Raw genomic sequence first — 72,089 nt, 5'->3', positions numbered from 1 at the left:
TTAGATCTGACAGTATGAATGGTTCTTATGGTTGTATTCAGTTCTTCCATCTTAGATCTGACAGTATGAATGGTTCTTCTGGTTGTATTCAGTTCTTCCATCTTAGATCTGACAGTATGAATGGTTCTTCTGGTTGTATTCAGTTCTTCCATCTTAGATCTGACAGTATGAATGGTTCTTCTGGTTGTATTCAGTTCTTCCATATTAGATATAGCATATAAACCTCTAATTAGCTACAAACCATGTCTTAAACTGCTACCTAGCTAGTTACAAGCCACAACACATGTACAGTTGCTGTAGAACTGTTTCATGGGGTGTGAAAATATATGTAATCAAAACTACTGGATATCAATTTTCTTACTCTGAAAATGTGGGATAGTTTTTATAGGTTGGCAGGATAAAAATAATATTGAATCTCTATTAAGATTTAAGCTTGCAAAATGTAAAGGGGTGTGTAGATTTTCAATGTGCCTTGCAAAAGGATTCATCCCACTTGGAGTTTTTCCTATTTTGTTGCATTACAACCTGTCATTTAAATGGATCTTTATTTGGATTTCATGTAATGGACATACACAAAATTGTCCAAATTGGTGAAGTGAAATGAAAAAAATAACTTGTTTAAAAGAATTCTAATAAATAAATAACGGAAAAGTGGTGCGTGCATATGTATTCACCCCCTTTGCTATGAAGCCCCTAAATAAGATGAATAGTTATGCTCAAGTGCATTGTTTCACAACAAAAAATATTATGCATCTTCAAAGTGGTAGGCATGTTGTGTAAATGAAATGATACAAACCCCCCAAAAATCCATTTTAATTCCAGGTTGTAAGGCAACATCATAAGAAAAATGCCAAGGGGGGTGAATACTTTCGCAAGCCACTGTATTTGTACCATTGACTTGCAATGGATTTGTGCCACAAATGCTAAAAAGTTAGCATTTTAAACAATAGTAAGATAAACAATATATGCCCAGGACTATATTGAGGGACAGACTGTTGAAATGCCCAGTTGATTATGTAAACAGTTTTGAAGAACTCTGGCATTGATGGTCCATCTGAGGGTTAGTCATTGATATGAATGCTCAGAGTAAAAGAGCTGTGAACTCACCTGTGATGGCCCACGTCTACCACAACCTTTCCTATTGAGTTTGTAAGCACCACAGCATTTTAGGCAGCCATTTTTTTTGTGTGTGTTCATACATACAGTACAATGGGAGGGCGTGTGGAAGGAACAGGGGAGAACCAGGGGAGAAACAGGGGAGAACCATCCCCTCCAGCTCCGTGGCTTGATGACTCATTGCGAGCTCACAGAACAGAGCTCCGGGCAGCGGAGCGGAAATGGAAGAAAACTAAACTCCCTGCCGACCTGGCATCTTTTCACTCCCTCCTCTCTACATTTTCTTCATCTGTTTCTGCTGCTAAGGCCACTTTCTACCACTCTAAATTCCAAGCATCTGCCTCTAACCCTAGGAAGCTCTTTGCCACATTTTCCTCCCTGCTGAATCCCCCCCCCCCCCCCCCACCCCTCCTCTCTCTCTGTGGATGACTTCGTCAACCACTTTGAAAAGAAGGTTGACGACATTCGATCCTCGTTTGTGAAGTCTAATGACACTGCTGGTCCTACTCACACTGCCCTACCCTATGCTTTGACTTCTTTCTCCCCTCTCTCTCCAGATAAAATCCTGCGACTTGTGACTGCAGGCCGCCCAACAACCTGCCCGCTTGACCCCATCCCCTCTTCTCTTCTCCAGACCATCTCCGGTGACCTTCTCCCCTACCTCACCTCGCTGATCAACTCATCCTTGACCGCTGGCCACGTCCCTTCCGTCTTCAAGAGAGCGAGAGTTGCTCCCCTTCTCAAAAAACCAACACTCGATCCCACTGATGTCAACAACTACAGACCAGTATCCCTTCTTTCGTTTCTTTCCAAAACTATTGAGCGTGCCGTCTTTAGCCAACTCTCTTGCTATCTCTCTCAAAATGACCTTCTTGATCCAAACCAGTCAGGTTTCAGGACTGGTCATTCAACTGAGACTGCTCTTCTCTGTGTCACGGAGGCTCTCCGCACTGCTAAAGCTAACTCTCTCTCCTCTGCTCTTGTCCTTCTAGACCTGTCTGCTGCCTTTGATACTGTGAACCATCAGATCCTCCTCTCCACCCTCTCCGAGCTGGGCATCTCCGGCGCGGCTCACTCCTGGATTGCGTCCTACCTGACCGGTCGCTCCTACCAAGTGGCGTGGCGAGAAGCTGTCTCCGCACCACGTGCTCTCACCACTGGTGTCCCCCAGGGCTCAGTTCTAGGCCCTCTCCTTTTCTCCCTATACACCAAGTCACTTGGCTCTGTCATATCCTCACAAGGTCTCTCCTATCATTGCTACGCTGACGATACACAACTAATCTTCTCCTTCCCCCCTTCTGATAACCAGGTGGCGAATCGCATCTCTGCATGTCTGGCAGACATATCAGTATGGATGACGGATCACCACCTCAAGCTGAACCCTGGCAAGACGGAGCTGCTCTTCCTCCCGGGGAAGGACTGCCCGTTCCATGATCTCGCCATCACGGTTGACAACTCTGCTGTGTCCTCCTCCCAGAGTGCGAAGAGCCTAGGCGTGACCCTGGACAACACCCTGTCGTTCTCCGCCAACATCAAGGCGGTGACCCGCTCCTGCAGGTTCATGCTCTACAACATTCGGAGAGTACGACCCTGCCTTACACAGGAAGCGGCACAGGTCCTAATCCAGGCACTTGTCATCTCCCGTCTGGACTACTGCAACTCGCTGTTGGCTGGCCTCCCTGCCTGTGCCATTAAACCCCTACAACTCATCCAGAATGCTGCAGCCCGTCTGGTGTTCAACCTTCCCAAGTTCTCTCACGTCACCCCCCTCCTCCGCACACTCCACTGGCTTCCAGTTGAAGCTCGCATCCGCTACAAGACCATGGTGCTTGCCTATGGAGCAGTGAGGGGAACGGCACCTCTGTACCTTCGGGCTCTGATCAGTCCCTACTCCCAAACGAGGGCATTGCGTTCATCCACCTCTGGCCTGCTGGCTCGCCTTCCTCTGCGGAAGCATAGTTCCCGCTCAGCCCAGTCAAAACTGTTCGCTGCTCTGGCAACCCAATGGTGGAACAAGCTCCCTCACGACGCCAGGACAGCGGAGTCACTCACCACCTTCCGGAGACATTTGAAACCCCACCTCTTTAAGGAATACCTTGGATAGGATAAAGTAATCCTTCTACCCCCCCCCAAATTTTTTTTTTTACAGTGGTTATCCCACTGGCTATAGGGTGAACGCACCAATTTGTGAGTCGCTCTGGATAAGTGCGTCTGCTAAATGACGTAAATGTGCCCTTGAGCAAGGCACTTAACCCTAATTGCTCCTGTAAGTCGCTCTGGATAAGAGCGTCTGCTAAATGACTAAAATGTAAAATGTAAATGTAAACCAGGAGTTTGATCTCTGACTTCTATTTAGGACTGGGATCCATCTGTGGGCCAGCCTTTTCAGAATATCTCTCAATTCTCTTTTAAACATGCTAGAAACCTAAAGGACAGCCTAGTAAGAGCAGATGAATATGTTCCCCCTCAGCATTTCCTTTCCACCCTCCCCTCAAATCATTGTGAGAACTGTAATGCAATGACCAAGGGGGATTCCTTTCTTCACCCTCATACTGGAAATAAAATGTATGTCCTGGGTAGAATTTCCTGTAAAACAAAATGTGTGGTATATTTCCTGATGTGCCCATGTGGCTATTATTATGTTGGAAAGTCTAAGAGAAAATTGAAAGCTGAAAGAGCAACATCAGAACTGGTGACTAGAAATCCTCTGTAGCCAGAAGCTTTAATGTGGTCGGTTATGTTGTGTGCCAACTTGAGGTTCAAGGGCTTAGAAGTTGTACAGCCACTTAAGAGAGGAGGTGATAGAGAATAATTGTTGTTACACAGAGAGAGACATATTATATCCATGACTTACAAACAGAGAGAGACATATTATATCCATGACTTACAAACAGAGAGAGACATATTATATCCATGACTTACAAACAGAGAGAGACATATTATATCCATGACTTACAAACAGAGAGAGACATATTATATCCATGACTTACAAACAGAGAGAGGCATATTATATCCATGACTTACAAACAGAGAGATACATATTATATCCATGACTTACAAACAGAGAGAGACATATTATATCCATGACTTACAAACAGAGAGAGACATATTATATCCATGACTTACAAACAGAGACCAACTGGCAGGTGTCTTCACTGACATTTTCAACCTCTCCCTGACCGAGTCTGTAATACCTACATGTTTCAAGCAGACCACCATTGTCCCTGTGCCCAAGAAAGCGAAGATAACCTGCCTAAATGGCTTCCGCCCCGTAGCACTCACGTCGGTAGCCATGAAGCGCTTCGAAAGACTGGTCATGGCTCACATCAACACCATCATCCCGGAAACCCTAGACCCACTCCAAATCCCAGTGCTTGATTATGGTGATGTAATCTACAGTCATACGGCTGCCTCTGTTTTAAAACCTTTAGCACTATGTTTTATCACTGGGGAAAATGTTCATATAAAAGTTTAATAAAAAAATGCAATATAAATACAAAATATGCCTTTTGAACACGACACCCAAATATACATTTTTGACTAGAAACATTTTAAATGAGCCAATTTCTCTTCTATATTATTTATCTAGTCAAAACATGTCACTACACCTCTACACATCACCATTGGGACAATCCAATTTGCTAGTCCCCATTATTTTCTATAATGCAGATGAATAGATGTTTTCAGTATAAAGGACTTAGACAGGTTTTCTTCTTAGGTAACAATTAAATAAAACAACAATATATTATTAGTATTTTTTTCATTTTTAAGTGTTTTAAAATGACCACTTACTATTGGGGAGTGGAATAAGAGAGGAAGCTTGTGTTACCTTTCTCACACCACTACAGTATTCATTTCAACAGACCCTTTCCATCCCCCATTGTTAGAGTCCAATATATGCCCAGGACTATATTGAGGTTCAGGCTGTTGTAATGTCCAGTTGATTATGTAAATAGTATTGTAGAACTCTGGTATTGATGGTCCATTTGAGGGTGATTCATTGATATGAATATTCAGAATGAAAGTGCTGAGAATTCATGTGATGGCCAACATCTAACACAATATTTCCTGTTGTGTTAGTAAGCACCACAGCATTTTAGGCTGCAATTGTTCAAATCTGTCCAGAGTTTACAGATTAACAGTTACTACAAACCCAGCCTGCCTCTCTCCTTCCACACTGAGTCCAAACCTACAGTCACTGGGTCCTGATTGTGACAGTGGAGCCTAGTGTGCACTGCAGGATCCAGAGATGGCATCAGTGAAGCTGGAAGACTGCAGTCAAACACTGGAGCTGAATGTCAACATTAAAGATGAAGAAGATGAGGAGAAGATTGGGAAATCTGTTTCTCATGGTAAGAGTAGGTTATTTAGTGATCATATGTACAGTACACCTCACCTGCTACTCATGAAAATACTTCAATTTATGTATTAACAAAGTCTACTAAAATGTTTATCTGACACCATAAAGATGATTAAAATATGCAAGCAAGCATTAGGCAATGAGTTGATGTTGACTAGCAAGAATTGGTCTGATAGTGGAATACTAAAGGTAAATAGATTTAATGACATTGTAAAAATAACGATTCACTTACACGTCTTTATTTTCAGAGGATCTAGGGTTATGTGCCTTTCTCAAGGGCACATCGACAGATTTTTCACCTAGTCTGCTCGGGGATTCGAACCAGCAACCTTTCAGTTACTTTCCTCCCAAGGCGTAAAGCCTAAGTTACAAGTAAATACTGACATTAACAAAACATTAAGTATCTAAACATGATCAGACAGGAAGAGAAAGACAAAGAATCCATAGTTTGTGTCGTGGCCCATAGCTCATGGGATAGAGAGAATCCATAGCTTGTGTCATGGCCCATAGCTCATGGGATAGAGAGAATCCATAGCTTGTGTCGTGGCCCATAGCTCATGGGATAGAGAGAATCCATAGCTTGTGTCGTGGCCCACAGTTCATGGGAGAGGGGTAGAGAGAAAGACAGTGTACACTGAGTGTATTAAACATTAGGAACACCTGCTTCTTTCCCTGCCATAGACTGACCAGGTGAAAGCTATGATCCCTTATCGATGTCTCTTGTTAAATCCACTTCAGTGTAGATGAAGGGGAGGAGACGGGTTAAAGAAGGATTTTTTGTGTATGTGTTTAATTCAGAGGGTGAATGGGCAAAACAAAATATTTAAGTGCCTTTGAACAGGGTATGGTAGTAGGTACCAGACGCACCCGTTTGAGTGTGTCAAGAACTGCAACACAGTTTCCAGCAGTTTCAACAGTTTCCCGTGGATATCAAGAACGGTCCCCCACCAAAAGGACATCCAGCCAACTTGACACAACTATGGAAAGCATTGGAATCAACATGGGCCAGCATCCCTGTGGAAGGCTTTCGACACCTTGTAGAGTCCATGCCCTGACAAAGTTAGGCTTTACTGAGGGCAGAAGGGGGTGCAACTCAATATTAGGAAGGTGTTCCTAATGTTTTGTACACTCAGTATATATCTCACCACAGCAGGTCAAGAACAAAAGAGAAAGACACATTGAAGCTAATACCCTTTTATAACCATTTGACCATGTTTGGATTCAAAATTAGAGTTGTTGATCAATAACATTACAGTTGAGATAACTTCCAATCAGATATCAGACCTACAGTATGTTATCACAACAGGAGCTCAGAGGTGTGACAGAATGGGGGATGGTGAGATAATGCATCATTCAGAATGGGGGATGGTGAGATAATGCATCATTAGGAATGGGGGATGGTGAGATAATGCATCTTTCAGAATGGAGGATGGTGAGATAATGCATCTTTCAGAATGGGGTATGGTGAGATAATGCATCATTCAGAATGGGAGATGGTGAGATAATGCATCATTCAGAATGGGGGGTGGTGAGATAATGCATCTTTCAGAATGGGGGATGGTGAGATAATGCATCATTCAGAATGGGGGATGGTGAGATAATGCATCATTCAAAATGGGAGATGGTGAGATAATGCATCTTTCAGAATGGGGGATGGTGAGATAATGCATCATTCAGAATGGGGGATGGTGAGATAATGCATCATTCAAAATGGAAGATGGTGAGATAATGCATCATTCAGAATGGGGGATGGTGAGATCATTCATAATGGGGGGATGTGGGGAGCAACACAGAGAAGGCTGAATTCCTGAGAAGACAGTAAAACCTTTGGGTTGATAAAAGAGAAGTCTGGGGTTGGGCCCGCCACTATAGTACTATCTACATCTAGGAGTTATCTCCAAAAGTAAGACCTCCATAAGTTCCTTCTGTCATTCTGACACCCCTGAAGAACTCAACACAACAAAGCTTGTTTTATTGTTGTGCATGAAAAGTTGTTATAGAACTGTTTCGATGATAAGATAGATGTTATTTCATGCTACTGAGACTTGCATGGATGACACCAGTATTGTCAGCATTTGTTTTATTAACTGGCCTGTCTGGAGTGATCAGAGAGTAGACTAAAGAAGTGAAGTAGACATACTGCCAGTGTTTTGAAGTTCTATGAAATGAGTCTGCATAGTTGCCAGGGTTGGTGTCAATTCCATTTAAATTCCAGTCAATTCAGGAAGTACACTGTCATTCTAATTCCAATTCTCTTCAATGTTTTTCAATCAGGAAAATTGGTTTACTGAAAACACCTTTCCTCTTTTGACCTCACCCTTTCCCAGTCCCCTCCCACTGCTTGACCCCATCTTCACTAGAGGCATTTCTCCTACTAATCTCACTGCAACCCCCCTCCAAGTCTCTGACCCCTACTTTGTTTCCTTTTCTCTCCATCTCTCCTCCAACCTACCCACTCAGCCCTAACCCAGATGGTCATGCTCCTCCCACTCAGCCCTAACCCAGATGGTCATGCTCCTCCCACTCTGCCCTAACCCAGATGGTCATGCTCCTCCCACTCAGCCCCTAACCCAGATGGTCATGCTCCTCCCACTCAGCCCCTAACCCAGATGGTCATGCTCCTCCCACTCAGCCCCTAACCCAGATGGTCATGCTCCTCCCACTCAGCCCCTAACCCAGATGGTCATGCTCCTCCCACTCAGCCCCTAACCCAGATGGTCATGCTCCTCCCACTCAGCCCCTAACCCAGATGGTCATGCTCCTCCCACTCAGCCCTAACCCAGATGGTCATGCTCCTCCCACTCATCCCTAACCCAGATGGTCATGCTCCTCCCACTCAGCCCTAACCCAGATGGTCATGCTCCTCCCACTCAGCCCTAACCCAGATGGTCATGCTCCTCCCACTCAGCCCTAACCCAGATGGTCATGCTCCTCCCACTCAGCCCTAACCCAGATGGTCATGCACCACCGCAATCTTCGCTCTCTCTCTCCCGCTTCTCTCGCCTATTTTATCCTATCCTCTCTCATGACTCTGACTTTGCCTCCTGGACCCTACTCTACTCCCTTTCTGCACCCTAGAAATTATAATTGATACGATTGTGATGCGTTGTTGTCTCACCTAGTTATCTTAAGATGAATGCACTATTGTAAGTCACTCTGGATAAGAGTGTCTGCTGAATTAGTCAAATTTAAAAATGTGAATTGATATGGAATTGACCCCAACCCTGATGGTTACTAACCCTTGTGATAGTGAGTGGAGGATGATATGGCTCGTAACACTTTAGAATAGTTTTATTCCCCTGTATTGTACAGCATACTTATATTAAGTCATTTGTTACCCAGTACAGCCAGAAGAGGACTGGCCACTGCTCAGAGCCTGGTTCCTCTCTAGGTTTCTTCCTAGGTTCCTTCCTTCTAGGGAGTTTTTCCTAGCCACTGTGCTTCTGCATTGCTTGCTCTTTGGGGTTGTAGTCTCGGTACCTGCACCCTCAGCGGAGTCAACAAACACCGGAAGCATCCGTGTTTCAGGGAAAAGGCAGAGCGGAAGGCAAAGCCTGAAAACCGGAAGCTTCTGGTTTCTGTGGACCTGGTTTAGGCGTTTCTTTTACGTTAGGTTAGGGTATCTGTAAAGCACCCTGTGACCACTGCTGATGTAAAATGGGCTTTATAAAATAAATGTGATTGATGTAAATCACACCAACTGACTGGTTCTTCTGATGTTGTTCACACAGGAGACCATGTTGAGACATTCTCTACATCCAGAGAACAACAGCAGGAAGATCACAGAGCTAAGAGGTCTCACCACTGCCCACATTCTGAGGAGATTTTCCCAATTCTATCAAAGCTAAAAAATTCACCTAAAAATACACACAGGAGATAATCTATTTCCCTGCTCTGATTGTGGGAGCTGTAAAATATCAAGGGATCTGGTACTCCTGCTCTGACTGTTGGAAGAGTTTCTCTCAACATGGCCACATACATGTGAGAATCCTCATCAGTTGTCTGACTAGCTAAGATTAAAATCATTCCATCACTTAATTCTCAAGAAATCGTAGCACACTCTATTGTAATCCTATTGTTTCTCACTGTGAGAGAACTGTGCAGAGGAAAGGGAACGTTATAGAATGTTAGCCTCTCTTTACTTTATTGATCAGTGTTCACCTGGTCAGTTTTGGTGTGTTTTGTTAGCTTCTATTGTAAAGATATTGAGATTACCTTGGATTTGCCCATAGGGTTGAATATCCTCTGTGAGGCTGGTTGACTGGGTGGTACTGATTCCCTCTGCAGTTTTCTGTGGGAATGAGCTAGTGGACACAACATGTATCAGATAGATATGGTGTGATGATCAGTTTTCACCATTAGTTTGGGTGGATACTTTTTGTTTATTAAATTGTATTTTAAAACTAGATAAGTTATTTTAGTAATGAATAGTCATTAAGGCTTAATTCTGTTTAATTTATCTACCAATGAAAAATAGTATGCATATGAATTTGTTCTAGTCAAGCTCTTCTCTTTTGTGTAATGAATTACCAAAAAACTATGTTTCAAATGACATATTTACTGTTGTTCTGAAGCTGAACAAGACAGGACGTTTAAATGAGCATCACAAAGCTAAATCTGACCTATTCACTAACATGTTTTGTCAGCATAAGCAGCTGTGAGACATGCTAGAGTACTATAACATTACTGATCTACTGAATCATTGTAGTTGTTGGGGGTTATCTTTACAGTAAATATAATGGTGGTGGATAAGCCTTCAATGCAAGCTGTAGGGGTTGCCTTTCAACAAGATGATCCTGACATTTTAAAGGTTAAAAAGGTGGACTTTGTGGCCTTTATTGCAATGGTGATTAACGGCACTGCCAAGGTGGAGAAAAGATCTAGGAAGATAGAAATCATTGTGGTTGCGGCAGAACGGTTCCTGGGGCTGAAAGATTTATTGGCAAAAGAGTTACATGGAATATTGTCAAAAGCCGTACCACCATCTCAGGTCCTAGAGACTGAGAAGGGAGATATGGAGATTTAAAGGAAGGAAGAAATGGGACTTTTGTTTGTTTTGGCAATGTACTATTTTTATTAGGGTGGAGTAAGTTAGTATCACTATTAAGTATGGATGTATTTTTTATTTAATTTATTTTGTGGTTTCAAACCGTCCAGTTGGTGGCGGCAATGCAACTTTTGGATGTAGTCTGCCATAAAACCCACAGAAGAAGAAGAAAATGTCGCTGTTGCAATGTGGTAGTTGGGGGAACAGGAACTTCCGGGGAGGCGCGCACCATTCTTTTGAATAAAGAAAACGACGGGACTGTGATTTCCCTTTCTCTTTATTACTACAGGTATGTAATAGCACTTTTAAACTGTCTAATATCGAAATAACGTCATAACATGTTAGATAACAAATCAGTCAATGTATAATCACGTTTGGCAAAGGTTTTGTGTAATTTTTGTGTCAATCCGAGTGATTGAAGAACGTGATAAAATATATTTTACAATCACACGGCGCGGGGTCCATTACATGTTTTCATTTGTGAGGCTTTCCAGGTTCGTATATAGGTCAGTGCGTTTCGCCTGGGCATGTTCAGTACATAAACGTTTTGGAAAGTTGCAGATAGAAATACCCTGAATAGAAGTGACATGATTCAATAGAATCAGAGGCATGTTTGCTCTACATAATACATTTGTATCTGATCGTCGCCAACGTCTCCGTCCTCCTGCTGGACGCAGCCCTGGTACCCGCTTGTCCCTACGTATGTGAAGCTAGTCATAATAATGATTAGCCACAATAGTGGAAAGGCCTTCATTGAAAGTGATGCAAACTGATATAAAATATTGGGATCATGTCAAATGTTGTTACTTAATTTAAAATGAATTACAAAAACGAATTGTTTTGAAAATAAACAGAAAGAAACGGTTGAAATCCCACTGTGGAGGTATTAGACCACATAATTGCATTGGGGGCATTCTTATATGCACTTATGAAACGGGTTGGATTGTGCTCCCATGGAACGGGTGACACCCACAGAAAACAATTCTCAAGAGTTTATACAAATGTTAGCGTCTTAGCGCTTATTGCAGGACTTTGACTGTGAAAAATCACCTTCCCAGTCAGTCTATTGCAGGGGTACTCCAGTACTATTTGAGAAGGTCTGATCACACACATTTCCTAGGTGGCAAAGGTCCGGATGGATATTGCCATTTATTGGCACAGTAACAAACCCCCAACTTGTGACCCCAAACTGTTCACAACCCTCTTGTTGGCGGAGAGAACATTTAGCAGTTTTAAAGCTAATATCCTGTAATTCTACACATTTTACGACAGGGCTGAGATTATTTGTTGTTGCTGTTTTTAAGCAATTCTACATGTTTCCATGTCTTATGTGTGTTTATATGATACCAGGGGTTGAAGCCCAACCAAAACAGTATTATTATATACTTTTTTTTATTGACCCGTTCTGGGTCCTTGACCACGTTACGCCAGTTGAGTATGCTGTTTCTTTTGTTTGTGTTGGACATTCATATTGCACTGTACAGCCCTACCTATGTATTGTTCAGCCTACTCAGTGACACCCACAGAACACAACTATGTAGAGTTTACACAAATATTAGCGTCTTCACTCTATTGCAGGACTCTGAAACCACTGTTGTCCGGGGAGTTTAACCCTGTCAGCTAAATTGTCATCATAATCAGTGGTTTCAAGTTTGTCTCTGTACATTTTTGACGAGATGATCATAGCAAAAAATATAAATACTTCTGCATTTCCCGCTGTGCAAATGCATTGTTTCTCATTGCAAATAGGCTCAGGATAACTCATGATAAAGTTGAGTAGCTGATAGGCCTTTTCAGAGCTTAAATAGCCAAAATGATTAGTCACAGGGCTCCCGAGTGGCGCAGCGGTTTAAGGCACTGCATCTGTCACTACAGAGCCTGGTTTGGATTCCAGGCTGTATCACTATCCGGCCGTGATTGGGAGTCGCAAGGGCGGTGCAAAATTTGCCCAGCGTCGTCCGGGTTTGGCCGGGGTAAGCCATTATTGTAAATAAGAATTTGTTCTTAACTGACTTGGCCCAAACATTAGACCAGACCAAATCTGAACCAATCACTCAGACATCATTAGGCAGGTTTCCATTGACCCAGCTGCATTCGACAAAAGCAATGTTGCTAAAATGAGATATAGGAAATCGTTGGACGTTTTCTTTATTCTACAAGTAGATTGAAAAGTGTTATTGATTGCCATCATTTTGACTGTCATACGTGCTGTTTTTATCTTCTTGCAACTTTTTTAAAATAATAAAAAAAGTTTAAAGTTAGGGCTCACATCAAGTATGGGTGATTCAAGATTTCTCAATTTTGTTTTTCTCTAAGTAAGTGTTGTACAATTAAAGGTCAAATACACTGCATTTCAAACAGTCAGCAATCTAATGAATTAAAAGCTTGTAAAGTTATACCTATAAATAAATAGAATTGTTTTTTGATGGAAATAATACAGTGAAGACAACGTTATTCAGGAAAATAGTACATAGTGCTGCCTAAAGCAAACTGCAAACTTGTTCTAAATGGTTTTTCAGTCATTTATGTGAATTTCTGAAATCGACTATAGGTTAAGTGCACTTACGTTGTTTAATTTAAAGTGTGCAATTTGTGTATAATGTGAAATTAATAAATGGTTTGTTGTCAATGCTTAGCTACCTGATCTAATATATTTTTAGAGAATAAAGTGGCAGAACTGTCAAGACTAACTTTTGTGTCCGTTTCTCTTTATTACTACTGGACGACTCAGATTAAGTCTGAAGCCAGTAACATCAACAGTGAGGACAAACCCCAGCCTGCCTCTCTCCATCCACACTGAGTCCAAACCTACAGTCACTGGGTCCTGATTGTGACAGCGGAGCCCAGTTTGCACTGCAGGATCCAGAGATGGCATCAGTGAAGCTGGAAGACTGCAGTCAAACATTGGAGCTGAATGTCAACATTAAAGATGAAGAAGAGGAGGAGAAGATTGGGAAATCTGTTTCACATGGTAAGAGCAGGTTCTATCTAATTTTTTTTTTTGTCAAGCAGTGGCAAATATACAGCACCAGTCAAACGTTTGGACACACCTACTCATTCAAGGGTTTTTCTTAATTTGTACTATTTTCTACATCGTAGAATAATAGTGAAGACATCTAAACTATAAAATAACACATATAGAATCATGTAGTAACCAAAAAAGTGTTAAACAAATCAAAATATATTTTAGATTTTAGATTCTTCAAAGTAGCCACCCTTTGCCTTGATGACATATTTGCACACTCTTGGCATTCTCTCAACCAGCTTCACCTGGAATGCTTTTCCAACAGTCTTGAAGAAGTTCACACACATGCTGAGCACTTGTTGGCTGCTTTTCCTTCACTCTGCGGTCCAACTCATCCCAAACCATCTCAATTGGGTTGAGGTTGGTTGATTGTGGAGGCCAGGTCATCTGATGCAGCACTCAATCACTCTCCTTCTTGGTCAAATAGCCCTTACACAGTCTGGAGGTGTGTTGGGTCATTGTCCTGTTGAAAAACAAATGATAATCCCACTAAGCGCAAACCAGATGGGATGGAGTATCGCTGCAGAATGCTGTGGTAGCCATGCTGGTTAAGTGTGCCTTGAATTCTAAATAAATCACCAGCAAAGCACCGTCACACCACCTCCTCCATGCTTCACGGTGGGCACCACACATGTAGAGATCATCCGTTCACCTACTCTGCATCTCACAAAGACACTGCGGTTGGAACCAAAAATCTCAAATTTGGACACATCAGACCAAAGGACAGATTTCCACCGGTCTAATGTCCATTGCTCATGTTTTTTGGCCCAAGCAAAGTCTCTTCGTCTTGTTGGTGTCCTTTAGTAGTGGTTTCCTTGCAGCAATTCCACCATGAAGGCCTGATTCACGCAGTCTCCTCTTAACAGTTGATGTTGAGATGTGTCTGTTACTTGAACTCTGTGAAGCAATTATTTGGGCTGTACTTTCTGAGGCTGGTAACTCTAATGAACTTATCCTCTGCTGCTGAGGTAACTCCGGGTCTTCCTTTCCTGTGGCGGTTCTCATGAGAGCCAGTTTCATCAATGCGCTTGATGGTTTTTGCGACTGCACTTGAAGAATCTTAAAGTAATGATGGACTGTTGTTTCTCTTTGCTTATTTGAGCTGTTCTTGCAATAATATGGACTTGGTCTTTTACCAAATAGGCCTATCTGCTGTATACCACCCCTACCTTGTCACAACACAACTGATTGGCTCAAGCGCATTAAGACATTCCACAAATTAACTTTTAACAAGGCACACCTGTTAATTGAAATGCATTACAGGTGAATACCACATGAAGCTGGTAGAGAGAATGCCAAGAGTGTGCAAAGCTGTCATCAAGGCAAAGGTTGCTTACTTTGTAGAATCTCAAATATAAAATATATATATTGATTTGTTTAACACTTTGTTGGTTACTACATGATTCCATATGTGTTATTTCATAGTTGTGATGTTTTCACTATTATTATACAATGTAGAAAATAGTAAAAATAAAGAACCCCTGGAATGAGTAGGTGGTTAGGTTAAGTTCCGGCACCTCAAATATCTAGTGCTTGAGCTCCTGTTCCTCTTATAGAATATTAGCTCAACAGTATTGTGGAGCTCCTGCACCTAAATATAAACAGTACCGGCACCCAAAATGAGTACCGGCACCTATTTCAGTCCAAGTCAAGCACTGAATTAGATAATTTAACAAGAAGATATATAATATATTTTTAGAGAATAAAGAAAGTGCCAGAACTGTCAAGACAATAACTTTTTGTGTCTGTTTCTCATTGTTACTACAGGACGACTAGAATTAAATCTGAGGCAGGTAACATCAATAGTGAGGACAAACCCAGCCTGCCTCTCTCCTTCCACACTGAGTCCAAACCAACAGTCACTGGGTCCTGATTGTGACAGTGGAGCCCAGTTTGCTAAGCAGGATCCAGAGATGGCATCAGTGAAGCTGGAAGACTGCAGTCAAACACTGGAGCTGAATGTCAACATTAAAGATGAAGAAGAGGAGGAGAAGATTGGGAAATCTGTTTCTCATGGTAAGAGCAGGTTCTATCTAACTAAGTTTGTGTTATTCATTCCAACTTCCCAATGTGCATGAAAAGTTCCAGTAGAACTGTTTCATGATTAACTGTTTCAATGAGAAGGTAGATATTATTTCATGCTACTGACACTTGCATGGTTTGACACCAGTATTGCCAGCATTTGTTTTATTCACTGGGCTATCTGGAGTGATCAGAGAGTAGACTAAAGAAGTCAAGTAGACAAACTGCCAGTGTTTTAAAGTTCAATTAAATTAGTCTGTGTAGTTACTAACCCTTGTGATAGTGAGTGGAGGATGATATGGCTTCTACATCTGCATTGCTTGCTCTTTGGGGTTTTTAGGCTGGGTTTCTGTAAAGCACTTTGTGACAACTGCTGATGTAAAAAGGGCTTCATAAAATAAATTTGATTGACATGTATATCACACCAACTGACTGGTTCTTCTGATGTTGTTCACACAGGAGACCATGTTGAGACATTCTCTACATCCAGAGAGCAACAGCAGGAAGATCACAGAGCTAAGAGGTCTCACCACTGCCCACATTGTGAGGAGAGTTTCTCAATTCTATCTAAGTTAAAAATACACCTACAAATACACACAGGAGAGAAGCCTTACTCCTGCTCTGACTGTGTAAAATGCTTCACAACATCAACTGAGCTAAAAGTTCATCAGAGAACACACACAGGAGAAAAGCCTTACTCCTGCTCTGTGTGGGAAGAGTTTCTCTCGACTGGCCACTTTAAAATACATAAGTATACATACAGGAGAGAAGCCTTACTCCTGCTCTGACTGTGTAAAATGCTTCAAATCATCATTTGAGCTAAAGGTTCACCTGAGAACACACACAGGAGAGAAGCATTACTCCTGCTCTGACTGTGGGAAGAATTTCTCTCGACAGGAAAGCTTAAAATTGCACCAAAGGATACACACAGGAGAGAAGCCTTACTCCTGCTCTGACTGTGGGGCATGTTTCTCTCAACTGGGCAGCTTAAAAACACATGAACGTATACACACAGGAGAGAAGCCTTACTCCTGCTCTGGCTGTGGGAAGAGTTTTTCTCAACTGGGCCACTTAAAACAACATGTACCTGTACATACAGGAGAAAAGCCTTATTCCTGCTCTGACTGTGGTGCAAGTTTCTCTCAACCTGGCAACTTAAAACAACATGAACGTATACATACTGGAGAGAAGCCTTACTCCTGCTCTGACTGTGTAAAGTGCTTCAAAACATCATTTGAGCTAAATTCACCAGAGAACACACACAGGAGAGAAGCCTTACTTCTGCTCTGACTGTGGGAAGAGTTTCTCTCAACTGGGCCACTTAAAAAAACATGAACATATACATACATGAGAGAAGCCTTACTCCTGCTCTGACTGTGGAAAGATTTTCTCTCAAATAGGCCGTTTAAAAAGACACTAAGGTAAACATAAAGGAGAGAAGCTTTACCACTGATCTAAAAACAACAGATGAGCTGCAAGGTCATCAGAGAACACACACAGGAGAGAATCCTTACTCCTGCTCTTAATATGGCAAGAGTTTCTCCCGATTGGCAACGTAAAAACACACCAACGGTTACACACTGGAGAGAAGACTTATTACTGCACTGACTGTGAGACAAGATTGTCCATGCCCCGACGATTTAAGGCTGTTCTGATGACAGACTATGAGCTGTTCAGAAATGACAGGTCCAGCGAGGGGATGCGAGGCGGGGGCGTGGCTATGTATGTGAATCACAGTATGCAGGCAAAGAGAAGAATAACTGACCTTGAGAAAGAAGAGTTTGAGTGTCTTCAGCTCCGTCCTAAACAACACCCCAGCTCAGTTTCAACTCTGGTAGGGGAGTGCTCTAACATCCATCATGGGCAAATGACAAAACACTGCAGCAGAATACTGTGGATTATCTCATAATCACTGTCCATGTGATCAGGATGTCCTCTCCCCAAATGGGTCTCATCCTGTGTGGAGACGTAAATCACCTGCCCATCAAGATGCTGACAAACTCCCATCCAGACATGAAACAAGTGGTCAAAGACAAGACCACAGAGGGAACTCCAGCCTAGATCTGATCAACACAACCCACTGTACTTGCTCCTCTCGGATCCAGTGATCACAAATGTCTGCTGTTCTCTCCAAACACAACATCAGGAGGGAGAAGAGAGGTGCAGCGGAAAAAAGGACATCTGGTAACCCAGAACAGAAAGGAGACCTTTGCACGATGTATGGCCAGTACGGACTGGTCTGCCCTATATGAGGTGGAGAGCATCGATGCAAAGGTGGAGATGTTCAACTCCTGCATTCAAACTGCACTTGATGTATACATGCCAATAAGAAAACAACAACAACACTGGACAAGCCCTGGATGACTGAAATAATAAAGGCTGCTATCAGGAAAATACAGAATATTTTCAACAGATGGGGAGAAACAATGACATGGAGAAAATACAGAAACACATTGCAAATGCTTATCAAGGAAGCAAAGACAAGCTACTACAAAACTGAAATCCAGGACCTAAAGAAGAAAAACCCTAAGGAATGGTGGGACTTCATTAACAAAGGACTGGGACCAAAGAAAACATCAGGAGGGAGAATATAGGTTGAGGGAATTGAAGACGACGACGTGGCTGACGTTTTCAATGGCTTCTTTGCTGAGGCATGGACAAGTACCACACCTCTTGCCATCTTCCCCCTGCCCATGTCTACAACACAGGTTGAGCTGTGCAGCATTGGCCAGTTAAAGCAAGCTCTGACCAGACTCAGCCCACGTAAAGCTTGTGGGCCTGATGGCATTCCAGCCTGGCTACTAAAGAGCATGCAGAAGATCTAGCCCCTGTCATCAAACACATTGTTAAAACTGTCCCCTGCCAGTAGGAGGTGTTGTCTGAGTGCACGATTCAGTATGACTACCTCCCAAAAGTCCAGCACTACTACCGCCCTTGGGAAAGCCACACACTTCAGGCTGACAGCTACAGACTCCATAAACCCAACAATGGTGAGGGTGTTACTTGCTGATGTGTCCAAAGCCTTTGATCGAGTAGATCACGCATAGTTCCTGCAACATCTGTCTGACATTGAACTGTGTCCAAGGTTACTAGCCTGGCTCCACAGCTACACCACCGAAAGAGGGCAGAGGGTGATGGCAACTGGCACATTTAGAAAACCTTTTTGACTGTTCTTGCCAGTAATGTCCTACTGAAGATCTGGTCACAGTCTATACTACACTGGCCAGGCCTTGTCTGGAATACGGTGGAGTGCTGTTAGTTGGATGCAGTAAAAAGCAGCAGGCCCAACTAGACAGGGTGCAGAGGAGGGCCTTGAGGATCATCTCCAGAGGTGGAGCAGTCCAACCACAGCTCCCTGCAGAGCAGGCGAGAACAGGCTGCAGTGCACCTGGTGAAGGACATGCACACTCTTGACCATCCACTGAATGACCTGCTCCCTCCAAGAAGAGGTAACTGCACCACCAGGGTCCTGAGAAACAGCCACAAACTGTCCTGTATAACTGCCCGTACAAACTGCCTGTGAAACGCCACTCTACCCACTGCTATCAGACTGCATAATAACTCCAGCTCTTAAATGGTTTTCCCCCCCAAAAAATTTATCAAATTTTTATATTTCAATTTCCATCATGAAAAATGTCCTTTAATGTTTTCAGTGTTCTGTATTCTACTTATGTCACGTATTGTGTCATGTACAGTGGGGGGAAAAAGTATTTAGTCAGCCACCAATTGTGCAAGTTTTCCCACTTAAAAAGATGAGAGAGGCCTGTAATTTTCATCATAGGTACACGTCAACTATGACAGACAAATTGAGAATATTTTTTCAAGAAAATCACATTGTAGGATTTTTAATGAATTTATTTGCAAATTATGGTGGAAAATAAGTATTTGGTCACCTACAAAACAAGCAAGATTTCTGGCTCTCACAGACCTGTAACTTCTTCTTTAAGAGGCTCCTCTGTCCTCCACTCGTTACCTGTATTAATGGCACCTGTTTGAACTTGTTATCAGTATAAAAGACACCTGTCCACAACCTCAAACAGTCACACTCCAAACTCCACTATGGCCAAGACCAAAGAGCTGTCAAAGGACACCAGAAACAAAATTGTAGACCTGCACCAGGCTGGGAAGACTGAATCTGCAATAGGTAAGCAGCTTGGTTTGAAGAAATCAACTGTGGGAGCAATTATTAGGAAATGGAAGACATACAAGACCACTGATAATCTCCCTCGATCTGGGGCTCCACGCAAGATCTCACCCCGTGGGGTCAAAATGATCACAAGAACGGTGAGCAAAAATCCCAGAACCACACGGGGGGACCTACTGAATGACCTGCAGAGAGCTGGGACCAAAGTAACAAAGCCTACCATCAGTAACACACTACGCCGCCAGGGACTCAAATCCTGCAGTGCCAGACGTGTCCCCCTGCTTAAGCCAGTACATGTCCAGGCCCGTCTGAAGTTTGCTAGAGTGCATTTGAATGATCCAGAAGAGGATTGGGAGAATGTCAAATGGTCAGATGAAACCAAAATAGAACTTTTTGGTAAAAACTCAACTCGTCGTATTTGGAGGACAAAGAATACTGAGTTGCATCCAAAGAACACCATACCTACTGTGAAGCATGGGGGTGTAAACATCATGCTTTGGGGCTGTTTTTCTGCAAAGGGACCAGGACGACTGATCCGTGTAAAGGAAAGAATGAATGGGGCCATGTATCGTGAGATTTTGAGTGAAAACCTCCTTCCATCAGCAAGGGCATTGAAGATGAAACGTGGCTGGGTCTTTCAGCATGACAATGATCTCAAACACGCCGCCTGGGCAACGAAGGAGTGGCTTCGTAAGAAGTATTTCAAGGTCCTGGAGTGGCCTAGCCAGTCTCCAGATCTCAACCCCATAGAAAATCTTTGGAGGGAGTTGAATGTCCGTGTTGCCCAGCGACAGCCCCAAAACATCACTGCTCTAGAGGAGATCTGCATGGAGGAATGGGCCAAAATATCAGCAACAGTGTGTGAAAACCTTGTGAAGACTTACAGAAAACGTGTGACCTGTGTCATTGCCAACAAAGGGTATATAACAAAGTATTGAGAAACGTTTGTTATTGACCAAATAATTATTTTCCACCATAATTTGCAAATAAATTCATTAAAAATCCTACAATGTGATTTTCTGGATTTTTTTTCCTCATTTTGTCTGTCATAGTTGACGTGTACCTATGATGAAAATTACAGGCCTCTCTCATCTTTTTAAGTGGGAGAACTTGCACAATTGGTGGCTGACATCCTAGATCAGCGCCGGAAGAAGATGGCTGCCGTTTTACAGCCCTCTAACCAATTGTACTACTATGTGTGTTTTTCCGCGTTATTTGTAATTTATTTTGTACATACTGTTTCTGCCATCGTCTCTTATAACCAAAGAGAGCTTCTGGATATCAGGACAGCGATTACTCACCTCGCGTTGGACGAATACTTTTTCTTCAACGAGGCGTTCGCGAAGGATATTCTACGGACTCCCGACAAGGCCCAGATCCCCGTCATTCGCGTGAGGAAGAGACGGAGATATCGGGGACGCAGATCCGGGTGCCTTGTAAGGATCCGACGGCGAACGAGTAAACTGCCTCTCCCATCAATCCTATTAGCCAATGTTCAATCTTTTGAGAATAAAATTGACGATTTAAGATTACGGGTATCCTACCAACGGGACATTAAAGACTGTAATATCTTATGTTTCACGGAGTCGTGGCTGAACGACAACAATGACAACATTCAGCTAGCGGGCTATACGCTACATCGACAGGACAGAACAGCAGACTCTGGTAAGGCAAAGGGTGGCGGTCTCTGTATATTTGTAAACAACAGCTGGTGCACAAAATCAAATACTAAGGAAGTCTCGAGGTTTTGCTCGCCTGAGGTAGAGTATCTTATGATAAGCTGTAGACCACACTATTTACCAAGAGAGTTTTCATCTATATTTTTCATAGCTGTCTATTTACCACCACAAACCAATGCTGGCATTAAGATTGCACTGAATGAGTTGTACAAGGCCATTAATCAACAGGAGAACGCTCATCCAGATGCAGCGCTCCTAGTAGCCGGGGACTTTAATGCAGGGAAACTTAAATCCGTTCTACCTCATTTCTACCAGCATGTTAAATGTGCAACCAGAGGGGAAAAAAACTCTAGACCACCTTTACTCCACACACAAAGACGCATACAAAGCTCTCCCTCGCCCTCCATTTGGCAAATCTGACCATAACTCTATCCTCCTGATTCCTGCTTATAAGCAAAAACTGAAGCAGGAAGCACCAGTGATTCGGCTAATAAAAAGTGGTCAGATGACGCAGATGCTAAGCTACAGGACTGTTTTGCTAGCACAGACTGGAACATGTTCCGGGATTCTTCAGACAGCATTGAGGAGTACACCACATCAGTCACTGGCTTCATCAATAAGTGCATCGATGATGTCGTCCCCACAGTGACCGTACGTACATACCCCAACCAGAAGCCATGGATTACAGGAAACATCCGCACTGAGCTAAAGGGTAGAGCTGCCGCTTTCAAGGAACGGGACTCTAACCCGGACGCTTATAAGAAATCCCGCTATGACCTCCGACGAACCATCAAACAGGCAAAGAGTCAATACAGGTCTAAGATTGAATCATACTACACTGGCTCTGACGCTCGTCGGATGTGGCAGGGCTTGAAAACTATTACAGACTACAAAGGGAAGCACAGCCGCGAGCTGCCCAGTGACACAAGCCTACCAGACAGGCTAAACCACTTCTATGCTCGCTTCGAGGCAAGCAACACTGAAGCATGCACGAGAGCACCAGCTGTTCCGGACGACTATGTGATCACGCTCTCCGTAGCCGATGTGAGTAAGACTTTTAAGCAGGTCAACATTCACAAGGCCGCAGGGCCAGACGGATTACCAGGACGTGTACTCCGAGCATGTGCTGACCAACTGGCAAGTGTCTTCACTGACATTTTCAACATGTCCCTGACTGAGTCTGTAATACCAACATGTTTCAAGCAGACCACCATAGTCCCCGTGCCCAAGAACTCTAAGATAACCTGCCTAAATGACTACCGACCCGTAGCACTGACGTCTGTAGCCATGAAGTGCTTTGAAAGACTGGTCATGGCTCACATCAACAGCATAATCCCAGAAACCCTAGACCCACTCCAATTTGCATACCGCCCCAACAGATCCACAGATGATGCAATCTCTATCGCACTCCACACTGCCCTTTCCCACCTGGACAAGAGGAACACCTACGTGAGAATGCTATTCATTGACTACAGCTCAGCATTCAACACCATAGTGCCCTCTAAGCTCATCACTAAGCTAAGGATCCTGGGACTAAACACCTCCCTCTGCAACTGGATCCTGGACTTCCTGACGGGCCGCCCCCAGGTGGTAAGGGTAGGTAACAACACATCTGCCACACTGATCCTCAACACGGGGGCCCCTCAGGGGTGCGTGCTCAGTCCCCCTCCTGTACTCTCTGTTCACCCATGACTGCATGGCCAGGCACGACTCCAACACCATCATTAAGTTTGCCGACGACACAACAGTGGTAGGCCTGATCACCGACAACGATGAGACAGCCTATAGGGAGGAGGTCAGAGATCTGGCCGTGTGGTGCCAGGACAACAACCTCTCCCTCAACGTGACCAAGACAAAGGAGATGATTGTGGACTACAGGAAAAAAAAGAGGACTGAGCACGCCCCCATTCTCATCGACGGGGCTGTAGTGGAACAGGTTGAGAGCTTCAAGTTCCTTGGTGTCCACATCACCAACGAACTATCATGGTCCAAACACACCAAGACAGTCGTGAAGAGGGCACGACAAAGCCTATTCCCCTCAGGAGACTAAAAAGATTTGGCATGGGTCCTCAGATCCTCAAAAAAATTCTACAGCTGCACCATCGAGAGCATCCTGACTGGTTGCATCACCGCCTGGTATGGCAACTGCTTGGCCTCTGACCGCAAGGCACTACAGAGGGTAGTGCGTACGGCCCAGTACATCACTGGGGCAAAGCTCCCTGCCATCCAGGACCTCTATACCAGGCGGTGTCAGAGGAAGGCCCTCAAAATTGTCAAAGACTCCAGCCACCCTAGTCATAGACTGTTCTCTCTGCTACCGCACGGCAAGCGGTACCGGAGTGCCAAGTCTAGGTCCAAAAGACTTCTCAACAGCTTCTACCCCCAAGCCATAAGACTCCTGAACAGCTAATCATGGCTACCCGGACTATTTGCACTGCCCCCCACCCCATCCTTTTTACGCTGCTGCTACTCTGTTAAGTATTTATGCATAGTCACTTTAACTCTACCCACATGTACATATTACCTCAACTACCTCAACTAGCCGGTGCCCTCGCACATTGACTATGCAACGGTACCCCCCTGTATATATAGCCTCCCTACTGTCACTTTATTTTACTGTATATATAGCCTCCCTACTGTCACTTTATTTTACTTCTGCTCTTTTTTTCTCAACACTTTTTTGTTGTTGTTTTATTCTTACTTTTTTGTTTAAAATAAATGCACTGTTGGTTAAGGGCTGTAAGTAAGCATTTCACTGTAATGTCTGCACCTGTTGTATTTGGCGCATGTGACCAATAAAATTTGATTTGATTTGACTAAATACTTTTTTTCCCCACTGTAAGTGAAACTGAAAAAAAATGACAAAATATCTCTCTCGCTCCTCCTTCGTTTTTGAAGAAAATCATTTGTTCAAAACTGTTCAACTATTGTCTTTCTCTCTCTTTGAGTCAACTACTCAATACATTTTATGCACTGCAGTGCTAGCTAGCTGTAGCTTATGCTTTCAGTACTAGATTCATTCTCTGATCCTTTGATTTGGTGGACAACATGTCAGTTCATGCTGCAAAAGCTCTTATAGGTTGGAGGATGTCCTGCGGAAGCTGTCATAATTACTGTTTAAGTCTATGGAAGGGGGTGAGAACCATGAGCCTCCTAGGTTTTGTATTGAAGTCAATGTACTCAGAGGAGGACGGAAGCTAGCTGTCATCCGGCTACTCCATGGTGCTATCCTACAGAGTTCTGTTGAGGCTATTGTAGACCTTCATTGCAAAACAGTGTGTTTTAATCAATTATTTGGTGACATATAAATATATATTTATAGTTTTATCTAAAAAAAAACTTTTTAATGATTCACTATTTTAGTTTTTTGAATGAAATTACCTGAGGAGGATGGCCTGTGTAGGGATGTGATTTGGATTGGACTGTGACTTTTTAAAAGGTGTTTATTTTGTGTTGTGTAGTTTGTCCCCCTTTTCCTCAATGGACATTAATTTGTTTATCCAGGATACTAACCGAACAGTATCTGGCGGCAAACACATTACGTGAAAGTCATTATACTCAATAATAATAATAAGAAGAGGTAGTTAGTCCATCAGTCCAATAGATGGCGATGTTGCACTGTGGTAGTGGGGGAACAGGAAGTTCCGGGTTGGCGCGCCCCATTGTTCAGAATAAAGAATGCGCTAGACATGTGCTGTAAAGACGACAACTTTGTGTCTGTTTCAAATGTATTACTACAGGTATGTAATAGCACGTTTAAACTATCTAATATCGAAAGAACATGTCATAACATGCTAGTTAACAAATACGTCAAGGTATTCTCCCATTTGGTAAAGTTATGTGTTATTTTTGTGTCAAACCGAGTGAGTGAAAGAACATGATAAAAACAATAGATAAAAACTAGTTTACAAGTCACATAGCTAGAGATTTGGTATTTGTCTAAGTGAATGTAAATACTTTCGTCAATGTAATTTAATAAAGGATCAATTTGAGAGTTCTGTGTTCGTTTGACATGTTATTGGTTTTGTGTAAAAAAAATGTATAATCTTACGAGCTGTTAAAATGGCGTCCATTTTGATGTTCGTTTAAAGTCCACGTAGAAGATAATGGCCCCTATCAGATATTTATGTAGTTGGTGCAGTATATTATTTTACTGTAGTAAATATACATTGGGTGGTCGGGGTTGTCCGAGCCCTGAATGCTGATTGGCTGAAAGCCGTGGTATATCAGATGTACACCACAGGTATGACAATATATATATTTATTTTATTTTATTTTTACTGTTATACATATGTTGGTAACCAGTTTATAATAGCAATTAGGCGACTGAGGCATTGCATCATGCCAAACAGCCCTTAGCCGTGGTATATTGACCATAACATACCTCCTCGGGCCTTATTGCATAAATATACATGAGTTCTATCTTGGAAAAGTATTTATTAGCTTACAATTGTACAATTTATGCTTCCTGCATATAACCACGAAGACGGCCGGAAAGGCCCTAAAGCAAGATCGTACACGGTGAGCCTGCTGTAGCCTACAGTCCATGGTAAACTGGTGCGCACCAAGTTGTACTATACGTTTTAGTATTCGATTTGGAGAACCTCAAACCCAACTTTTAGAACAATATTACAGTATTATAAAAATGGATTTATGAGTTTGTAATTTGTGAATGTTTTCTGGGGGTGCTCTAAGTTACTATTATATGTGTTTCAAGCATTGAGAAATAGCTGCTACATGCCCTTTAACAGACTTCAGTGCAGTAGCTCTCTAAATCCCTTCTCCGGATGTAGAGTTTTCAGACATTACATTTGTCCACATGTGTAAACTAATATTCCGATGCTCTGTTTTAACGTTGAGAAACGTCAATAATCATCGCTTTCACAAACGTATGCTAATATGCCTCTTATCTTTCATGTCAGCCAGAACTAATCTTTCAAATAAAGATACACTTACTGTAGCAGTTTTACACAGATCCATACACTGTGTGTGCCTCCAGTTGACAAACTACACTTCCTCCCCAGTTAGCTTACACACAGGTGTTGGGAGCACGCTAGATAGCTAATTAGCACAGGGCCTATGTCTTCCGTCTGTCTTCCGTAAACAAGTGCTGTAACATGGAGATAGGACCATGTGGGAACACTAACCCTATAAAAGTGTGTAGTAGTTTAACCTTTTTGTGTTTTGAAAATTATATTTAGCTGATATGAAAGTTTCCAAAAACGTACCACAAGCGATGCGTGTTAATGTTGAGGCTCTTAACAAAACTCCCCCGGTCAGAAGATACTATCGTCAAGAGGCACTAAAGCAGTTAGCGTCTATGAATGGGGGAGCAGTGCAGGTGCATGAGAGAGAGACAATTTCACTGTTGCACTACTGTTTTGAAGTTGAATGTAATGTTTATCAGTTTTCTACATGTGTAGCAATATTCAGACACATTCAGTAGTTTCTATCTTTATCTATAATTGTTACTATGGTGTGAACGGGAAATACAGTTGGCAGTGGTGTAAAGTAACTAAGTAGTCCTGTGTGGCTCAGTTAGTAGAGCATGGCGCTTGCAACGCCAGGGTTGTGGGTTCGATTCCCACTGGGGACCAGTATGAAAAATGTGTGCACTCACTACTGTAAGTCACTCTGGATAAGAGTTTCTGCTAAATGACTGAAATGTAAAAGTAAAAAGGCTTTGAAGTACTACTGAAGTAGTTTTGGGGGTATTTGTACTTTACTATTTATATTTATGACAACTTTTACTCCACTACATTCCTAAAGAAAAGTTGTACTTTTTACTCCCATACATTTTCCCTGACACCCAAAAGTACTCGTTACATTTATAATGCTCAGGCAGGACAGCAATATGGTCCAATTCACTCACCTATCAATATCACGCATTGTCACCCCTACTGCCCCTGATCTGGCGGACTCACTAAACACAAATACTGCGTTTGTAAATGATGTTGGAGTGTGTCCCTGGCCGTCCGTGAATAATATTATTTTTGAGTGAAAAAATACAGTGAAGATAAGGTTATTAAGGAAAATAGCTCATAGTGCTGCCTAAAACAAACTGTAACCTTGTCCTAAATAGTTTTTGAGTCATTTATTCATTTCTGCAGTTGCTTTGTGTCATTTTTGTGCACTTGTCTAATGTGAATGAATGTTGTTTTGTCATTGTTTAGCTACCTGATCTGTTGAAATTAGGTAATTGAACAAGAAGAAATATAATATCTTTTTTGAGGATAAAGAAAGTTCCAGAACCGTCAAGACTGTTGTCTTTCTCTTTATTACTACAGGCCGACTAGGATTAAGTCTGAGGCCTGTAACATCAACAGTGAGGACAAACCCAGCCTGGCCCTCTCCTTTCACACTGAGTCCAAACCTACAGTCTCTGGGTCCTGATTGACAGTCAAGTCCAGTTTGCACCGCAGGTACCAGAGATGGCATCAGTGAAGCTGGAAGACTGCAGTCAAACACTGGAGCTGAATGTCAACATTAAAGATGAAGAAGAGGAGGAGAAGATTGGGAAATCTGTTTCTCATGGTAAGAGAAGGTTCATTCCAACTTCCCACTGTGCATGAAAAGTTGCAGTACAACTGTTTCATGATTAACTGTTTCAATGAGAAGGTAGATGTTATTTCATGCTACTGAGACTTGCATGGATGACACCAGTATAGTCTGTTTTGGAATGGGTGGCCAGTAATAAACTGGCCCTGAACATCTAAAACTAAGAGCACTGTATTTGGTACAAATCATTTCCTAAGTTCTAGACCTCAGCTGAATCTGGTAATGAATGGTGTGGTTGTTGAACAAGTTGAGGAGACTAAATTACTTGGCATTACCTTAGATTGTAAACTGTCATGGTCAAAACATATAGATTCAATGGTTGTAAAGATGGGAAGAGTTCTGTCCGTAATAGATGCTCTGCTTTTTTGACACCACACTCCAAAAAGCAAGTTCTGCAGGTTCTAGATTTGTCTAATCTTGATTATTGTCCAGTCGTGTGGTTGAGTGCTGTAAGGAAAGACCTAGTTAAGTTAATAAGTATGTAGGTTATTGTCACGAGAATTGTTATCTCAATGGTTGAAGTCAAACACTTCTTAAATCTTTGAATAATTCCTGAGGTGTAAATCTCTAGTTTAAATAAATTAAACAATGACCCAATTCTGCAATGGTCAGCCTTTTATTCATTGAGAGCGCTCTGCCCTCTCAAGTTCAGAGTCCATGTTTTATACACACACATCAGAGTAAAAGTCCCACCCCGCTTTAGGCGGGCTATATTTTTCCACTGTACACATATAAATCATTATCATATCCTGCAACATGTTTCATAATCTCTTCCAAGCCTAACGGTTTCCTCCCCTCCCTAAATTGGGAGGCCTATTTCCTTATCTTGGTTTCACAGTTGTCACAAGTTGTCAAGCCTAACAGTTCTCCTTCTCCTTTGTTGTCTGGCCTAACTCCTACTCATATTGCTAAATTGTAACACAATGTCATAATCTTTACTTGTCCTACGCACACACATTATTAGATTATAGTCTCATGATTCTAACACATTCCACAAAGTGGAGTGTAATAATTAGTCATTACCAAATTCATGACCAAAATTCATGACCAAAATCAGTTATAGGTTAAGAACTTTTGTGAAAGAGCACAGTTTGAAAGATATGACATACAGACGCAAACCGGATGAACATCATGAAAATGATCAGAGAGGTTGAGGAGTAAAAACAAACAAAATAGAACTATTGTAAAATTGACTGTGTCCATAAAATTTATATAGTATGTATAAGCTGGAAGTAGAGGCCTAAGCGTTGTTGTTCACTAGTTTACTCCAATTAGGGGAGGGGTGGTGGGGTTGGAAAGTAATAAAGGAACATTTTATTTTTTTAAAGGATATGTGTATACAGTGAGGGAAAAAAGGATTTGATCCCCTGCTGATTTTGTACGTTTGACACTGACAAAGACAAGATCAGTCTGTAATTTTAATGGTAGGTTTATTTGAACAGTGAGAGACAGAATAACAACAAAAAAATCCAGAAAAACGCATGTCAAAAATATTATCAATTGATTTGCATTTTAATGAGGGAAATAAGTATTTGACCCCTCTGCAAAACATGACTTAGTACTTGGTGGCAAAACTCTTGTTGGCAATCACAGAGGTCAGACGTTTCTTGTAGTTGGCTACCAGGTTTGCACACATCTCAGGAGGGATTTTGTCCCTCTCCTCTTTGCAGATCTTCTCCAAGTCATTAAGGTTTTGAGGCTGACATTTGGCAACTCGAACCTTCAGCTCCCTCCACAGATTTTCTATGGGATTAAGGTCTGGAGACTGGCTAGGCCACTCCAGGACCTTAATGTGCTTCTTCTTGAGCCACTCCTTTGTTGCCTTGGCCGTGTGTTTTGGGTTATTGTCATGCTGGAATACCCATCCACGACCCATTTTCAATGCCCTGGCTGAGGGAAGGAGGTTCTCACCCAAGATTTGACGGTACATGGCCCCGTCCATCGTCCCTTTGATGCGATGAAGTTGTCCTGTCCCCTTAGCAGAAAAACACCCCCAAAGCATAATGTTTCCACCTCCGTGTTTGACGGTGGGGATGGTGTTATTGGGGTCATAGGCAGCATTCCTCCTCCTCCAAACACGGCGAGTTGAGTTGATGCCAAAGAGCTTGATTTTGGTCTCATTTGACCACAACACTTTCACCCAGTTCTCCTCTGAATCATTCAGATGTTCATTGGCAAACTTCAGACGGGCCTGTATATGTGCTTTCTTGAGCAGGGGGACCTTGCGGGCGCTGCAGGATTTCAGTTATTCGCGGCGTAGTGTGTTACCAATTGTTTTCTTGGTGACTATGGTCCCAGCTGCCTTGAGATCATTGACAAGATCCTCCTGCGTAGTTCTGGGCTGATTCCTCACCGTTCTCATGATCATTGCAACTCCACGAGGTGAAATCTTGCATTGAGCCCCAGGCCGAGGGAGATTGACAGTTATTTTGTGTTTCTTCCATTTGCGAATAATCGCACCAACTGTTGACACCTTCTCACCAAGCTGCTTGGCGATGGTCTTGTAGCCCATTCCAGCCTTGTTTAGGTCTACAATCTTGTCCCTGACATCCTTGGAGAGCTCTTTGGTCTTGGCCATGGTGGAGAGTTTGGAATCTGATTGATTGATTGCTTCTGTGGACAGGTGTCTTTTATACAGGTAACAAGCTGAGATTAGGAGCACTCCCTTTAAGAGTGTGCTCCTAATCTCAGCTCGTTACCTGTATAAAAGACACCTGGGAGCCAGAAATCTTTCTGATTGAGAGGGGGTCATACTTATTTTCCTCATTAAAATGCAAATCAATTTATAACATTTTTGACATGCGTTTTTCTGGATTTTTGTTGTTGTTATTCTGTCTCTCACTGTTCAAATAAACCTACCATTAAAATTATAGACTGATCATTTCTTTGTCAGTGGGCAAACGTACAAAATCAGCAGGGGATCAAATACTTTTTTCCCTCACTGTACATATGTATGTAAACTCAGCAAAAAAGAAACGTCCCTTTGCTTGTTCAATGAACCATAAACAATTAATGAACATGCACCTGTGGAACGATCGTTAAGACACTAACAGCATACAAACGGTAGGCAATTAAGGTCACAGTTATGAAAACTTAGGACACTAAAGAGGCCTTTCTACTGACTCTGAAAAACACTAAAAGAAAGATGCCCAGGGTCCCTGCTCATCTGCGTGAACTTGCCTTAGGTATTCTGCAAGGAGGCATGAGGACTGTAGATGTGGACAGGGCAATAAATTGCAATGTCCATACTGTGAGACGCCTAAGACAGCGCTACAGGGAGACAGGACAGACAGCTGATCGTCCTCGCAGTGGCAGACAACGTGTAACAACACCTGCACAGGATCGGAACATCCGAACATCACACCTGCGGGACAGGTACAGGATGGCAACAACAACTGCCCGAGTTACACCAGGAACGCACAATCCCTCCATCAGTGCTCAGACTGTCCGCAATAGGCTAAGAGAGGCTGGACTGAGGGCTTGTAGGCCTGTTGTAAGGCAGGTCCTCACCAGACATCACTGGCAACAACGTCGCCTATGGGCACAAACCCACCGTCGCTGGACCAGACAGGACTGGCAAAAAGTGCTCTTCACTGACGAGTCGCGGTTTTGTCTCACCAGGGGTGATGGTCGGATTTGCGTTCGTCGTCGAAGGAATGAGCGTTACACCAAGGCCTGTACTCTGGAGCGGGATCGATTTGGAGGTGGAGGGTCACAGCATCATCGGACTGAACTTGTTGTCATTCCAGGCAATCTCAACGCTGTGCGTTACAGGGAAGACATCCTCCTCCCTCATGTGGTGCCCTTCCTGCAGGCTCATCCTGACATGACCCTCCAGCATGACAATGCCACCAGCCATACTGCTCGTTCTATGTGTGATTTCCTGTAAGGCAGGAATGTCAGTCTTCTGCCATGGCCAGCGAAGAGCCCGGATTTCAATCCCATTTAGCACGTCTGGGACCTGTTAGATCGGAGGGTGAGGGCTAGGGCCATTCCCCCCAGAAATGACCAGGAACTTGCCGGTGCCTTGGTGGAAGAGTGGGGTAACATCTCACAGCAAGAACTGGCAAATTTGGTGCAGTCCATGAGGAGGAGATGCACTGCAGTACTTAATGCAGCTGGTGGCCACACCAGATACTGATGTTTACTTTTAATTTTGACCCCCCCCCTTTGTTCAGGGACACATTATTCAATTTCTGTTAGTCACATGTCTGTGGAACTTGTTCAGTTTATGTCTCAGTTGTTGAATCTTATGTTCATACAAATACAGTGAGGGAAAAAAAGTATTTGATCCCCTGCTGATTTTGTACGTTTGCCCACTGACAAAGAAATGATCAGTCTATAATTTTAATGGTAGGTTTATTTGAACAGTGAGAGACAGAATAACAACAACAAAATCCTGAAAAACGCATTTCAAAAATGTTATAAATTGATTTGCATTTTTATGAGGGAAATAAGTATTTGACCCCCTCTCAATCAGAAAGATTTCTGGCTCCCAGGTGTCTTTTATACAGGTAACGAGCTGAGATTAGGAGCACACTCTTAAAGGGAGTGCTCCTAATCTCATCTTGTTACCTGTTTAAAAGACACCTCTCCACAAAAGCAATCAATCAATCAGATTCCAAACTCTCCACCATGGCCAGGACCAGAGAGCTCTCCAAGGATGTCAGGGACAATATTATAGACCTACACAAGGCTGGAATGTGCTACAAGACCATCGCCAAGCAGCTTGGTGAGAAGGTGACAACAGTTGGTGCGATTATTCGCAAATGGAAGAAACACAAAATAACTGTCAATCTCCCTCAGCCTGGGGCTCCATGCAAGATCTCACCTCGTGGAGTTGCAATGATCATGAGAACGGTGAGGAATCAGCCCAGAACTACATGGGAGGATCTTGTCAATGATCTCAAGGCAGCTGGGACCATAGTCACCAAGAAAACAATTGGTAACACACTACGCCGTGAAGGACTGAAATCCTGCAGCGGCCGCAAGGTCCCCCTGCTCAAGAAAGCACATATACAGGGCCGTCTGAAGTTTGCCAATGAACATCTGAATGATTCAGAGGAGAACTGGGTGAAAGTGTTGTGGTCAGATGAGACCAAAATCGAGCTCTTTGGCATCAACTCAACTCGCCGTGTTTGGAGGAGGAGGAATGCTGCCTATGACTCCAAGAACACCATCCCCACTGTCAAACATGGATGTGGAAACATTATGCTTTGGGGGTGTTTTTCTGCTAAGGGGACAGGATAACTTCACCGCATCAAAGGGACGATGGATGGGGCCATGTACCGTCAAATCTTGGGTGAGAACCTACTTCCCTCAGCCAGGGAATTGAAAATGGGTCGTGGATGGGTATTCCAGCATGACAATGACGCAAAACACACGGCCAAGGCAACAAAGGAGTGGCTCAAGAAGAAGCACATTAAGGTCCTGGAGTGGCCTAGCCAGTCTCCAGACCTTAATCCCATAGAAAATCTATGGAGGGAGCTGAAGGTTCGAGTTGCCAAACATCAGCCTCGAAACCTTGATGACTGGGAGAAGATCTGCAAAGAGGAGTGGAACAAAATCCCTCCTGAGATGTGTGCAAACCTGGTGGCCAACTACAAGAAACGTCTGACCTCTGTGATTGCCAACAAGGGTTTTGCCACCAAGTACTAAGTCATGTTTTGCAGAGGGGTCAAATACTTATTTCCCTCATTAAAATGCAAATCAATTTATAACATTTTTGACATGCGTTTTTCTGGATGTTTTTGTTGTTATTCTGTCTCTCACTGTTCAAATAAACCTACCATTAAAATTATAGACTGATCATTTCTTTGTCAGTGGGCAAACGTACAAAATCAGCAGGGGATCAAATACTTTTTTCCCTCACTGTATGAGTCCCGGACTGGAACCCCTACATAGATACTAAACAGATGTTGAACTGAAAAATTGATCGTTAATTCCCTGCGTTGTATATTTATCTTGGAATACTCTTACACACTGTATATAGGCTACTGTATCAATCATTCATTTGTTCATGTCATCACACAGCATGCAAGTCATTGAAATGCAATCAAGCATTTTTGGTTTTAAAATAACAAAGCAACCCTTGAATAATTAGCGTAAACAATAAATAAACTATTCCATTTCGGAAATTGCATTCAGGGATCAATGCAACTGTTTTTAGTCTTTGCTGTAATAAAGGCTTAACAATAAAACGTTTCAACAGACTCTCTGGTACGCTTATCATTTATTTAGTATTTAGTGCGCTTCAACCTGTCAGACAAGCTCAGTGCATATGGTGGATTTGATTACCTGGATGTGCGTATATTCTTCAGCTTTTGTATTTGATTTGATTAAAACACACCATTCACCCTCTGAATGGCACACATACACAATCCATGTCTCAATTGTCTCAAGGCTTAAAAGTCCTTCATGAATCTGTCTCCTCCACTTCATCTACACTGATTTGAAGTGGATTTAACAAGTGGCATCAATGAGGGATCATAGCTGTCACCTGGCCAGTCTATGTCATGGAAAGAGTTAATAATGTTTTGTCCACTCAGTGCATATCACACCAATTGACTTTTTCTTTTATGTTGTTGACACAGGTGACCCTATTGAAACATTCTCTACATCCAGAGAGCAACAGCAGGAAGATCACAGAGCTAAGAGGTCTCACCACTGCCCACATTGTGAGGGGATTTTCCCAATTCTGTCAAAGCTAAAAAGACACCTAAAAATACACACAGGAGAGAATCTGTATTCCTGCACTGACTGTGGGAAAAGCTTCACAACGTCACGGGGTCTGACAGTTCATCAGAGAGTGCACACAGGAAAGAAGCCTTACTCCTGCTTTGACTGTGGAAAGATTTTCTCTCGACTGGGCCACTTAAAAACACATGAAAGTATACACACAGGAGAGAAGCCTTACTCCTGCTCTGACTGTGGGGCAAGTTTCTCTAAACCGGGCACCTTAAAACAACATGAACGTATACATACAGGAGAAAAGCCTTACTCCTGCTCTGACTGTGTAAAATGCTTCACAAGATCAACTGAGCTAAAAGTTCATCAGAGAACACACACAGGAGAGAAGCCTTGCTCCTGCTCTGATTGTGGGAAGAGTTTCTTTCGACTGGGCAACTTAAAAACACATGAACGTATACACACGGGAGAGAAGCCTTACTCCTGCTCTGACTGTGGGGCAGGTTTCTCTCAACTGGGCACCTTAAAACAACATGAACGTATACACACAGGAGAGAAGCCTTACTCCTGCTCTGACTGTGGGGCAAGTTTCTCTCAACTGGGCACCTTAAAACAACATGAACGTATACATACAGGAGAAAAGCCTTACTCCTGCTCTGACTGTGTAAAATGCTTCACAACATCAACTGAGCTAAAAGTTCATCAGAGAACACACACGGGAGAGAAGCCTTACTCCTGCTCTGACTGTGGAAAGATTTTCTCACGACTGGACCACTTAAAAACACATGAACGTATACACACAGGAGAGAAGCCTTACTCCTGCTCTGACTGTGGGGCAAGTTTCTCTAAACTGGGCACCTTAAAACAACATAAACCTATACATACAGGAGAAAAGCCTTACTCCTGCTCTGACTGTGTAAAATGCTTCACTAGATCAGCTGAGCTAAAACTTCATCAGCGAACACACACAGGAGAGAAGCCTTACTCCTGCTCAGATTGTGGGAAGATTTTCTCTAAACTGGGCAACTTAAAAGACATGAACGTATACACACAGGAGAGAAGCCTTACTCCTGCTCTGACTGTGGGGCAAGTTTCTCTCAACTGGGCACCTTAAAACAACATGAACGTATACACACAGGAGAGAAGCCTTACTCCTGCTCTGACTGTGGGGCAAGTTTCTCTCAACTGGGCACCTTAAAACAACATGAACGTATACACACAGGAGAGAAGCCTTACTCCTGCTCTGACTGTGGGGCAAGTTTCTCTCAACTGGGCAACTTAAAACAACATGAACGTATACACACGGGAGAGAAGCCTTACTCATGCTCTGACTGTGTAAAATGCTTCACAACATCAGCTGAGCTAAAAGTTCACCAGAGAACACACACAGGAGAGAAGCCTTACTTCTGCTCTTAATATGATATCAGTGGGCTAAGGAATTAAAACACTGGACACTGGAGAATTTGAAAAACATTGCCTGGTCTGATGAATCCCGGTTCCTGCTGTTTCATGCATGGTATTCTTTAGAAACATAGAGAGAAGATACGGCCAGATCTGTCATAATTTAAATGTATTGTCGGAAGGGCTGTGGTCACCATTCATGTAATACATTAAATATATGCATCAGACGGTATTGGGGAGCTATTTCATAGGGTTTTCAAAGGTACATTATTTTCCCATGTCAATCGTATACCAACCAGATTTAATTTACAATATATGGGGGTTGGCAACTATGTTTACTTTTGAAACTCAAGTATATTTAAAACCAAATACTTTTAGACTTTTACTCAAGTAGTATTTTACTGGGTGACTTTCACTTTTACTTAAGTCATTTTCTATTAAGGTATCTTTACTTTTAATCAAGTATGACTATTGGGTACTTTTTCCACCCCTGCCTACCTGTTCTATTAAAATATATTCATAATATTTCTCCAATGCCAAACCAGTGTGTCTTGTTTGCATCGAAACTGTGGCTGTGTACAGTGGCGGCTCCTGAAAAAATTCTCAGGAGGGGCAATTTTTCTGATGATTTAGGTGACCTACACACATTTTAAAAAAGATATGTCCAGCAACAACATGAAGACAGGGGCAGCATATAAGTCAATACCAGAAGCATTTATTGACTGATCTGGGGAGATGGATTCCAGTTTCTGTGACAGATTATAAATAATCTCTGATGCCTTTGTTATATTAGCTTTTGGTTGAATGTACTGTCGTAGTAAATATATAATGTTATAGCTTGGTCTGACTAAAATCTTGTGCATGACCCATTTTGTGTTGGGCGTTTGTTTTCAATCAATGCTGTTCCTATCCTATAACAATGGACAAAAGAGTCCTATCTTGTCAGCCTTGTCAGCAGGTGGCCAAGGACAACACCCACGCCATAGGTCTCTCAGTTCTTCCAACTCACGAGTTCTTGCTCTGAGGACACACACACACACACACACACACACACACACACACATCATCACTGATAACACACACACACATCATCACTGTTAAACACACACACACACACACACAAAAATCCCCTCTCTTTAGGCTGAACATTTGAAGACAGAGAACCCGACTCAGAGCCAATGCAACAGTGGAGGGGACCTCGCCCAACTCATCAGGACCAATCAGAAGATCAGAACTACTAGATTCAACCTACATCATTTATTGTATAAAATGTCTGCACACAATGTTTTCGGGGCTCTCTTCAGATAGCTCCCTAAGAGTTTGACTGAACGAGTCCGTGCACGCGATTCCAGATATCTTTACCTCTGAATAAACTGCCTTTATTATACCATATCCACCCTGTCCAAAGTCTCTACTTGGTCTCAGTTCTCCAGTAAACTTGTGATTATCAACAGTACACAACGGTAACAAACAATTGGGGGAACTCACGGGGCAGATAGTAAGGTCGCAGTGACACAGAAAGCAGTTCAATGTCGGGGGTACAGAGTCGCTCTCTTACCAGGATCGATTTTCCCTGTGACTGTGTCAGATCGCGGTCCGCTCTGACCAGGGTGAAGCCGGCCGGCTCCACTTCTCTGTCCGGGACTCTGTCATCCAGCCAAGTCTCCCAGCTGTATTGGATTCCGCTGCCAGCAGCGTTTTCATTATTTAGTCCGTTCGTAGCGGGTATGTACACGATCAACAAGATCAGTCCAAAACCCACCACTGGAAATCCATGGTTGGCAGAATGTTTGTAAACTAAGTGTACAAATTAAAAACATAAAATAACGCCACTAAGTGTACAAATTAAAAACATAACGCCACACTGCAGGTCGCAACAGAGACGCTGCTAGCCGCTATTTTCTTAGTTACGTTCATGGTTACGTCACGTATGACGAAAGCGCGTAAGTGCAAGCCCACAGACACTCATAGAGATTGTATTGAATAGATTTTACATGGGAGTCTATGACAGACTTCTGGGCGATTTTCAACATGACTGAAATCGCCCCAAAAACGGGCGGGGCCATTTGAAGCACGACTTTAGCCTGATTTGACATTTAGTGGCAGTCAGATCAGATTACAACACTGATAACTACTGTTGCCGTGATATAATTGATTAGAAAAAAAATCCCTTCCTTTTCCCGTTTGGCAGTGCGTCGCCCATATCGCCCTATTGAACACACCGCCCCTGGCTGTGTATGAATCTAAGCATGGTACTTTCAGAAGTAGATTTTCCACCCAAGACCTGAGGCCGAAGTCCGACGCAGAAAGGAAGGTAGGTCTAAGGAGTGAACACCCCGTGTGTTTTACAGTGGAGATTTTAGCATGTACATATTTTATTATTATTATTTAACCTTTATTTAACTAGGCAGACTAGCTAAAATTCTGTTACAAATGGTTTTAGTAGTCCGACATAGTCTAAATCCAGATGATTGACAGTCTGCTACTTCAGGTCTAAATAGGGGTATAATCTATACCTTGTGACAATGTAGGACTACTGAAACCATTGTTAGACAGACTTTTTGTGAGCCTTTAAGGAGTCAGCATGCTTCCCAGCCGAAACAGTTGGGAAGAGTTTGTGCATATCTTATGACAACATTTTGTTTTCGTTTTGGACTTACGGTAAGGGTTTTTTCAGCTGTTCTGGCACACAATTTTTTTTCCTCGAGTCAAGCCGAAGTCTGTAGCTGAAGGGGAGGGGGTGATTGGTCAACAGTAGGTATTCTTCAATAATGTATTTGTCCTTAAATGAGAGACGAGTCGTTTTCATGCAGATTTTTTCATTGAGAAATACTGCAACAAACATCTTAGTTAAATGTAAAATTGCACCACTAAGATCTCCTCGGCAAAAACATCAACATTAATGACAGATTTCTTGAGTTTTCTGACTATTTTGAGGAAGTGGTTATAGACCCTTTTCCAGTACATGACACACTGACGTCACAAACAGACCGTGACTATAGGACCTAGGCCTTCAGAGGGACCAAAAATCTAACAATAAGTTGAATAATATAATATGCCATTTAGCAGATGCTTTTATCCAAAGTGACTTACAGTCATGCGTGCATTCATTTTTTTTGTGTATGGGTGGTCCCGGGGATCGAACCCACTACCTTGGCGTTACAAGCGCCGTGCTCTACCAGCTGAGCTACAGAGGACCACATAAAAAGATCAGAAAACATAGCATCACTTAATACGCCAGACATTATATATTCTGTAGTCGGGCCATTCTAGTTCTAGTGAAGGAGGAGCAATGCTTTTTGATGACATTATGAATGAATCAAACAGGCCGCGCTTCGGGCTGCCGCGCACACAGACAGAACCCGCATGGACACAACATGACACATAGAATTTTGAAGATGGCGCCGACAGATATGGCAGCTCTGCTTCTAGCTCCTAAGCAACTTTGCAGTATTTTGTGTTTTTTGTGTGTTATTTCTTACATTATTTGGCCAGAATTTTTTTTGTGTTATTACATTACAGCCGGAAATAACTTTTGGATATCAGAGCGGCAGGAACTCACCTGCCATCACTAGCCGGCTTCCACCCGGTTACGCAACCCTGCAGCTTAGAGGCTACTGCCCTACATATATAGACTTGGAATCAATGGCCACTTTAATAATGAAACACTAGTCACTTTAATAATGTTTACATATTTTTCCTTTGCTCATCACATATATATATATATATGTATTCTATTCTACTGTATTTTAGTTTATGCCACACCGACGTTGCTCATCCTAATATTTATATATTTCTTCAATCCATTCTTTTACTTTTAGATTTGAGTGTATTGTGTGTATTGTTGTGAATTGTTAGATACTACTTCACTGTTGGCGCTAGAAACACAAGCATTTCGCTACACCCGCAATAGCATCTGCTAAATATGTATATTTGACCAATACAATTTGATTTGAACATAATGCACTGTTTGCACAGCTAATGGTAGCCAGCACCACTATCACACTATCACCAATAGAGACAACAACAGTGTCACATCAGATGTGAAAGGCTTGATGTGCTGAAAGGACAGCAACCGTAATACCTGTGCACTCCATGGCGCTGAAGGAGAGCCAGTTTTGGTCAAACACAGAGACAGGGCTGATAGCCAGGAGACAGCAGTCTCACACAGCAGGAGAAAAGTGATTTATTCTCGGGATGGAACATTTGTAAAACACCGGGGAAATATTAAACCCTATTGCGCATACCAGTTGATTCACAAGACACCAACTAAGTAACTTACATATACGGTATCTTCATTAGGCCTAATGGCATTTCATGTCCATGATAGGAAGTTTGTTGTAGTGACTCAGTAAGGCTAATTGTAAAAGTAACCCTCTAAAGTGCCATGTTTGTACAGTTTATTATGTGGAGGAAACATTTAGGCAGCCAGGACCATACGCCAGGACCGCTCCGTAGGCCGCACTGTAGGCCTAGCTCTTACTGCAGTCCAGTGCCATGGACATCTTTGAAGTTTGGCCTCTAGTAATTTAGGAGGGCAACTTTATGAAGGCCTCTTCACCGTGGTCTTATCGTACAAGGCTCTACCGACATATAAAATAAAGACAGGCTATTTTTATTGTTCATATTATTTGCGTTGATGATGTATTGAAGTCAAGTGGTTCAACATTCAAATGTAGTTGGATGGACCACACAGGACTGCTTGGAAAACGCGACGGTCGGTGGAACACTTGCGCCACCAAGTGGACAATTGCTTCAGTTCCCTTGTGGCATCAACGCTACCAGAGATATGTGATATAAGATCAAATGTTATGTCAATATTATTATCTCTAAATTGATTCCCCCACCCGTATTTCACATATTATTATTTAAAGATTTAATGAAAATCTTGGCATAGATTGGGAGTTTATCAACGTTGGGAATAACCACTTTTGACTGTTACAAAGTAACAAATTGGTAGGTTCGGAAGTCACGTGGTCATCTGACCTCCAATCGGAAATGACAGAAAGCGTTTATAAATTAAATCCAGATTAACAGCTAAATCGGAATAATAATATATGAAATACGGGTGGGGGAATCAATTTAGAGATAATAATATTGACATAACATTTGATCTTATATCACATATCTCTGGTAGTGTTCATTGTTCATACCATTCTTCTCAAATTAAACATATCTCCCTAATTTCTGAATCATGCTTGTAACGTTGTCAGTAGGATACAGTAACCTATCCTTCAGAGGGGAGGAGCAGGTAGTTTCCACACGCACACCCACTGGCAAGGATTTCCATTCCAGCTGGCAGGCAGAAACTGGAATACGTTTCTAGAGTGAGCTTTGTTGCGATTTTTGTGGGACTGGAGAAAAATACCCGGAAAGGAAAATAAGGTTATTACCTGGATTACGTGCTTTTAAAATAACTGTGCTGTTCCTAAAAAGTATAGAACACTTTTTTCCGGTTCTTTCCCTGAACCGGTTCCAATCCTAGAGAAATTATGTGGATGAAGGTCATGCTTAGGCTAATAAACTATAAAGGGAAATACATTGCTACAGTTTACACTTTTTTTTAGTAATTTAATGAAATGTTGTAATCTGATCTCGGAATGCACGGACCGTTAGTAGTGGGGGAACAGGAAGTTCCGGGCAGGCGGGCACCATTCTTCACAATAAAGAAAGCGTCTGAACTGTGCAGTCAAGAAGATAACCTTTGTGTCCGTTTCTATTTATTACTAGAGGTATGTAATAGCACGTTTAAACTTTCTAATGTCGAAATAACATGACCATGCTAGGTAACACATCCGTTAAGGTATTATCACGTTTGTTAAAGGTTTGATGTGTTATTTTTGTGTCAAACCGAGTAAGTGAAAGAACGTGATAAAAACTATTTTACAAGTCACATAGCTAGAGATGTTGGGTTTGTCTGAGTGAATGTACATAATTTTCTCATGTTAGTTTAATAAATAATCAATTTATTTGAGATTTTGAGTTCGTTTAGCATGTTATTGGTTTTGTGTAAAATTCCCAAGCTGGTAAAATGGCGGCTACTCTCGGTCAGCGTCAACGGACTTCAGTGAGGACAGTGCGGGTGCATCAGAGACAATTTCACGGTCGCACTACTGTTTTGAAGCTGAATGTAATGATTATCAGTTTTCTACATGTGTACTAATATTCAGACACATTCTGTTGTTTCTGTCTTTATCAATAAATGCTACTATGGTGTGAACAGGAAATACAATTGGTTTTTGATTGAAGTAATACAGTGAAGACAAGGTTATTCAGGAAATTAGCACATAGTGCTGTCTAAAACAATCTGTAACCTTGTACTAAATGGTTTTTGAGTCATTTATGCGTTTTTGATCTACTATAGGTTAGGTATTAGCTCAAAAGTATTGTGGAGCTCCTGCACCTTAATATAAACAGTACCGGCACCCAAAATGAGTATTAGCACCGAGCCTATTTCAGTCCAAGTCAAGCACTGAATTAGATAATTGAACAAGAAAAAAGTGAAAATATTTTTAGAGAATAAAGAAAGTGCCAGAACTGTCAAGACAATAACTTTTTGTATCTGTTTCTCTTTATTACTACTGGCCGATTCAGATAAGTCTGAGGCCGGTAACATCAACAGTGAGGACAACACCCAGCCTGCCTCTCTCCTTCCACGCTGAGTCCAAACCTACAGTCACTGGGTCCTGGTTGTGACAGTGGAGCCCAGTTTACTGCAGGATCCAGAGATGACATCAGTGAAGCTGGAAGACTGCAGTCAAACACTGGAACTGAATGTCAACATTAAAGATGAAGAAGAGGAGGAGAAGATTGGGAAATCTGTTTCTCGTGGTAAGAGCAGGTTCTATCTAACTAAGTTTGTTGGACATGATTTGGAAAGGCACACACCTGTCTATATACAGTGCATTCGGAAAGTATTCAGACCCCTTGACTTTTTCAACATTTTGTTACTTTACTGCCTTATTGTAAAATTGATTAAATTGTTTTTTTCCCTCATCAATCTACACACAATACCCCATAATGACAAAGCAAAAACGTGTTTTTATCAGTTGTTGCAAAAACAACAACTGAACAATCACATTCCCATAATTATTCAGACCCTTTACTCAGTACTTTGTTTAAGCACCTTTGGCAGTGATTACAGCCAAAGTCTTAATGTGTATGACGCTATAACCTTGGCACACCTGTATTTGGGGAGTTTCTCCCATTCTTCTCTGCAAATCCTCTCAAGCTCTGTCATGTTGGATGGGGCGCGTCGCTGCACAGCTATTTTCAGGTCTCCAGAGATGTTCGATTGGGTTTAAGTCCCGGCTCTGGCTGGGCCACTCAAGGACATTCAGAGACTTGTCCCGAAGCCACTCCTGCGTTGTCTTGGCTGTGTGCTTAGGGTCGTTGTCCTGTTGGAAGGTGAACATTCGCCCCGGTCTTGAGGTCCTGAACGCACTGGAGGAGGTTTTCATCAAGGATCTCTCTGTACTTTGCTCCAATCATCTTTCCCTCTATCCTGACTAGGCTCTCAGTCCCTGCCGCTGAACAACATCCCCACAGCATAATGCTTCCACCACCATGCTTCACCATAAGGATGGTGCCAGGTTTCCTCCAGACGTGATGCTTGTCATTCAGGCCAAGAAGTTCAATCTTGGTTTCATCAGACCAGAGAATCTTGTTTCTCATGGTCCGAGTCCTTTAGGTGCCTTTTGACAAACTCCAAGCAGGCTGTTATGTGCCTTTTGCTGAGGAGTGGCTTCCGTCTGGCCACTCTACCATAAAGGCCTGATTGGTGGAGTGCTGCAGAGATGGTTGTCTCTGGAGCTCTGTCAGAGTGACCATCATGTTCTTGGTCACCTATATAGACAGTTGTGTGACTTTCCAAATCATCTCCAATCAATTGAATTTACCACAGTTGGACACCAATTAAGTTTTAGAAACATCTCAAGGATGATCAATGGAAACAGTATCCACCTGAGCTCAATTTCGAGTCTCATAGCAAAGGGTGTGAATACTTATGTAAACAAGGTATTTCTGCTGTTTTATTTTTTATACATTTGCAAAAATGTCTAAGAACCTGTTTTCACTTTGTCATTATGAGGTATTGTGTGTAGATTGATGAGGATTTTTTTTATTTAATCAATTTCAGAATAAGGCTGTAACGTAACAAGTTGTGGAAAAAGTCAAGGGGTCTGAATACTTTCCTAATGCACTGTACATATCCAAAAGTGGACATAGAAGTTGGTCCTTAAATATCTATTGGGAGCCCATCTGGACCTTCCGCTTTACCTCCCTTCAGATTGAAAATAGCATCAGATATTTCAACACCATCCAATTCCTTTTCCAGATCCAATTTAGTGTCTTCTGAAGTAGAGGGAAAATCAAGACCTGACTAGTTCAGTTCTCAGGAGATTCAGAGTTGTAAAGTGTGTTGTAGTAGGAAGCAAATGTTTGGTTTATTTCTACAGGATCCATTGATAATTGTCCTTATGAATTGCATTAAAGGCAGAATTTTACTAATTAATGTGCCAGGCCAGCAATTTACCAGGTTTTTCATCTTGATCATAGGACTGTTTCAGCCTAGTTAAGCTGTTTGCAGCCTTTGAGGTGGGAAGTTCTTCATACTGAGCTTTAAGTCCAAATCATTCCTTGTTTACTGAGTTATCCATAAAGCTTCCTCATTTTCTGATTTATTTGATTTGAAACTGGTAAAACTTATAATTTGCCCCCAAATATGTGCTTTGAAAGCCTCCCATCTGGTACTCGCTGACGTTTGGTCAGTGTTCAATGTCAAATAAACATCTACAGTGAGGGAAAAAAGTATTTGATCCACTGCTGATTTTGTACGTTTTCCCACTGACAAAGACATGAACAGTCTATAATTTTAATGGTAGGTTAATTTGAACAGTGAGAGACAGAATTACAACAAAAAAATCCAGAAAAACGCATTTCAAAAATGTTATAAATTTATTTGCATTTTAATGAGGGAAATAAGTATTTGACCCCTCTGCAAAACATACCTTAGTAATTGGTGGCAAAACCCTTGTTGGCAATTAGAGGTCAGAAGTTTCTTGTAGTTGGCCACCAGGTTTGCACACATCTCAGGAGGGATTTTGTCCCACTTATCTTTGCAGATCTTCTCCAAGTCATTAAGGTTTCGAGGCTGACGTTTCGCAACTCGAACCTTCAGCTCCCTCCACAGATTTTCTATGGGATTAACGTCTGGAGACTGGCTAGGCCACTCCAGGACCTTAATGTGCTTCTTCTTGAGCCACTCCTTTGTTGCCTTGGCCGTGTGTTTTGGGTCATTGTCATGCTGGAATACCCATCCACGACCCATTTTCAATGCCCTGGTTGAGGGAAGGAGGTTCTAACCCAAGATTTGATGGTACATGGCCCCGTCCATCGTCCCTTTGATGCGGTGAAGTTGTCCTGTCCCCTTAGCAGAAAAACACCCCCAAAGCATAATGTTTCCACCTCCATGTTTGACAGTTGGGATGGTGTTCTTGGGGTCATAGGCAGCATTCCTCCTCCTCCAAACACGGTGAGTTGAGTTGATGCCAATGAGCTTCATTTTGGTCTCATCTCACCACAACACTTTTACCCAGTTCCTCTGAATCATTCAGATGTTCATTGGTAAACTTCAGATGGGCCTGTATATGTGCTTTCTTGAGCAGGGGGACCTTGCAGGCGCTGCAGGATTTCAGTCCTTCACGGCGTAGTGTGTTACCAATTGTTTTTTTGGTGACTATGGTCCCAGCTGCCTTGAGATCATTGACAAGATCCTCCTGTGTAGTTCTGGGCTGATTCCTCACCGTTCTCATGATCATTGCAACTCCACGAGGTGAGATCTTGCATGGAGCCCCAGGCCGAGGGAGATTGACAGTTATTTTGTGTTTCTTCCATTTGCGAATAATCGCACCAACTGTTGTCACCTTCTCACCAAGCTGCTTGCCGATGGTCTTGTAGCACATTCCAGCCTTGTGTAGGTCTACAATCTTGTCCCTGACATCCTTGGAGAGCTCTTTGGTCTTGGCCATGGTGGAGAGTTTGGAATCTGATTGATTGATTGCTTCTGTGGACAGGTGTCTTTTATACAGGTAACAAGCTGAGATTAGGAGCACTCCCTTTAAGAGTGTGCTCCTAATCTCAGCTCGTTACCTGTATAAAAGACACCTGGGAGCCAGAACTCTTTCTGATTGGGGGTCAAATACTTATTTCCCTCATTAAAATGAAAATCAATTTATGACATTTTTGACATGCGTTTTTCTGGATTTTTTAGTTGTTATTCTGTCTCTCACTGTTCAAATAAACCTACCATTTCTGATCATTTCTTTGTCAGTGGGCAAACATACAAAATCAGCAGGGGATCAAATACTTTTTTCCCTCACTGTATATGCACTCCAACGTAATGTAAGAAGTCTGGGTCCTGTAACCATCTGGGATGCAAACGCCATCTAGAGGATCCTTTTACTAGTTTTGTATTCCTATAGAATAATGACACAGGGGAATGGTCACTCAGAACAATACTATCATATCCACTTCCTGCTACATTGGGAAGCAATGAGCAAGAAACTAAAACGTAGTCTACATGAGAATATGATTTAAATGTTGATGAGTAACATGAATACTCCATTTTACTCGGGTTCTGAGTCCTCCAAGGTTCACATAGATTTAAGTCCTTAATGAAATGCTGTAATTTCTTTCTACTCTGCGAGTGGGAAGTGTCTAAACCAGAGGAGCAATCTAGATGAGGATCAAGAGTGCAATTAAAGTCATGCTCATAGGACATCATCCTCAAAGAATTTAGGATGCTTACGATTTGCAAAATGTATCTACCAGCTGTATTAGTTATAATAGTATCCACTTGAAACTGAACAGATTAGTGAATTAAAACCATAACACCATGAGAATGAGAGGAGGAACAGGATGCTACTACTTGCCCTTGCCATCTCCTGCATACTTTAAGTAGCTCATCCTTCAACAAGTGAGTTTCTTGTAGGAACACAATAGATGAATGAAGTTGTTTAAGCCTAGTAATAACCTGTTTTAAGCTTGGATAGTTTACAAACTCCACGGACATTCCACTAAGTAAATTTAAGTTTAGCATTTTAAGTCATTTAACCAAAGATGTAAACATGGAATAAGCTATACCATAAAGGAATATCTAAAATATGTTTAGTAACCACAAGGGCCGCAGGAATATTTTGTAGTGAGGAAAATATGTAAAGATCTGTTGGAAGAAACAGACATAAATCTATCCTAACAACACAGGGTCTTTTGCTAGTAGCCTATATAGTAGCCTAAATATCGCAACAAAAGGCCTCTCTAGCAAGATGATATGTGAAATATCACGTAGTATTTCTTTGAAAAGTAGCAAAGAATAGCTCCACCTAAAACAGTAACGCTAGTTAGTGAAGCCTGAGACTGCCTTAACATACAGGTTGTGCTCCAACAGCCTCCTCAACACTCGGCGCACCAGGGCTACATGCTCGGGTCGGGTAGAAGAGTACACCAGAATGTCATCAATGTACACGACCACACCTTGCCCCTGCATGTCCCAGAAGATCTCATCCACGAAGGATTGGAAGACTGAAGGAGCATTCATCAACCCGTATGGCATGACGAGATACTAGTAATGACCCGAGGTGGTACTAAATGATGTCTTCCATTCATCGCCCTCCCTAATGCGCTCCAAGTTATATGCGCTCCTGAGATCCAGTTTCGTGAAGAAACACGCTCCATGCAATGATTCCGTCATAGTCAGAATCAGAGGGAGTGGATAACTGTATTTCACAGTAATCTGATTTAGACCACGGTAATCAATGCACGGGCGCAACCCTCCATCCTTTTTCTTCACAAAAAAGAAGCTTGAGGACGCAGGGGAAGTGGAGGACCGCATGTATCCTTGTCTCAAAGATTCGGCTATGTAAGTCTCCATAGCTCTCTTTTCCTCTTGAGACAGAGGATACACATGGCTCCGTGGAAGCCCTGCTCCTGCCTGGAGGTCTATCGCACAATCCCCCTGTCTATGAGGAGGCAACCGCGTCGCCCTCGATTTACTGAACACGATTGCCAAATCCTCATACTCAGGGGGAATGTGCAGCGCGGGCACCTGGTTTGGACTCTCCACCGAGGTCGCCCCCACGGAAACACCTAGACATCGCCCCACACACTGAGCAGACCACTCCTTAAGAGCCCTCTGTTGCCACGAAATAGTAGGATTATGGGTAATCAACCAGGGAAGCCCCAGCACCACCGGATACGCAGGAGAGTCAATCAGATATAGCTGAATAGTTTCCTCATGACCCCCCTGCGTCCTCATCCTAAGTGGCGCGGTGACTTCCCTAATCAACCCCGATCCCAGGGGACGGCTGTCTAACGCATGGACAGGAAATGGGGCGTCGACTGGAAGAAGGGGAATTCCTAGTTTCAAACAAAAATGTCAATCAACAAAATTCCCAGCTGCACCTGAATCTACTAGCGCCTTATGCTGGGAATGAGGTGCAACCTGTGGAAAATGTACAGGTAAACAGACGTGCACAACAGAGAGCTCTGGGTAAGTGGGACGCCTACTCACCTGGAATGACTCCCCAGTGCGTAACCTGTCGTCCTCTCCCCTAGGAGACCCTCCCCAGCACCTGGCCGCAGTGTGCCCTCCACGGCCACAGTTGGTGCAGGGGACAGCCCCCCTCGGGCTCCTCCTCCTCCTCTCTCTAGCGCCAGCACCTCCGAGCTCCATAGGGCTCGGCTCGGAGGTGCTGGAGGGTGGAATGGACGACCCCCACTCGGAACGTCCGCGGGTTGCCAGCAGGGTGTCAAGCCGGATGGACATGTCCACCAGCTGGTCGAAGGTGAGGTGGGCATCCCTGCAGGCCAACTCTCGACGGACGTCCTCCCGTAGACTACAATGGTAGTGGTCGATGAGGGCCCGCTCATTCCACCCTGCATCCGCCTTTAGAGTCCGGAACTCCAGGGCGAACTCCTGTGCACTCCTCCTCCCCTGTCGGAGTTGGAACAGACGCTCCCCCGCCGCCTTCCCCTCAGGTGGATGGTCAGACACTGCCCTGAAGCGGCGGGAGAACTCTGCGTAGGTGATAGTGGCGGCGTCTATTCCCCTCCATTCGGCGTTGGCCCACTCCAACGCCTTGCCGGTGAGACAGGAGATGAGGGCGGAGACGCTCTCGTATCCCGAGGGCGCCGGGTGTATGGTTGCCAGGTAAAGTTCCACCTGCAGGAGGAACGCCTGACACCCGGCTGTGGTACCATCATATGCCCTCGGGAGCGAGAGCCGAATACCACTGGGTTCCGGTGCTGGAATAGAAGGACTGGCCGATGGTGATGGTATGGTGTGCGGCGGTGTGGGCACCTCTCCGGTGACCAAACGGCGCAGAGTGTTAGACACCTCATTCATGGCGGCCCCAAGTTGCCGGATCATGGAGTCCTGATCGCCGATCCGTTACTCCAGCGACTTGGGTGCCGCCGCTGCTCCTGCTGACTCCATGGGGGTGTGTTATTCTGTCAGGAACTGATGTGGATGTGGTGTAGGAGTCAGGCACAGGACACAGAGGCTTAGTCCAACAGACTTTACTAGTCATAAAATGACAAAATACAAAACACGGGCCTCGAAAAACAAACAGAGGCGAGCGATTACGCAAACTGTGCGTAAAAACACCAAACAAAGTAAACAGAGCGGAAACTCGCAGCTCCTACCGACAGGCGGACAATAACACACAACACAAGACTAACCAAACGAGAAACTTATAGGAGACATAATCAACCAAACAGGAAACAGGTGTACACAATCAGACAAAACCAAACAGACATCGAAAACATCGAACGGTGATAGCTAGTACTCCGGGGACGACGACCGCCGAAACCTGCCCGAACAAGGAGGAGGAGCAGCCTCGGCCGAAACCGTGACATTCTCCAGGTCAAGCTAGGGTGAGCTGGGGTTGAACAGAGTTTTTAAACTGAACATGATTATTTTTGCATGACAAGGGCTTGATTGATTGTACTACTATTGTTTCTATACTGAATAGAAGTCAAACTGAGGATAGTGGTGGGGGAACCCAAGAGGGACGGGCTTTAAGTGGAAATGTATGTGAAAATTACTATATAAACTGAGAGCTGGGAGGTAAACAAGGAGATGCTTTGCAAATCACCTTGGCTTTGTCTAGTTGTAATAAAGTATATCTTAATTCTACAAAAACTCTGAAATACTTTGGTTCTTTGATTAGTATAAGGACAAAATTTGCCATATCATGTCTTTCAAAGATAATTTGTAAAAATCCAAATAACTTCACAGATCTCCATTGTAAAGGGTTTTAACACTGTTTCCCATGCTTGTTCAATGAACCATAAACAATTAATGAACATGCACCTGTGGAACGGTCATTAAGACACCAACCGCTTACAAACGGTAGGCAATTAAGGTCACAGTTATGAAAACTTAGGACACTAAAGAGGCCTTTCTACTGACTCTGAAAAACACCAAAAGAAAGATGCCCAGGGTCCCTGCTCATCTGCGTGAACGTGCCTTAGGCATTCTGCATGGAGGCATGAGGACTGCAGATGTGGCCAGGGCAATAAATTGCAATGTCCGTACTGTAAGACGCCTAAGACAGCGCTCCAGGGAGACAGGACGGACAGCTGATCGTCCTCGCAGTGGCAGACCACGTGTAACAACACCTGCACAGGATCGGTACATCCGAACATCACACCTGCGGGACAGGTACAGGATGGCAACAACAACTGCCCGAGTTACACCAGGAACGCACAATCCCTCCATCAGTGCTCAGACTGTCCGCAATAGGCTGAGAGAGGCTGGTCTGAGGGCTTGTAGGCCTGTTGTAAGGCAGGTCCTCACCAGACATCACCGGCAACAACGTCGCCTATGGGCACAAACCCACCATCACTGGACAAGACAGGACTGGCAAAAAGTGCTCTTCACTAACGAGTCGCGGTTTTGTCTCACCAGGGGTGATGGTTGGATTCGCGTTTATCGTCGAAGGAATGAGCGTTACACCAAGGCCTGTACTCTGGAGCGGGATCGATTTGGAGGTGTAGGGTCACAGCATCATCGAACTGAGCTTGTTGTCATTGCAGGCAATCTCAACACTGTGCATTACAGGGTATACATCCTCCTCCCACATGTGGTGCCCTTCCTGCAGGCTCATCCTGACATGACCCTCCAGCATGACAATGCCACCAGCCATACTGCTTGTTCTATGTGTGATTTCCTGTAAGGCAGGAATGTCAGTGTTCTGCCATGGCCAGCGAAGAGCCCGGATCTCAATCCCATTGAGCACGTCTGGGACCTGTTAGATCGGAGGGTGAGGGCTAGGGCCATTCCCCATAGAAATGACCAGGAACTTGCCGTTGCCTTGGTGGAAGGGTGGGGTAACATCTCACAGCAAGAACTGGCAAATCTGGTGCAGTCCATGAGGAGGAGATGCACTGCAGTATTTAATGCAGCTGGTGGCCACACCAGATACTGAATGTTACTTTAGATTTTGACCCCCCCTTTGTTCAGGGACACATTTCTGTTAGTCACATGTCTGTGGAACTTGTTAAGTTTATGTCTCAGTTGTTGAATGTTATGTTCATACAAATATTTACACGTTAAGTTTGCTGAAAATAAACGCAGTTGACAGTGAGATGATGTTTCTTTTTTTGCTGAGTTTATGTATGTGTATGTATATATACACTACCGTTCAAAAGTTTGGGGTCACTTAGAAATGTCCTTGTTTTCGAAGGAAAAGCAAATTTTTTGTCCATTAAAATAACATCAAATTATTCCGAAATACAGTGTAGACATTGTTAATGTTGTAAATGGCTATTGTATCTGGAAACGGCTGATTTTTAATGGAATATCTACATAGGCGTACAGAGGCCCATTATCAGCAACCATCAGTCCTGTGTTCCAATAGCACGTTGTGTTTGCTAATCCAAGTTTATCATTTTAAATGAATAATTGATCATTAGAAAACCCTTTTGCAATTATGTTAGCACAGCTGAAAACTGTTGTGCTGATTAAAGAAGCAATAAAAAAGCCACTGGATGGGTTTTCAGTACAGTTGAAACGATTTCTTTTGAGTTTTGTTTTTATTATTTTGAATATTTGTAGCTACTTTTTAAGTAAATACCTGCAGTCAACTTGTGCAATACGTTATGAGTTAAAGAACATTACGTCACATTATTATGTAGCTTACGGTAGTCCCCAGTCAACGAGAAGAGACCGGAGCCTTGTGAGTCACTCTCTGTCGTGCAGCATGCGCCAGGTGATGGAATTCACAACTAAATGTTTGCCAGTTAGCTTCTTCCAAAATCAAGCATTCCCTTGGTAACAAAAGAGAATCCCTCCTGGATCAAGAGCCTTGCTAACAGCAGAGAATCCCCTCCTGGATCAAGAGCCTTGCTAACAGCAGAGAATCCCCTCCTGGATCAAGAGCCTTGCTAACAGCAGAGAATCCCCTCCTGGATCAAGAGCCTTGATAACAGCAGAGAATCCCCTCCTGGATCAAGAGCCTTGCTAACAGCAGAGAATTCCCTCCTGGATCAAGAGCCTTGCTGGATAATATTAGGTTTGTGCGTGCAGCAAACTGTGAGAAGCGTTTGAGTTACTTGTATAGTTGAGGTCAGAAACTGTACAAAATGTTTGCAATGCACTCGTTACCATTTAGTTATCATTCTCTATGATGAGAGAGTGGCGCAGTGGTCTAAGGCACTGCATCGCAGTGCTAGCTGTGCCACTAGAGATCCTGGTTCGAATCCAGGCTCTGCTGTAGCTGGCCGCAACCGGGAGACCAATGGGGCGGCGCACAATTGGCCCAGCGTTGTCCAGGGTAGGGGAGGGAATGGCCGGCAGGGAGGTAGCTCAGTTGGTAGAGCATGGCGTTTACAACGCCAGGGTTGTGGGTTCGATTCCCACGGGGGCCAGTATGAAAAAAATAATAATAATAATAAATAATGTATGCACTAACTGTAAGTCGCTCTGGATAAGAGCGTCTGCTAAATGACGTAAATGTAAATGTAATGATTCCTTAGTACTAGTTAGCATGCAATACGTTATGAGTTGAAGAACATTACGTCCCATTATTATGTAGCTTACGGTAGTCCCCAGTCAACGAGAAGAGACCGGAGCCTGGTGAGTCACTCTGTCATGCAGCATGTGCCAGGTGATCTAATTACAGTATGGAATTCACAACTAAATGTTTGCCAGCTAGATATCTTATAACTATTAAGTACACTTTCTACAATGTGTTAAATGCTCTGCAGTTTCCCATTTGTTTAGCTAATTTAGTAGTTAGTTAGCTATCTAGCTAAGTGGATAGCTTCTTCCGAAATCAAGCATTCGCTTGGTAACAGCAGAGAAATCCCCTCCTGGATCAAGAGCCTTGCTAACAACCGAGAATCCCCTCCTGGATCAAGAGCCTTGCTAACAGCAGAGAATCCCCTCCTGGATCAAGAGCCTTGCTAACAGCAGAGAATCCCCTCCTGGATCAAGAGCCTTGCTGGATAATATTAGGTTTGTGCGTGCAGCAAACTGTGAGAAGCGTTTGAGTTGCTTGTATAGTTGAGGTCAGCAACTGTACAAAATGTTCGCAATGCACTCGTTAGCATTTAGTTAGCGTTCTCTATGATGTTTCCTTAGTACTAGTTAGCATTTTGTTAGCGTTCTCTATGATGTTTCCTTAGTACTAGTTAGCATTTTGTTAGCGTTCTCTATGATGTTTCCTTAGTACTCGTTAGCATTTAGTTAGCATTCTCTATGATGTTTCCTTAGTACTAGTTAGCATTTTGTTAGTATTCTGCTTAGTGACGTTTTTTGGGCTTTGAATATTAGTACTATTTAAATAAAGACCTGTAGTCAACTTGTGCACTAGGTAATAAAATAATAAAAAATAAATAATATTGTTATTTAGCTAGCTTCAGTAGCATTATTAGTGCCTCGCTCAGGGCACATCGACAGATTTTTCCCTACTTTACGCCTTTTATACTCTGCCGCACAGTATGATAAAGCACATCGCGTTCATAATTTAGCCCGTTAGATAATTTCATTATGAACCTTTTTCATTATGAAGCATTCTGTTAGGTTCTGAACAAACTAAAACGGACATCTAGGAAAGCTCAAACTAAGTTTATTCACCCACAGGATCAAACAGCTGCAAAGACAAAGCATGATTACACAAGCACATATATATTTATAACCTCCTACTAGACGGGGTCAATACATATCTGTTGCTAGTCAGGAACTTAATTGGTTCTTCTCACTGGTGTAGTCCTGGCCCTGCCTGATGCTAGAACCTTCGTGGGCGTGAAAGTGTATGCGTGTGAGATAGGACTGTAGTAGGAGGGTCGTTGTGGTGGGCCCCTCTGGCCCCCCTCCCAGAGGTTTCTACTCACATCATCTGTTTACATGACCCCGAGCCGGATTCCTTGCTCCTCCCTAGTTCCGCAACTGGCCTGCCTTATCAGGAACTGAAACTAGACTGTTGTCCTTTGCCTCCCTCCTTAAGAACAGAATATTTCTGCACTTCCCCTTGACAGGTTTTTAGACATTTTAGCTAAATAATAAAAAATGGAAATATCACATTTACATAAGTATTCAGACCTTTGACAGCGATTACATCATTGAATCTTCTTGGGTATGATGCTACAACCTTGGCACATCTGTATTTGGAGAGTTTCTCCCATTCTTCTCTGCAGATCCTCTCAAGCTCTGTCAGGTTGGATGGGGAGTGCTGCTGCACAGCTATTTTCAGGTTTCTCCAGAGATGTTCGATTGGGTTCAAGTCCGGGCTCTGGCTGGACCACTCAAGGACATTCAGAGACTTGTACCGAAGACACTCCTGCTTTGTCTTGTCTGTGTGCTTAGGGTCGTTGTCCTGTTGGAAGGTGAATCTTTGCCCCAGTCTGAGGTCCTGAGCGCTCAGGAGCAGGTTTTTTTATCAAGGATCTCTCTCTGTACTATGCTCAGTTCATCTTTGCCTCGATCCTAACTAGTCTACCAGTCCCTGACGCTGAAAAACATCCCGACAGCATGATGCTGCCACCACCATGTTTTACCATAGGGATGGTGCCAGGTTTCCTCCCACGGGGCACTTGGCATTCAGGCCAAAGAGTTCCATCTTGGTTTCATCCGACCAGAGAATCTTGTTTCTCATGGTCTGAGAGTGTTTAGGTGCCTTTTGGCAAACTCCAATCAGGCAGTCATGTGCCTTTTACTGAAGAGTGGCTTCCGTCTGGCCACTCTACCATAAAGGCCTGATTGCTGGAGTGCTGCAGAGATGTTTATCCTTCTGGAAGGTTCTTCCATCTCCAGAGGATTGCTAGAGCTCTGTCAGTGACCATCGTGGTCTTGGCTACCTCCCTGACCAAGGCCCTTCTCCCCCGATTGCTCAGTTTGGCCGGGCGGCCGTTCTAGGAAGAGTCTTGGGGGTTCCAAACTTCTTCCATTTTAAGAATGATGGAGGCCACTGTGTTCTTGGGGACCTTCAATGCTGCAGAAGTTTTTTGGTACCCTTGCCCAGATCTGTGCCGTGACACAATCCTGTCTCGGAGCTTTATGGACAACTCCTTCGACCTCATGGCTTGGTTTTTACTCTGACATGCACTGTCAACTGTGGGACCTTATATAGACAGGTGTGTGCCTTTCCAAATCATGTCCAATCAATAGAATTTACCACAGATTGACTCCAATCAAGTTGTAGAAACATCTCAAGGATGATCAATGGAAACAGGTTGTCCCTGAGCTCAATTTCAAGTCTTATAGCAAATGTTCTGAATACTTATGTAAATAGGGTAGTTCTGTTTAATTTTTAATATATTAGCAACATTTTCTAAAAACCTGTTTTCGCGTTGTCATTATGTGGTATTTTGTGTAGATTGCTGAGGATTATAAAAAAAAAAAAAAAATCAATTTTAGAAAAAGGCTGCAACGTAACGAAATGTGTAAAAAGTCAAGGGGGTCTGAATACTTTCCGAATGCACTTGTTAGCAGTTGATGTTATTCTTCAATAACACAGACCCCAAAGCAAATCAGGGGGAGAAAAATATATTTATTCAAAGAGAACCAATCATTGTTATGCTGGAAAGTAGATTGTAGATGTTTATTCTTCCCTGTCCTCAGTGTTTTCTCCACTGAACAAAGAGACAGGATGTAGTTTATACCTAAGCCTTGCCTGTGGTTGACCAATTAGAATTCCTTGCAATAACATTGGTCCAATGGCCAAATACCAAGTATCCCATTTCAGACTCAATGTATAGACCATTTGGACCAATGCTAACTTGCCACATGCAGCTATGAGTCCCGGACTGGAACCCCTACATAGATACTAAACAGATGTTGAACTGAAAAACAACTATTTCCATTGATCGTTAATTCCCTGTGTTGTATATTTATCTTGGAATACTCTTGCACACTGTATATAGGCTACTGTATCAATCATTCATTTGTTAATGTCATCACACAGCATGCAAGCCATTGAAATGCAATCAAGCATTTTTGGTTTAAAATAACAAAGCAACCCTTGAATAATTAGCGTAAACAATAAATAAACCGTTCCATTTCGGAAATTGCATTCAGGAATCAATGCAACTGTTTTTAGTCTTTGCTGTAATAAAGGCTTAACAATAAAACGTTACAACAGACTCTCTGGTACGCTTATCATTTATTTACTATTTAGTGCGCTTCAACCTGTCAGACAAGCTCAGTGCATATGGTGGATTTGATTACCTGAATGTGCGTATATTCTTCAGCTTTTGTATTTGATTTGATAAAAAACACCATTCACCCTCTGAATAGCACACATACACAGTCCATGTCTCAATTGTCTCAAGGCTTAAAAGCCCTTCATTAATCTGTCTCCTCTCCTTCATCGACACTGATCTGAAGTGGATTTAACAAGTGGCATCAGAGATCATAGCTCTCACCTGGTCATGTCCTGGAAAGAGTTCATAATGTTTTGTACAATCAGTGCATATCACACCAATTGACTTTTTTAAATGCTTTTCACACAGGTGACATTGAGACATTCTCTACATCCAGAGAGCAACAGCAGGAAGATCGCAGAGCTAAGAGGTCTCACCACTGCCCACATTGTGAGGAGATTTTCCCAATTCTATCAAAGCTAAAAATACACCTAAAAATACACACAGGAGAGAATCTGTATTCCTGCACTGACTGTGGGAAGAATTTCACAACATCACAGACTCTGACAGTTCATCAGAGAGTGCACACAGGAGAAAAGCCTTACTCCTGCTCTGACTGTGGGGCAAGTTTCTCTCAACTGGGCAGCTTAAAAACACATGAACGTATACACACAGGAGAGAAGCCTTACTTCTGCTCTGACTGTGGGGCAAGTTTCTCTCAACTGGGCAGCTTAAAAACACATGAACGTATACACACAGGAGAGAAGCCTTACTTCTGCTCTGACTGTGGGGCAAGTTTCTCTCAACTGGGCCACTTAAAACAACATGAACCTATACATACAGGAGAAAAGCCTTACTCCTGCTCTGACTGTGTAAAATGCTTCACAAGATCAACTGAGTTAAAAGTTCATCAGAGAACACACACAGGAGAGAAGCCTTACTCCTGCTCTGACTGTGGGACGAGTTTCTCCCGATTGGATAACTTAAACGCACATGAACGTATACATACGGGAGAGAAGCCTTACTACTGCTCTGACTGTGGGGCAAGTTTCTCACAACTGGGCACCTTAAAACAACATGAACGTATACATGCAGGAGAAAAGCCTTACTCCTGCTCTGACTGTGTAAAATGCTTCACATCATCAGCTCAGCTAAAAGTTCATCAGAGAACACACACAGGAGAGAAGCCTTACTCCTGCTCTGATTGTGTAAAATGCTTCAGAACATCATCTCAGCTAAAAGTTCATCAGAGAACACACACGAGATAGAAGCCGTTTTACTGCTCTGACTGTGGAAAGATTTTCTCTCAAATGGCCCATTTTTAAAAAGACACCAAGGTAAACATAAAGGAGAGAAGCCTTACCACTGCTCTGACTGTAGAAAATGTTTTAAAACAACAGCTGAGCTAAAAGGTCATGATGTAAGAGAAAGTAGCAGACACTCAGATGGAAGTTTGATGTACATTTATTTCAGTACTGGATCACATAATAAGACGAATGCGCTTTGCCTCTTATCATATGACTGACTTACATAGACTCTCTCTCAGCCTATATAGTGCTCTTCAAGTCTACTTTTATCCTTCCCAGTTGCTAACTATTACTAGCTGCCACTCACTTCCTACATATCATTCCTCTCCCTGGTGTCATATCTCACCCTAGCCAGTCCATTCCATCACGCACCAATCCTAAGATTAGCACTAGTGGACCCCAATCTATCTTGGCACACCGACCCTCTGCTCATCACTCTTGTTACCACTAACACATGGTTTTCTTATCCTCTCTACATACAATTTACAATCTTTATAATATTGGATCAAACACTCTTCATATCAACTGCCATCAGGAAAATACAGAATATTTTCAATAGATGGGGAGAAACAATGACATGGAGAAAATACAGAAACACAGTGCAAATGCTTATCAGGGAAGCAAAGACAAACTACTACAAAACTGAAATCCAGGACTTCAATGGACTGGGACCAAAGAAAACATATTTGCTGAGGCATGGACAAGCACCACATCTCTTGCCATCTTCCCCCCTGCCCATGTCTACAAGGCAGGTTGAGCTGTGCAGCATTGGCCAGTTAAAGCAAGCTCTGAACAGACTCAGAGCACGTAAAGCATGTGGGCCTGATGGAATTCCAGCCTGGCTACTAAAGAGCATGCAGAAGATCTAGCCCCTGTCATCAAACACATTGTTAAAACTGTCCCCTGCCAGTAGGAGGTGTTATCTGAGTGCACGATTCAGTATGACTACCTCCCAAAGTCCAGCACTACTACCGCCCTTGTGAAAACCACACACTTCTGCTGACAGCTACAGACTGCTGACAGCTACAGTCCCTTGGTCAGGGACCATCCACAACCTGCACCACTAATCCTAGGAGGACAGGAAGTACCAGTGGTAACAACAACCAAGTATATTGGTTTTCATCTAGACTCTAACCTCAGTGGTGACAAGTGGAGCAGCCAGTGAGAAAGGCCTCAAAACGCCTTTTTGACATTTCTTGCCAGTAATGTCTTACTGAAGATCTGTTCACAGTCTATACTACACTGGCCAGGCCTTGTCTGGAATACGGTGGAGTGCTGTTAGTTGGATGCAGTAAAAAGCAGCAGGCCCAACTAGACAGGGTGCAGAGGAGGGCCTTGAGGATCATCTCCAGAGGTGGAGCAGTCCAACCACAGCTCCCGTCACTGCAGAGCAGGCGAGAACAGGCTGCAGTGCACCTGGTGAAGGACATGCACACTCTTGACCATCCACTGAATGACCAGCTCCCTCCAAAAAGAGGTAACTGCACCAGCAGGCTCCTGAGAAACAGCCACAAACTGTCCTGTCTAACTGCCCGTACAAACCGCCTGCGAAACGCCACTCTACCCACTGCTATCAGACTGCATAATAACTCCAGCTCTTAAATGGTTTTCCCCAAAACTTTTTTTTTTTAATCACATTTTAATATTTCAATTTCCATCATGAAAAATGTCCTGTAATGTTTCAAGTGTTCTGTATTCTACTTATGTCACGTATTGTGTTATGTATTTAACAGGTAGCCTAGCGGTTAAGAGTGTTGGGCCAGTAACTGAAAGGTCGCTGGTTTGAATCCTGAGCCAACTAGGTCAAAAATCTGTCATTGTGGCCTTGAGCAAGGCAATTAACCCCAATTGGTCCAATAAGTCGCTCTGGATAAGAACATCTGCTAAATTACAAATATGTAATGAAAAATGATGTTTGTACATGAGTTTGTGCTGGTCAACCTTTTCTCTTGTGCATCAATATAACAAAGTGTTTAAAGTGACATAGTTAGTGTCTATACAGTGCATTCTGAAAGTATTCAGACCCCTTGACTTTTCTACAAGAAAATACGTTGCAGCGTTATTGTAAAATTAATTCAAAATGTATATACAGTATAATCCCTCATCAATCTACACACAATACCACATAATGACAAGCGAAAACAGGTTTAGACATTTTTGCAAATTTATTCGAAATTAAAAACAGATACCTTATTTAAATAAGTATTCCAGATGCTTTTCTATGAATCTCGAAATTTAGCTCAGGTGCATCCTGTTTCCATTGATCTTCCTTGTGATTTTTTCTACAACTTGATTGGAGTCCACCTGAGATCAATTAAATTGATTGGACATGGTTTGGAAAGGCACACACCTGTCTATATAAAGATCCCACAGTTGACAGTGCATGTCAGAGCAAAAACCAAGCCATGAGGTCAAAGGTATTGTCCGTAGAGCTCCGAGACAGGATTGTGTTGAGGCACAGATCTGGGGAAGGGTACCAAACAATGTCTGCAGCATTGAAGGTCCCCAAGAATACAGTGGCCTCCATCATTCTTAAATGGAAGAAGTTTGGAACCACCAAGACTCTTCCTAGAGCTGTCCGCCCGGCCAAACTGAGCAATCGGGGGAGAAGGGCCTTGGTCAGGGAGGTGACCAAGAACCCGATGATCAATTTGACAGAGCTCCAGAGTTCAGCCCGCTTGGAGTTTGCCAAGAGGCACCTAAAGGACTCTGACCATGAGAAACAAGATTCTCTGTTCTGATGTTACCAAGATTGAACTCTTTGACCTGAATGCCAAGCGTCACGTCTGGAGGAAACCTGGCACCACTACGGTGAAGCATGGATGTTTTTCAGAGGCAGGGACTGGGAGACTAGTCCGGATCGAGGGAATAATGAACGGAGCAAAGTACAGAGAGATCCTTGATGAAAACCTGCTCCAGAGCGCTCAGGACTTCAGACTGGGGCGAAGGTTCACCTGGCCCAGCCAGAGCCCAGACTTGAACCAGATTGAACATCTCTGGAGAGACCAGAAAATAGCTGTGCTGCAACGCTCCCCATCCAACCTGACAGAGCTTGAGAGGATCTGCAGAGAAGAATGGATGAAACTCCCCAAATACAGGTGTGCCAAGCTTGTAGCATCATACCCAAGAAGACTCGATGCTGTAATCGCTGCCAAAGGTGCTTCAAGAAAGTACTGAGGAAAGGGTCTGAATACTTATGTACATTTTATATTTCCCTTTTTTTATTAAGAAATTATGAAAAACTTATGAAAACCTTTCTTTTGCTTTGACGTTATGGGGTATTGTGTGTAGATTGATGAGGGGAAAAACTATTTAATCAATTTTAGAATATGGCTGTAACATAATCAAATTTGGGGAAAGTCAAGGGGTCTGAATACTTTCAGAATGCACTGTATATATCCAAGCTATCATTGACTAGGTATTGGCACCCCATGTATATATCCAAGCTACCATTGACTAGGTATTGACACCCCATGTATATAGCCAAGCTACCATTGACTAGGTATTGGCACCCCATGTATATAGCCAAGCTACCATTGACTAGGTATTGGCACCCCATGTATATAGCCAAGCTACCATTGCTCATCGTGTATTAATTCCTTGTGCTACAATCTTTTTTCCTATTATTATTATTGTTGTATAGTGTTCTCCATCGTTGGTCAACATTTCACTGTTAGTCTACACCTGTTGTTTACCAAGCATGTGACAATTAAAATGAAATGACTACATGTTTAGTAAATTGTCTTATAGAATTATACTGAAAAAATATATAAACTTGACATGTAAAATCTTGGTCCCATGTTTCATGAGCTGAAATAAAAGATCCCAGAAATTTTCCGAACGCACAAAAAGCTTATTGTTCTCAAATTTAGTGCACAAATTTGGTTCCATCTCTATTAGTGAGCATTTCTCCTTTGCCAAGATAATCAATCCACCTGACAGTTGTGGCATATCAAGAAGCTGATTAAACAGCATGATCATTACACAGGTGCACTTTGTGCTGGGTACAATAAAAGGCCACTCTGAAATGTGCAGTTTTGTTACACAACACAATGCCACAGATGTCTACATTTTGATCTTCCATATTAGATCTGACAGTATGAATGGTTCTTTCTTCCATATTAATCTACATATAAGGTCTAATGGGCTGAGTGCCTGGAGTGACTACAGTCATACCAAGTTTTCTTTGACACTGTGATCTCACCAGGACAGAACCACATGTCTCTATCACACTCCAGCCCAGAAGGTGGCAGTGATGCACCTTTAACGTTGGTCTGAACACCACCAATAAACACCATAGAAGAAGAATGCCTGCTTAGCAACAACCAAGGGGCCATGCATCTTTCCACTGTCCCAAAGACTGTCTATTATATGGAACAGATTGGCATGTGACCACTCTAACAATGTAGACACGTCCTCAAAGATTGGACATGAATATGTGTTGGTCAAACTCTTCTCTGCTCTATCATTAAATACAACAAAACTATGTTTTAAGTGAAAAATATAGTGTTTGAAGCTGGAAAAAAGACTTGAAATGAGCATCACAAAGATACATTTGACCTATGCACTAACAAGCTTTTTCAATATACGCAGCTTTGTCACCAGCTGCAGTACTGTAGCTTTATTAATCTACTGTACTTCAACATGTACTCACATTGGATGGGTTGATTAGGATTCAAACCAGGTCTTAAACCGCTAGCTAGCAAGTTACAAGCCACAACACACATGTAAAGTTGCTGTAGAACTGTTTCATGGGGTGTGAAAATATATGTAATCAAAACTACTGGATATCTTTAGAAGGAAAATTGTTCTACAATTTTCTTACACTTTGAAAATGTGGAATGTTTTTTTTATCCCTATTAAGATTTAAGCTTGCAAACTGTAAAGAGGTGTGTAGACGTTCACTGTGACTGTATACAGTGGGGGAAAAAAAGTATTTAGTCAGCCACCAATTGTGCAAGTTAGTGCATGTTTGACCTGTGTCATTGCCAACAAAGGGTATATAACAAAGTTTTGAGAAACTTTTGTTATTGACCAAATACTTATTTCCCACCATAATTTGCAAATAAATTCATTAAAAATCCTACAATGTGATTTTCTGGAAAACATTTTCTCAATATGTCTGTCATAGTTGACGTGTACCTATGATGAAAATTACAGGCCTCTCTCATCTTTTTAAGTGGGAGAAGTTGCACAATTGGTGGCTGACTAAATACTTTTTTCCCCCCACTGTATACCGCTGCATCATGGGTTCGAATCCTGCCCTATGCTAATTACACAAAACTCTCTATCTTTCCCATTGTCTCTATCCAATAAAATATATATCAATAAGACAACTAGGCTTAGCTTTTAAGTGTTACTTGCTAAAGAATTTCTAAATAAAATGGATTAAAACCCTATGCCATAATCTTCTACCAGGGTAACTGGCACCTCCGAAGTCACTAGCTGAAGTCTTCGCCCTTTTGTTGGTGATTGGTCAACAGTAGGGATTCTTCAATAAAGTCTTTGTTGTCATTAAACTTGAGAAGACTTGTTTTCATGCAGGTTTTTTCATTGAGAAATACTGAACCAAACATCTTAGTTAGATGTAAAATTGCACGACTAAAATCTTGGCAAAAACGTCAACATTAAAGACAGATTTCTTGAGTTTTCTGACTATTTTGAGGAAGTGGCTATAGACCCTTTTCCAGTACATGACACACTGACGTCACAAACAGATGCGTGCGACTCTTGGCGGCAGTAGTCTAGATTTACGTTTTTATTACTTCTAAACAAAATAACTTTTTGGGGTTCTCATACACTTACAATTATGTTTTGATTCTTGCTTGAACAATCGCTATGATTATATTTGGTTGTGATCTTTGCCAAATAACTATTTTGGATGCAGTATTGTTAGCTAGAATGCTAACACTCATTGATATATGCTATAGCAAAAGATAGCCAAATAGCAATTTTACTGGTTGAAGTTTAAGTGTATTTTAAGTATAATGCAGTTGATTTGTGATGAAGACACAAACATTATATTAAGCAGGACATTCATTCGAGCCTTAAAATCCAAAGGTAGTGTGAAATGCACTCATAAGCAACATGTAAATAGAGGCTTATTTTGCTGGTGTTCTATAAGAACTCCCCCTTGTTCTGCCACCTACTTGCACATTGCCCTTATAGTATCTGAAGATTATGCCTTTGTTAAATGTTTTTCATGAAGAAATAGAATGTTGTTTATGGTAGTATCAAGAGGGAATGTTTTAGGTGTAATACCACATACCACAGACAGGAGGTGGGTTGTAGACAGGGGAGACTGGTGATTGGCCAGAAGAGGGGGCATCAGTGTTTATAAATAGGGGTTAAACGATGAGACGTTAGAACGGCCATAGCAATCTGAGGAGCCGTTCTCCGGACAACGCGTATCTGTAATTTATACTGTAACCTCGTGGTATGAATAAAAGCCTCTAACACGATGCAGCATAGATCGGACTCTTTTGTTGACAGCGATAATTGCCACCATTCATCATATACGACATAATGGCGCCCAACGTGGGGCCTGGGTTTGCGTCTCTTCCTTGTTTCAGTCAATCGCCGGGCTAACTCTCTCTGAGGCATGGAAAGGGTGAGTGTTCTTACCGCTTCGGAGTTTGTTAGATTGGATATGACTTGTGTGCACTGAAGAGATGTTCCATTATAACCTGGCCTCAGGTGGCGGTGTTGCTGGTCGACTAGAGTCTGCTAAAATTTATTCCATTGGAAGCGGCAGTTAATTGGAAGCATTTAGAGCATTAAACGGTAGGATTTAAGTATTGAAAGGGCAGATTCCATTGAAAGGGCAGATTCCATTGAAAGGGCAGATTCCATTGGTAATGTTAGGGCACTGGACCGCTTCAAGACCCCGAGGGGGCCATTTTAGATAATGGGCTGGCAAATCCGTGTGTACGATAGAATGTATATTCGGTGGGTTTCTTTTTTTTTAAAGAGAGCTCGGATTCATGAGGTTTATCTGATTGTGATTATGATTTGACTTTCGTCCGACGGGATGTTTGATTGGATCTGATTTCTCGGTGTAATGGTCATTAGTCTCGGCAACAAAAACGGTAGGAGAAATAGGTTAAAAAATAAATAGGCCAGTGCAGGGTATGTTTCTGTGTGGTAGGCCGCAGTTAGCTAGTGGCTAAGGCTAATTGTGTTGTGTGCTACAGGCTAACGTATCCTTAGAGATTCCGTTGCGACGGGTGAAAGTCTCTTAAACTTGTTTATGTGTTTGTAAGTCAGGTTATATGTTTTGTGAGCTCTGTTATGTGTAATTGTGTGATTATAAGGTATAAAATAGTGACGCTGTAGCGTAATGCTATCGGTCTATTGTGTGGTCAGCATGGGCTTAAGGGGTTGTGCGCATGTGCGTGTGATTTTACGGGGCTGAAAACTACGACATGTGGGCGCGTTGAGCCTACAAAACAAAATGGTGGCTTAAGGGTCATAGGTCCCATGTGGGGGTCGGAAGGGACAATAGTCACCGAATAGAGAGATTTTGGGGAAAAATCTCTTAGGTGTTAAACGGCTGTTGTTTGAACGTGAAACTATTTGGCGAGATGTAGTACATTTATAGATCAAATATATGTTGACGGAGTATAATTAATTAAATTAAAAGACGATTAAAATTAAATGAAATGTTTTGGAGCGATCTATGTAATAAATGATATTTGCGCATGCGTGGGATTCTGCAAAACAACACATTGGTTAAACTGCAGGGGGAGACAGAGGAACACAGACGACGGAACAAATAGGCACAAGGAGAAATTTTAACACGATGATTCTAGTTTAAACGGCGGTGGGTTAAGATGAAACTTGTTTGGGTACCTATTGAATTTATAAATTAAATATATGGTAACGGATTATAATAGAGTGAATTAAATAATTAAATAACGAATAAAAATAAATGTTTTTGGGCGATCTATAATTAGTCCTGAGTTAAAGTCTTAGAGCGAATGTAGAACGAATGAATATTGAATGGTTGGAAACACTCAGTGATGGCATTAACTATTAAAAGCTGTTTCTGTGTCTTTGTCCCTTGTCGTGAGAGACAGGAGAGAGGGGGAGCGAGGAGATACAGGAAGTGATCACGTGACGCGGTGGAGGGATCAAGTCATCAAACAGGTTACTGTTACAAGATATGTGAGTTTATGACAATTTTGCATAGGCTTGGCAAATACTATTTCATTAAAAATTGCATTTTGGATGCTCTGTGTATCATTTATTGAAGGGTTAGAGGCTTTGTTTTTGGGATTGCTTTGAAGTTGACTAATTTACTTGCATTTGATGGGTTGTGGTAATATAGTCAACACTAATGGATAAATTGGGGACATAGGATATAGGAATAAAAATTGGTTTTAATTATTCATGATTTTTAATTGATTTATTTGGAGTTGTTTAGGTTATATTAATAATTAGAGGGGGGGAAGCCTTAGGCTATACAGTCTAGAATAAGCTAATTTAGAAAAACTAATGGCAGAAGTTAGTACAACTTTCTCACATACGGATTCAGAAAAAGACACCCACCTTATGAGAAGGAAGCTTACAATGATTATCCAGGAGTGATTATTGCATCAGAAATATAGACAAATAATAGATAGGGTACCCGCAGAAACAACGATGAAGATGAATCCAGAAGACGGAAGAAAATGAGATGTCTGGAACGTGAAGGAGAAGAGGATGATGAAGATGAGAGTGATTGATGAGAGGTCATGGGTGGAGGTGACTCTGTGATCAGAGGGAAGTGGCAAGAGAGGAAAGAAGAAATGGATACTAGAGATTTGATCTCTGATGGAAGTTGAAGATGAAGAAAGCGATGAAGATTTGGAGATTAAAGGTGCTTTATTTTCAAGAGGAGTTTGTCCTACAAGGACTGGCACAGAAGAAAAGTAAGAAGATGATGGAAGATGATATTTCGAGGACAGAACTTAGAACTAAGGTTGAAGAATACTGATATGTCAACGACGAGAAGGAACAGGACCAAGAAAACCTGCTGAGAAAATAATCCCAAGAGTTGGAGAAGGAGAAAATAAGTTTTGGTTATGAAGAATCAGAGTGAACCAAATCAACAATCACTGTTACAGCTTCAACTGAACAATATCAAAGGCACTTGTACCAGCCAAGGGGGGTACCAGGTGTCATATCCACAGCCAAGGTCTGGACAGACACAGAATTAGAGAAGAAGAAACAGAGGAAGATCAAGGAGTAAGGGAAGATCACCTGTTAGTGCCTAGAATATCCAGAAGGGGGGTATCAGCTGAGAGCATCGATTAGAGAAGAAGAGAAAATAGCCAACAATTGAAGTAAAAACAACCGACCATTAGAAGTGATAGTGAATAGTGGGAAAATGTATGTGTTCAGCCTAAAGAGGTTAAACATATCACTCTGTAAAATAAACTAATTAGGTTAGGATAGGGATTTGAAGTAGTAAAACAGTTTACTCTTCGGGAATCAATTGAGCTCTGCTATAGAAGTCAAATAGGAATTAAAATAGACATACTAATATTAGGACAATATATCAATGATATTGTGGGAAGAGATGTATGGTGTAAATTGAAGTGTTCAATCAGATGCACACTAGACGACTGACTGTCTGGTAGAATATTTTAAGAAGTAGGGTTTTTGGGAATCATTTGCTTAAAAGATAATATCATAGGAAGGATGATAATGTATTAGATTGCCTGTTAGACAATCTGTCTGGGAAAATAGACTTAATAGAGTGACTGTTATTCTGGGTTACATCCTTACACCAAGAGATTTGAGGTTAGGCTAAAGGTGTTTAGTCGGTTTTGCCAAGTCTGTGTAAAGGAGTCAGGAGCAGGTGGGGAATTCCCAATCACGTATTCTAAAAATTGGTGGGGAAGGAATTTTGTCAATAAATCAGTGGGAAAAGGTTTTAAATGTTATGAGAGAAAAGATTAGATTAAAATAAGTTAGGAGTAGATTAGGGTTGAAGGAATTCTGAGACAGTAAGATAAGTTTTAAAGTTAGTAGTAAGAGAGAGAGAGAATAGTAATGAATGACACTTTAGAATAGGAAGATCAAGGTAATTGGGGGTACCTTTTGTTATAATCAAAAGGTTTAAAGTTTAGAGGTAGAACTGAAAGGGGGAAAAAGTGACACTAGTGGTGATTGATGGAAGTACAAGTAAAGAGTTCAGAGCTTTGGGAAAACTAGGTTGATTATAGGGGTCCAGCACCAATTATAGGGGGAAAATACTGTTATTAGGGTTAGGAGAATAATAATTATAATATGCCATTTAGGATGATGACGTTTCTTTCACAGAGAGAGAGAGATAATTAGGGAGAATAAGTATTGTTAGCAGGATCAGAAGTAGAAGCTGTTGCACTTAGTCAAACAAGGGATTATTTTGCGTAAGATTATAGATAAAGATCAGGGAGAATATATGTGTACTTATCTAGTGCAAGCATTAAAATTTGTTTTGGTTAAGAATTATTGGTTAAAGGGCTATGTAATTTGTAAGGTGATGCTTATAATGGAAGATTTGAAGTCTGTAAAACTTTCCACAGTCACAGAGGGAGTTAAGGATAAGTTTATTACAGTAGTCACTCCAACAGGGAATAATCGAATAGGATGTTGGTAGTTTCCCACTAGAGGGAATTAAGGGTTTTAATTCATCAACTAAATCAACAACGTTAATGGTAACTTTGGGAAGGGATTAATGATACGATGGTAATAGCAAATGTAGGAAGGATGACAACAACTTTTCTGAAATTAAAGGAGGCAGCAAGAGAGACTCAGGGGTTTAGGTTACTACGAATAGGGTTAAAAAAGGAGAGCAGATAGTAGTAGAGAGCAATATAGATTAATCTGAAATGGAGAAGAGAGATTCATCATGGAAGCTGCAGGATGAGGTCTTTTGATTTTGATGACAGAGGGGGGGGGCATCTGATCAGTGCTGCTCGTTCCTCTGTTGTGGAAATTAGAGATAGATTAACTCATTCTGTAAGAATCAGTGAGGAATCTTGAGGGTTGATGTCTGTTGGGGATGCCAGCCCAAGACGTGTTGGACGGTTGCGCAGCCTCTAGCGGGTCTGGGTCAGGGTTATGCTTTGTCATGACTGTGGTATCGGCAACAGTCATTGACCGATAAAATAATGTAGTTGTCAGACCAGTAGGGTTTAAGTGTTCTTGGGTAAATGGTTTACCCTATGGGAATTGTTAGATGGAAAGTAAAGTCAGGTAACAGTGGAACCCTGAAGTATTCAGGTGAAACAGTGAGGATAAAAGTTGTTGTTGTTCTAATAAAACATATGAGGTAGGGGTATGTTTATGGGAATATAGGTTACTTTTTATGTACCAGGTAGTAGAAAAGCAGGACTTTGATGGTTAAACGATTAGCTTTTGACTGACAGTGGGACTCAGGGGAATTTTAGAGATATTGGGTGGGTTTGTGATGATAGAGTACATTCTGACCCTATGGAGATTTGAGAGGATTTGGTTGCAAGATTAGTTAGGCCAGTAGGGGCAGTGATGGGTCAGATTTTAGTTTCAGCTTTGATATCACTGTGTGATGTTTGTACTGACTTTTGAGAAAGTTATGAGATTAAGATAGGTTGGAGAGTTCCTGGAGACAACACTCAGATGCCGGTGTTGACTGTTCCTGATCTGGATAAAGATGGACAAGTGGAACTGATGGATAAATATCATTTTGGATTATTTGATGATTTTTCAAATTGTTTTTTCAATATTAGTATGATTTTTAGTATGATTTATGAATCAAAGGGGGGAATGGATAATGTGATTCATACATCATTGATATGTCATTTTTATATTCTTAAATTGATGTTGAGGTTTAATTTGAAAATGTTGTTTTGCAAAGGATACTGTTTGGTCGTTTCTTTTCTTTTCATTCCAGAAGCATTTGGGGGAACATGTGAAACAAAGACAATATGAAGGGACAATATGACTGGAGGAGATGAAACAAGGAGGGTGTGGCTGATTCCATCATCAACAAGTCCATTGGAGGAGGAGACTACGGAGGAGATGAAGTGTAGTGGACTACATTCCAGTGTCAGCAATGAAATATAGACATATTTGATGTGTAATACATAATTGTGTCATATTCTTAGGTATTGATTTTAGTAGAATGAGGTTTGATGTTATTGAATGCAGATGAGGATCTTAGATGCTTTTGTTTATTTCGATGGGGTTAGGGAAAGGACGGTTAGGCAGGGAGAGATTCCTTTTCAAGTCCTATGGGTTGACCAGCTTGAGAGTGGATGTTTCTGGATAGGATTTTGTTTGCAGGGGAACATGTGTATTTAATGGCATCATAGTTTCAAATGTATTTACATGGTTTATGAGTTTATCTGGAGTACCGCGGTGGTTGCCTGAGGCAGAGGGACCGTGAGAGAATTTTACTGTCTTGATTGATGGATGGATGGATTTGGAACGAAGGTTGCCGGACAGGTTTTTCGCTCTCACACTCCATAAAGATTTATTCATGATTCATAGTAATGTGTTCACACTTCATAAACAGTTATTCATATGTCATAGAAAGGTATTTACATTCTAGAGGAGAATGTTTTTGGGGTTAAGGTTGAGGATACTCAATAAGATAAATTGTTACTGGTCATAATCCTATTCTGTTTGTTTTCGAGACTTAGTTTAGTCTCGAAAGGGGGGAATATAGTATCTGAAGATTATGCCTTTGTTAAATGTTTTTCATGAAGAAATAGAATGTTGTTTATGGTAGTATCAAGAGGGAATGTTTTAGGTGTAATACCACATACCACAGACAGGAGGTGGGTTGTAGACAGGGGAGACTGGTGATTGGCCAGAAGAGGGGGCATCAGTGTTTATAAATAGGGGTTAAACGATGAGACGTTAGAACGGCCATAGCAATCTGAGGAGCCGTTCTCCGGACAACGCGTGTCTGTAATTTATGCTGTAACCTCGTGGTATGAATAAAAGCCTCTAACACGATGCAGCATAGATCGGACTCTTTTGTTGACAGCGATAATTGCCACCATTCATCATATACGACACCCTCTTGCGTGAATGTTAGTAAACCCACAAAGCGGTCTATGGCGTTTCAAAATGGACAAACAGTACTACTGCCACTTTTTTCCAAATGTTTCAAGTGAAGGTATTTTAAGGGAGTGTGGAAGAACACTCATTCAGTTGGCCTATCCTTCTTAAGAGATGACAAAATACGTTTTCTTTATAAAATAATATTTATTTATAGCACATGGTTAGAGCAAATCCACCTCTGAAGGAACTCTAATCAAAGGGATTGTTCAATCAAATTACAAAATGTACACATTGGTTTCCTCACCCTGTAATAACAATAATAATAATAATAACAATTCCAAAAATGTGCTCGTCAGCAGTAGCGCAGTGGTTGGAATCCAGGCTCTGTCGTAGCCGGCCGCGCCCGGGAGACCCATGGGGCGGCGCACAATTGGCCCAGCGTCGTCCAGGGTAGGGGAGGGGATGGCCGGCAGGGTTGTAGCTCAGATGGTAGAGCAGGGTTGTGGGTTCGATTTCCACGGGGGTCAGTATGAAAAAATAATAATAATGTATGCACTCACTAACTGTAAGTTGCTCTGGATAAGAGCGTCTGCTAAATGACCAAAAATAAATAAAAAAGATGGAAGACTTTCAGTACAGCAGTGTCCAGAGCGACTTACAGTTAGTGAGTGCATACATTTTTTATACAAATGTACACATTGGTTTCCTCACCCTGTATACAATCCCCAAAAATGTGCACGTCAGCAGTGAAGTTCTCAAGATGGAGGCCTTTCAGTACAGCAGTGTTCCCCAATCCTGGTCCCAAAGGGGTGGACTTGTTTGTTTTTGCCCTCACATACCTTATTCCATTCACAGGCTGGAGTTGCTTAGTTGAATCCAGTGTGTGAGTGTTAGGGCAAAAACTAAAAAGCGCACCCCTTTGTTTCCCCTGGACCAGGATTGGGAAACACTGTAGTACATTGGAACAAGTGTGTTGATGCAAATTGTATGCAATTATCATTTTCCTCATTTGCATCATCACACTTGTTTCTCTGTACTGAAATCTTGAAAACTTAATTGCTAACATGCAACATTTTTGCC

The 72,089-nt window shown here is 42.3% G+C and overlaps 1 non-coding gene across 1 annotated transcript; it reads left to right on the top strand.

Annotated features, from left to right (window-relative positions):
• The first annotated feature begins 52,888 nt into the window (after positions 1 to 52,888).
• Positions 52,889 to 52,968, top strand: trnav-uac. Its single transcript has one exon. It is a non-coding gene; the product is annotated as a tRNA-Val (tRNA).
• The last annotated feature ends 19,121 nt before the right edge of the window (positions 52,969 to 72,089 follow it).

This window comes from Coregonus clupeaformis, unplaced genomic scaffold (assembly GCF_020615455.1).
Source record: "Coregonus clupeaformis isolate EN_2021a unplaced genomic scaffold, ASM2061545v1 scaf1213, whole genome shotgun sequence".
NCBI classification, from domain to species: Eukaryota; Metazoa; Chordata; class Actinopteri; order Salmoniformes; family Salmonidae; genus Coregonus; species Coregonus clupeaformis.
Note: the sequence above shows the minus strand (reverse complement) of the source record. Positions and strands in the feature narration are given on the sequence as shown.